At 49.4% G+C, this 71,295-nt stretch overlaps 1 protein-coding gene across 3 annotated transcripts; it reads right to left on the bottom strand.

Moving 5' to 3' along the window:
- Positions 1 to 12,789: 12,789 nt before the first annotated feature.
- On the bottom strand, positions 12,790 to 53,324 carry JDP2 (Jun dimerization protein 2). Of its 3 annotated transcripts, none has more exons than XM_012656096.1 (4): positions 52,758 to 52,993; positions 43,716 to 43,939; positions 21,477 to 21,581; positions 12,790 to 13,918 (listed from the first exon to the last, which is right to left on the bottom strand). In XM_012656096.1, the coding sequence occupies exons 2-4, from the start codon at positions 43,914 to 43,916 to the stop codon at positions 13,733 to 13,735; spliced, it is 492 nt and encodes a 163-aa protein (XP_012511550.1). In that variant the 5' UTR covers positions 43,917 to 43,939; positions 52,758 to 52,993; the 3' UTR covers positions 12,790 to 13,732. The 3 variants fall into 3 exon arrangements, with proteins under 3 accessions (XP_012511550.1, XP_012511549.1, XP_012511551.1); XM_012656095.1 differs by lacking the exon at positions 52,758 to 52,993 and adding an exon at positions 53,087 to 53,324 and having other exon boundaries at positions 12,791 to 13,918; XM_012656097.1 differs by lacking the exon at positions 52,758 to 52,993 and adding an exon at positions 49,068 to 49,233 and having other exon boundaries at positions 12,791 to 13,918.
- Positions 53,325 to 71,295: the final 17,971 nt, after the last annotated feature.

The following is a 71,295-nucleotide window of genomic DNA, read 5'->3' as shown; positions in this document are numbered from 1 at the left end:
AAAAACAGCTCCAAGAAATGAGGCTTTAGAGGCCAACCCTAAAGAAGAAACTGCCCAAGAAGAAAGGGGGTTGGACTTGAACTTGCTGAGCTTCCAAATGACCAACAGAGGGCAGCAAAGACACTTGTCAGAGAAGACAGAACAGGCTCTTCCTGGGATCATCCTGAAAGGATGGGGGGTGAGGAGGAAACGCAGGAAAGGACCTTCCCTGTCACTCAGGGAGCATCCCCTGGACTTGGAATCCCAGCCATTTAAAAAAGAATGGGCTTTGGACTTGTCCTTCAGATCATGTAACTAATACATGGTAACTGTAGAAAATTTGAAAAGTACAGAAATATGTGAATCAAACCATTGTAATCCTACCACCCAGAGAGAACTGTTAGTTAATATTTTAATGAATATCCTTCTGGATAGATGTAGAAATAGATATAAATATATATATATATATTGGTTTCATGAAACCGACACCAATAAGTATATGCAAATTGGTGGTCCATCCTTAAAAACCTGGCAACTAAAATATGTGTAGCCATATATACATACGTAGCATTCTTTTGCCTAAGTGTCTCTCACTTGCTCACCTGTGAGTCTCTGGAGGGCACAGGGGCAGGAGCAGTGAGTGGTGGGTGGGCAGGAGCAGTGTCCTCTAGGGCCATTGGTCACTCTGCTGGGTCTCTTCACGGTCCAGGCTTCAGCTTCCTGCAATCTTGGGGGAGGAGAATCATGGAGCTTTCTCATTCAAAAATACTCTGCTCTGTGAGCAGGTGCTCAGAGTTCGTTGAATTTCATCAAAATGAGTCACACCAAAGGTGTGAATGAGTGGCGACGTTGAAGGAGTTACCACTTCCTGGTTCCGCAGTGGTGCATCATCCTCTAACCCCAGACAGAGGCGCCACTATTGGTGGGAATTCAGGCAGCGGCAATGGCATGTCATTTTTCTATCCAAACACAAAGCTCTCAAGGCATTGCTTTGTCTTCAGGTGTGACCACCTCTTCCCAAAGCAAAACCTCAGGATCCTTACTCTGCAACTCCCTGCTCATTGTTAAATCAGCTTCAAACCTAAAAAAACCCCACTGAAAGTACAGTGATGCCTGAATTGAGTCTTAAATGAGACACAGGTGTTCACTAGGTGAGGCGGGAGAATGCTATGATACCACCTGGATTTACAAGCAACACTTGGTCATTCACATGAATAGATGGGACACCGCTGATTCCCTAAGGGACTTCTCTTTGCCCTGTGCTTTGGAGTGAGACAAATCTGGTTTTGAATCTCAACTCCGTCACATCCTAACGGTATGTTCTCAGGCAAGTCACATGAACCTGGGCATTCTAGAGTGGAGCCAAGGTAGAAATGCTGGAACAGTTTTGGAGGAGGTTTAGTCTGGCTGGAGCAGAGCATGAGAAGAGACAGGCAACAGGGGGCTAGGAGGATGGACTTGAATGCCACACCAGGGAAGACCACCAGGATTTTAAGCAAGGGCTGAATGGTACAATGATAGATAATATTAGGTGTTTTACCAATATCACAAGGGTTATGGTAAAAACCAACAGCATGCATTTGAGGAAGTGATTTGTGAACTAGATGCATACATTATTGGCAGCATTCTCTTCCACTTGGGAGACCATTATTGGCTCCATAGGCAGCTTGGTGGGCTTCCCACCCCCCACCCTCCATCCCAGGCATGCCCGTGAGATAATTTCAGTGTGGGTTGTCCTCACCCTCTTAGATCTGTTGTGGTCACATCCACAGCTCAGATGGTGTTTCTTAACCTCTGTTGGTCATGCTTAAGGCAAATTGGGGCGAGAGAGGTGCAGAGGGGAGGAAAAGAAAGAGGCCTTCCCAGCAGTTGGGGGCACCTGGGAGCTGGGCAGTGGGATGATGTGCAGAGGTGAGGTCTCCCCAGGACTCAGTGCTCCCAGGCACTCACGCTGATCTGTCAGAATCAATCATTAAGTTGGAGGCCAGGTATAGTGGCTCATGCCTATAATCTCAGCACTTTGGGAGGCCAAGGCAGGAGGATTGCGTGCATTCGAGACCAGCCCAGAAAACATAGTGAGATCCCTGTCTCTACAAAAAAATAGGAAAAATTAGCCGGGCATGGTGGCGTGTGCCTGTAGTCCCAGCTACTCGGGAGGCTGAGCCAGGAGGATCACTTGAGCCCAGGAGTTTGAGGTTTGCAGTGAGCTATGATTGCACCACCGCACTCCAGCCTGGGGGACAGAGAGAGACCGCTCTGTCTCAAAAAAACCAAAAAAATTGGAGCATCTTTCTCATGCCTCCAGTCTCTCCACTCTGCCTCCCATGCTACAACTGGGAAGCTGTGCAATACAGAGGGAAGAATCCAGGCCTGTGGGTTGCATAGACCCGGGTCTGAATCTTGCCCCTGTCCCTGATGGGTTCAGCACTGTGGGCAAGTGGTATAAACTCTCTAGGCCTCAGTTTTGCCTGACAAGTGAAAATAATATTATTTACTAATTCTTGGGTTATTGAGAGAATGAAATGAGAGATGCAAGCACTCAAGACATCTGAAGTAGAATTATTGTTATTAAAACTAATTGTTTTGTTCTCATATTTCTCCTGCTAGACTGAAAGCCCCTTGGAGGGCCAGAGTGGTTTCGTATTCATCTTCCTGTCACAAACAGTGTGGATTTATTTATCCCTTAGGATAAATCCCATGGTAGGCACAGTGCCTAGGGCCCATGATACTTTTAGGAGCTCATGAAAATGTTTTAATTTCTTTTAAAATCAGAAAAAATGAATAAAAGCCAGCCTGATTATATTTGTCTTTATATCAATGCAGTTGGAAAAATGTCACTTAAATAAATTATTGTTTATGGAGGAAGGGGCCCAAGAAGGCAAAGCGCCTCAGACTCCGAAAGTCACACTGAGGCCGGAGTCCAAGGGCTTGGGTGAGATGAGTTCGGCTGGAATCCCAGTTCCACGCTGAGCTAAGAGTGTGACCCAGAGACAGGCACTTATTTATCCTGTGCTCCAGGGTCTTCATCTGAAGATAGGGTCATTGACGAATCCTACCTCCCAGGTCATTGAATTCCACCCCTTTTTCCCTCTGGTTACATCTATAATTATGCACTCAACGTCTGTCTCTCCCCACTAAGCCTTATGCTCCACGAGGGCAGGGACCCTGTCTATTTTTTATTCCTACGTGTACTTTTTCAGCTCTCTTACCAAGTGCCATGCATTGCTCTAGACGCTTCAAATGCATGACATCAGCTATGAAGTGTGTTAGCCCCATTTCACAGATGGAGAAACTAAGGCAAGGGAGTCAAGAGCCTTGCCCCAAATCACACAGCAGGAAGTGGCAGGAAGGTGAGGGTTTGATCCCAGGACCTGCACTGCTAACCACGGCCTCTACCTATGACCCTGGGCCCACAGCCTGGCAGACACGAGGGGGAAAGGAGCACGTGCCGGAGGCAGACGTGGCCCAGAGGATGCTGCTTCCGATAACTGGAAATGAAGGTTTGTTCCCGGATGGGTGGCTGTGGGGTCGAGGAGGCAGCGAGTCATGAGGAAGCGTCTTCCTGGTAGGCAAGTGTTTTCCATGATGAAGGGGGAAACGTTCGGGCGGAGAGAATGATCTGACCACATCAAGCACCATAGGGATTCTCTCCTCACTGGTCACCCTGGGAAGCCGACCAGCTTGGTTCTCCCTGAGGCGGGGGAACCAACAAGCCCAAACTGGGCTCCCCAGGGCTCCAGGGCTGTCCAGCTTCCACTCAAGAGAAGAGAATTAAGCTCCATCTCCTGAAAAAATGACTATAAAAAAAAAATACATGGGTATATTTTAAAACCACCACAATACACTATATGCCACATGCAGGCTCGGCCATAAAATCTCCCTGTGCAGTCCCCCACCCCCTCTCTTTCCTCTTCTGCTCGCTGAATGAAGAGGACTCCAAGGTCCTAGAGGAGGAAAGAGGCACAAAATGGAAGAAAATTGGCTCCCTGAGTGTTGGCATGGAGGAGAGCTCCCTGGGCTGCTGCCATGTGGACTTCGTGAGAGGAGAAATAAACCCTTCTTATATATATGCACACACATTTACACATATGTGCACATTTATAAATATGTATATCTTTTTATATGCATTATATATGTATATATACACAGTCCCTGACTTAATGATGTTTCAACTTATGATTTTCAACTTTATGATAGCATAAAAGTGACATGTATTCATTGTGCTCCTCAACTTACAGTGGGGTAATATCTAGATAAACCCATCAAAAATTTAAAATATCGTAAGCTGAAAATACACTTTTGACTTATGGTATTTTCAACTTTATGATGGGTTTATCAGGACATAACCCCATTATAAGTCATGGAGCACTTGTACACGCATACATAAAAAATATGTATACATATATACATTTCTTACTGGTTCTGATTCTCTGGAGAACCCTGATTAGCGCCCAACGATATGAGAATGGTTGAATAAAGGATGGGTCATACATACCATGGTGTGTTGTGAGGGTTAATTCCAGCAGCCCTGGAATTGGCACGAGCTGATTCTCTGAAATAAGAGCTGCTCCTACACAGCACTGACCCCTGGTCAAGGCATTGAAAGTACTGATTGATAGTGTTGTTTTGTAACCGTGGGTCTGAGGGGTTCCAAGGCGGTTTGTACTAGCTTGTCAGCAGTGTTTATTTTTCTTTTCACTTTTTTCAGCATTGTTCATTGATAGCAATGAGATGAATGATTTCTACCTGGTTTTGGGGAGACCCATGGAGGACTGCGCTGTTGGAGCTGGTGACACAGCAAGAAATGTGTCTACATGAGCAACAGGGTATCAGATGCCCTGGTGGATGGAACTGGAGACCATTCTTCTAGGAGAAGTATCGCAAGAATGGAAAAGCAAACACCACATGTACTCAATACTACATTGGAACTAATCAGTGAACACTTATGTGCATGTATGGAAGTAAAACTCAACGGAAATCAAGCAGGTGGGGGGGGAGGGGATGGGTAAAGGCACACCTAATGGGTACAGTGCACACTATCTGGGTTAAGGGCACACCTACAACTCTGACTCAAACTGTACAAAAGCAAATTATGTAACCTAAACATGTGCACTCCCATAATATTCTGGAGAAAAAAAAGGATGCCCTGGTGGAAACTCCATCCTGAGCTTCCTAGTTCCGAGGTATCCTGTGACATGTATGTGATCCTAGAGAGAAAGTGTGCCCTGTACGGCCTTTCCAGAGAAGGGACAATCGGAGTCTGCACCTGGACCCCTTGATGTCTTGTTTTAATGCTGTTGCCGCGTTAAATAAATGCTTCTGTAGCAACATACAGTAGCTTTTTAAGAACTGTCAATTTCAATCCTGCGGCTCTTCTTTAGCCATCAAACCCCCCCAGCGACCACTGTTCGTTCACATGGGATGGTAAGCAGCCCTGGTTTCCAAGAAAGCATTAGATTGACATGTACAGCCTGGAAGGAGGTTCACAATGTAAGTGAACAGGCAAGTTGCAGACTCGTATGTAAAACATGATTCCCTCCTTATTTCCTTTAAATGTGCGATGCTGTATATTCTACAAACATATCTAGAAATACATATATGCTTCCTTGATTTTTCTTCTAATTTTCTACATAATTAGAGGGAAAAGTAAGGAAGCGTGCACACCAAATTGTAAATGACAGTTACCTTATTGGGGGGTTGTGGAGTAAGGGAATGGAATGGGCTAGAATGTCTACTGCTAGGGTTTGAATGTTTGTGCTCTTCCAAAATTCGTGTTGAAAGTTAATCCCCAATGCGACAATATTCAGGGGTGTGGCCTTTAGGAGGTGATTGGGTCACAAGGACTCTGCCTCACCAGTGGGATTAAATGCTCTTATAAAAGGAGAGAGTTTGCCTCTTCTCACCCCTCTGTCCCTGCTGCCATGGGGGGACACAGCGTTCCTCCCCTTGGGAGGATGTAGCAACAAGGTACCGTCCTGGAAGTGGAGAGCAGCCCTCACCAGCCCCCGAACCTGCTGGAGCCTTGACCTTGGATTTCCCAGCCTCCAGAACTGTGAGAAATAAATTTCTATTCTTTATGAATTACCCAATATGCAGCATTTTGTTACAGCAGCATAAACAGACTAAGACAGAAATTGGTACCAGAGAAGGGGGCCTGTTGCCATAACCAATACCTGAACATGTGGGAACAGCTTTGGGACTGGGTAGTGGGTGGAGGCTGGAACAGCTTTGAAGTGCACGCTGGAAAAGCCTGTATTGCCATGCGTGGAGCATTCCGGGTGATTCTGCTGAGGGCTCAGAAGACGAGGAAAGCTGCAGAGAGAGCCTCAGTCTCAGGGAGTGGCTAAATGGTGGTGAACAGAATGCTGGTAGAAATCTGGACAGAAAAGCCCATTCTGATGAGGTCTTAGAGGGAAACGAGGAATGTCTTATTGGAAGTTGGAGAAAAGACCATCATTGTTATAGAGTAACAAAAACTTGGCTCAATTGTGCCTGTGTCCTGGTGCTTTGTGGAAAGCAGAATTTAAGAGAGACGAACCAGGATATCTGGTGGAAGAAATCTCTAAGTCAAACATTCAGGGTGCTGCATGGCTTCTCTTGACTGCTTATAGTAAAACTTGAAAGGAGAGAAGTGATTTAAAGACAGAATTTATAATCAAAAGGGAAGCAGAATGTAACAATTTAGAAAATTCTCAGCCTGGCCATGTAAAGAATAAAAAAGTGTGTTTAGTGGAGAAAACCAAGGGTGTGGCCAAGTGACCATCTGATAAGCAGATTAGTAGGAATAGCAGGAAGCCAGATGCTATTTGCCAAGACATGGGAGAATGACCCTGCAGACACTTCAGAGATCTTGGAGACTGCCCCACCCATCACAGGCCCTGAGTGCCAGGGCCTTGAGGGCAGAATGATTTCAAGGGAGGGGCCCAGGGCACCACTGGGACCTCAAGATCGCTATCCAGGGCCACCTCAAGTCTCTGCTCCCCAGATTCTGGCACAGCACTCCTTGGGGGCCCCAGCTCTGGCTTGGGGGGCCCAGGTGCAGTTTGGGCCACTGTTCCAGAGGGCATAAGTGGTGAGGCTTGGCAGTGTCCACATGAGGCTAACTCTGCAGGCATGTAGAGTATACAAGCTACCTCCACCTAGATTTCAGTGGATGCCTCAAAGAGCCTCGGGACCCACCCAGAGAAATGCCACAGAGGTGGGGCCGCTGCAGAGAGCCCTCACCAGGGCAATGCCTAATGGAGTCATGGGAGCAGGCTGTCCCCAGGACTCCAGAAGTGTAGAGCCACAGGAGTGCAATCCCTGCCTGTGAGAGCCACAGGCAGGCTGCTAACCCGTAAGAGATGTCTACTTCTGGAGCTACTTCCAGTACCAACTGTTTTAGCCTTTGTTCCGCCATAAGCAGAGCCTCAGACAAATGCTTGTGCTCAGCTGGTTCATCTGGGAAGGGATCCCAGAGCAGGAGGGAGAGGAGGTGTAGAGCAGGTAAGGAGAGAAAACCAGTATAAGATGCATTACTTAGTTGGGCCATCTCTATAGATCACCTCTGCAGGTCTTGTTTAATCCTGCAAGACAATTTCAGGGACCCGAGGAAACAAATGTCTGAGCTGCCCACCTGGAGGATAAAAGGGAAAAGCATTTACTCACTGTCTCTGCCTCCCCCTCTCAATTCATCAAGGGAGATCCCACAGGCATTAACCCCTGCCCCCCACTTTCCAGGTTGCATATGTAAACGCCAAGGAGGTGGCCATGGATGTCTCAAAGGACAAAAAGTAGAAGGTGTAGGGCATGCGCCTGTGGGGGGCTTTGTCAGGTTGCACCTGTGTAAAGTTGCTCACCTGTTCAGAACCGGTCATGCGATAGAGCTGGAGTCAGAGGATTTTAAATGGAGTGCAACAGGTATCCAACACAGATCACCCAGACGAGTCCTATCCGTTAGAGCGGTTGAGGCTGATGCTCAAATGTGATTATGCTACAAATAGTCCAAAGCATTGGGAGTCGCTTCTTTAGGAATTGCCCACAGAGACAGTTAGGAGCCAAACAAGAAAATCAGTCTCTCACACTATTTAATTTTTAAGCCAAAACGGTATGCCCAGTTTAATTAACCTCCTTATTAACCCTAAGTTAGCTATTCCCAAAGAAAGAATATATCCCAGTATGATGAACCAGTGCATTTCAAAATTTCAGAACTATAATATAAAAGAGTAAGACAAGCAACAGTTTCATTACTTTAATGTGTGTATCTGCATGTATCTGCGAATAAACGTATCTGTGTATTTACATATGGATCCATGTTGTGCATGTAACTGTGTTTGTCTGGGTCTGCACTGTATTATCCATCTGTGAGTTGGTGTGTGTGTCTGTGTATATTGTGTGTATTGACCATCTGCAATGTGCCAATCACTGTGCCAGGCACGGGGCGGAGGGGGAGGGGGAGGGCAGTGTGCACGGTGCAGGGACTCCATCCTCATGGCGCTTACATGGCAAATACAGTCTCTCTTGCCTAGTAGTGAGAAAGGTCATAGCTGAAAACATGCAACTCTTAATTTCTGGTTGTGATAGGCAGAATAATGCGCCCCCCTCCCCAAGGATGTCCACATTTTAATCTCTGGAACCTGTGAATTGTTATGTCACATGATAAGAGGGAATTAAGGTTGCAGATGGAATTAATCAGCTGACCTTAAGATAAAGAGATTATTCTGGATTATCCACGTGGGCCCAGTGCCATCACAAGGGTCCTTAAAAGATGGAAGAGGGAGGGAGAGAGTCAGAGTCAGAGTAACGGGGTGTGAGGAAGGCGCTGCCGGCTGTCTCTGGCTTTGAAGGTGGAAGGGGGCTGTGAGCTGAGGAATGCGGGCAGCCTCTAGAAGCTGGAAAAGGCAAGAGGGTGGACTCTCCCCCACACCCTCCAAAAGGAACACAGCCCTGCCGACACCTTGATTTTAGCCCAGTGAGAACCACTTTGGGCTCCAACATCCAGAACTGTGGGATAATAAAATCCGTGGTAATCTGTTACAGCAGCAACAGCAAACGAACATCCCTGTGAAAACTGGGTTCTTGTCTAACAGGCTCTCCCTTTGCTCTGCTTCCAGCCCACAGCTCCGCTTACAGGTGCATCGAGCTGCTTTTCACATCGGGGTTGGGTTGAAAAGTCTAGACAGTCCAAATTAACCTTGAACATGCCCGAGTTGCCCATCCTGTAGACGGCAGGGGCCAGGACCTACTGGTGTAGAGCAGACCAACAAGGTCCCCTCGCCCCAGGGCACCCTCCCCGAGGGGCGCGGCCAGCTAAACTCCTCACACCCTTTGAATTGTTTCTCTCTCCCTCTAGGCATATTAAATTTTCATAAATTCAAAGAGCATATGCTGCAACTCCACTGTAATCTCAGATTCGTTCTTATTTCCTGACTTTGCTAAGGAGAAAATGGAAAAAAACAAAAGCTTCTACTTGTATTGTGGCTTGTTCTTTTTTATTACAGAATATATCCAGCATACAGAGGCGTGTGGAGAACATAACCCACATCTGTGTGCGCATCACCCACCTCTGGCGAATTCTAGCATCATTCTACGTTTGATCCCCATCAATTTACTTAAAAAAGTAAATGAAATGTTACACATAGTTGAAGTCCAGTGTCCTACTTACCTGTCGGGTGCTGTCCCTGCCCCCTCGTCTGCCAGGAGCACGCCCCATTACTGATTTTGATATTTCTAGCATTCCTGTGCATGCTTTTATACCTCTGTTACCCAGATGCGTGTGTACCCATAAACAGCAAAGTATCAATTTACACGTTTAGAAACACGACATAAACGGTATCTTTCTGCAATTTGCTCCCCTACCCTCCAGCTCAACCATGTGTGTTTGAGATTTATTCACATTGATACATGTAGCTCTGATGCATTCTTTTTAACCCACTGAATAACATTTGATGTCATGAAAACACCAAAATTTGGTTATCTGTTCTCATGTTTATAGGTATTTAGTTTGTTTCTAATTTTTCTTTGATACAAACACAGCATCAGTGAACATTCTTGTACATTTCCTGGTGCCCTTATGCCAGAGTTCCTCCCAAGGATATACTTAGGAGGGAAATTGCTAGGTCAAAGGATGTGTTTAGCTTTGGCATTACTGGTTATTTCCAAATTGCTTTACACACAGTAGTCTCACCAATTTCCTACTGGCAGCATATGTAAGCTTACTTTAATCCGTATTGTGATCAACACATGTTAGTTTCTGCCCATCGGATTGCCAAGGGTCTTGTCCTTCTCAGTCCACGGTTACATACAAGAACTCCACTGATTTTCACAAGAACCTTGGGCAGAGGTGACACAGGCCTTACTTATGACCACCTGGCAGAAGGACACACTGACACCCAGGGAGGGGATGGTGAGCCCAGCACAGCTGACTGTGGCCCATCAAGAGCCGAATGAACCCTTGGGTTCCAGGCATTCATCACACCATGGGGACTGGTGCATAGTCAGAACACAAGCTCTGCAACCCACCTTTAGAGAATAAAAGATATTTAAACAATTTGTACTATGTCAACAGCTACGCACGCTAGCAGAGGGCACAATAATTACCATTTTTATGGAGGTTTATATTTCACAAAACACTTTTATAGCCATTCCTTTTTTGATCCTGACAACAACTCCATAAAAAAGACTTGGATTATCACTGTTCCCACTTCACAGATACGAACAATGAGGCTAATAGTCAATGGAAGATTCAATCTTGAACCTGTTTGCCTTTAAAGTATGTCTTCGGTACACACTTGGAGATGGCGTGTCTGGGAGCTGAGAATTCTTAATGTGTACTGTGGGCACAGGTGGGTCTGTGCCATCTCTCCCAGCCTCCTGCACAAGTGCCCCTGGCAACTGAGGTCACATCACAAACACCTCCTCTCGTGGTGAGGTTCAGCCCCAGGTTCTATACAGCTGGAGTCAGACTGCAATAGCCTCCTGGCTCTGCCACCTGGTAGGTCTGTGACCTTGGGCGAGTTACTTTCTCTCTGTGCCTCAGTTTTCTCATCTGAAACATGGGGGTGGTAGTACCTCCCTCCCAGCAAGGTCGTACGAAGCAGCTAAGGTAACACATGTCCCGTGGCAGATACACAGAGAGTACACGAACACTAGCTCTTACGAAGAAGACTGTAATCGTGACTTCTGACTACCTGCAGGATGGGGCGGTGGTCTTGGTGAGGAAGGAAACACCATGGGCAAGCTCAGCACAGCACAAGTCACCGATTTGGTGACTTCAGAAGACAGCCCACCTGCGCAGGGTAAGGAGGGCTCTACCCTGGAGATGCTGGCTCATGGCACCCGAGCATGGGACCGGGGGAGCCACGGCTAGTGTTAGGCAGGCGTCCTGCAGGAATATCTGTCTGGTCACTGGAAGGGCCCTTGTAAGTCCACATCTTCATTTTTCTCATGGCTTGAAAAACGTCGAAGGATCGTAGCCCGAGGGCTCACTGTGGGCTGCCGTGGCTGACCGTGAGCTGTTTCCAGGGCAGGGCTCAGGGAGGCCAGGCCAAGCAGATTGGGTGGGGGAAACCTGAGATGAGTGAGTGGCTAAAGATGTGTTAATGAGCTACTCTCGATTTCAGTCCATCTCAGAAGGCCTCGTCCGTGATTTGGGAAGCGACCCAAGGTCATTGTTGTTCTTGACACGAAGCTCATCATCAGCACCACGACAGAGGAGAAAGGACGTACGATTAGAAGGCAGGAGAGTGGGGGTCAGCTCCCAGTTCTCCATGTGTTTATCCAGGTAAACTTTAACCTTTGTAAGCCTTAGCATACAAGGGAGCTAAAACTCCCATCCCACCTGCCCCAGAGCACTGTAGTATCACAGGAAACAACATGCACGAGAATGCCCCGTGACTGCAAGCGCAAGGTAAACCGCGCCAATCGTGTGACTGGCACTGAGCTGTCCTGCTCTAGGCATTCACCTGGGGTGGGGGAGTAGGGAGCCATCTGTACCCTCTCCCCTGGGTCAGGCACACATTTCCCAGGGTAGCTGTTTCCCTCTGCGATCATGCGACAGCCTGGAACTCCACCCAGCCTTCCCAGAAACAAGATCTATGACTGTGGTGTCACAAGTTTCCTATTCTATTCAGGTGAGACATTCAACCACAGGGACAATCACATAGTTAGCTGGTGACAGGAGTCAGAGTCATGGGCCCAGAGTCATGGTCCTTTAGAGGCAAAGTTCAAACACCAGCTCTGTCCCTTGCAGGCAGGGTGACCTTGGAGAAGTCACTTACCCTCTCTGAGCCTCAGTTAAGTCATTTGTCAAATGGAAGAAATAGTATCTATTTTGTGCTGTTATGAGATGTGAGACTACACATGCTTGTCACACAATAAGTCTTCCACAAACGGTGGCTGCAAGTTTAATCTTCCTGGGCCTCTAATTTCCCATCTGTGAAATGGGGACAATAGCTGCTCCCTGGCCAGGCTGTGGTAGAGATGAAACGAGACAGTGCATGAGGCAAGCACAAGATGGCCTCGTTGCTGTACGCTCCATGGGCACAAAACCTGGGTTCGCTTCATTCTGTAGTGAATGCCCAGTGCCCTGTAGAATGCCTGGCACACGCCCGAGGCTCTTTGTAAACATCTGTGGAATGAGCGAATAAACTAAGTGCTCCCAAAATGGTAACTGCAGATTGCTTTAACTTGTCTGAGTCTCAGCTTCCTCACCTGTAAGATGGGAGGGCTGTCGTGAAGACTAAGGGCTTCCAGCCGGTGCTGCAAACACTCCCTGACCCTGAGCGGTCCTGGCACCCCACTCCCTGGGCACACACCACGCGAGGCAGCTGCGTAAGTAAGAGCGATGTTTACTGAGCGATACAGGACTGAGTACTATGAAGGGTTTACAAGGATGGAAACACCCCCACCCCCGCCCCGGCCACCCCGACACCCAGAGACTACAGTACTTAGAAGTTACACACAACGGCCATAACTGCTGGATATCTGTTCTTAACAAACAAACCATAGCATATTTATACTGTATCACATCGAGTGATTATAGAAATCCATATATATATTGCTTGTATAAAATCTTTTTTTTTGTAAAAAATATTAAAAAAAAAAAGTATAAAAAACATGTGCAGTTGAAAGCCCTGCTCGGACAGCCAGTCTGTAAACATTCAGTGAGTATGTGCTTTGGAAGGGCGCCCGCGCCTCAGTGCCCACAGCAAACTCCAGCAGGGCCGGCGAGGGTGCGCCCAGCTGCCGCGTCCCGGGCAGGGCCGCACTGGACCGAGGCAGGCAGGTGTCAGGGTCCCAGCACGCCCCTCTCCAGCGAGGCACCAGGGGCGGGGCAGGAGGATTGCAGTTGCATTCTGAGTTCCATCCTCAGCCGCATTTTGGTTGCAACTCATGGCTTTTCCTGGCTGCTCGGAGGTCCCTCGGGCGGGTGTCCTGGCGGAGAGGCTGGAGATGTGCCCGAGGTTGGGCATCTCTCTGGCCCAGGCGCCTCTGTCCTGCCTCCTTCAAGCTGGGCCCCAGGCAGGACAGCCCTACCCCCAGGTCGACTTTGGTCTCAGCGCTTGGTCCCTCTGGGATTCTTCAGCCCGCTCTTCCCCTGGTGTGGCTGATCTGAGTTTCACAAAAAAGCCCGGCTGACGCTGGCTGTGCTGAACCTCATCGCATAGTTTGTCATGCACCAAGGAAGGGCCCTCTGGGAGCCCCCTCCTCCCCCCTCTTCGTCTCTTTTCTTCCTCCTCCTCCTCCTCGTCCTCTTCCTCCTCCCAGCCCATGGTCACTTCTTCTCGAGCTGCTCCAGCAGCGGGTTGCCTTCTGACTCGGGGGTCTTGACGCTGTCGGTCCGGACGATGCAGGTGGGGCGGTGCCGGTTCAGCATCAGGATGAGCTGCTGCCGCTCCTGCTTCAGCTCCTCGATCTGGGTCTTTAGCTCGGCGTTCATGAGTTCCAGCCGCTCGGATTCCTGTGCACAAGGACAGAAACACGCCGTAAGCTTCTAGCACAGACCAGCTCTGGGGAGAGGCTCTGCCTGCGGGTAGGCACAGGGCATGCTGGCTGGCACTCACCGGTTTTCTGCCTGCCGGGTTCCCACTGAAGGAAACACAGAGCCTGCCATTGAGCCCCCGGGTTAAGTGGCTTCCTGCAGACAGTGCCCACGCCTGTGACACTGGCCTGTGTCACAGTGGGATGAATCCAGGCTATACTCTGGGGCCAGCCAGGCTCATGTCCCACCTTCCTCCCCTCCCCCAACCCATTCCAGCCTCAGTGGCCTCTTCGTTGTCACTCAGATATGCCAAATACTCTCCTGCCTCAGGGCCTTTGCACAAGAAATAAAGGGTGGGAAAAGAATGGAGGCCAAGTGGCTCTCAAGCAGGTCTATGGAGGGTCTGTGAGGGTCCAAGGTGATCCACAGATGGCGGTGCAAAGGCAGAAGGCTTTGATGTGTGACAAATGCGTGTTGGGGCTATTTTGGCCTGTGGGATCAATGAGCCCAGTGTGAGCATATTATTCCTCTTAAAACATGTGTTTTCTGGCTATTAGTCTATAATTATTTAAATAATCTCTTCCTTATCCCCATAATCCGGACACTTTGCTCACAGAGAGGCAATCGACAGCCATCCTGCTGGGTCCAAAATGAGCTTTCAAATAGACCTCACGTGAGATTCCCAGTGAACATCCAGCTCAATGGGAAATGCTCCCGGGAAAGGAAGGAGTGTTGATAATTTGATGGTGGGCGGAGGGAGCGGTGTCACATGTTCATAGCGTGGATAGGGCATGGACAAATCAATTCAAAGCTTAGGGATGAAACAGTAAAACAGACAAGTATCGGAATGGTTTTTCTTGGGCTGTGTCTAAAAATTATAACCAGTTTGAGAGGGGAAATTTATTCAGGGGCCAGCAAAGTTTTAGATCAGTTGTTCTCAACTAGGAGTGATTTTGCCTCCCAGGAGACATTTGACAATGTCTAGAGACATTTTTGGTTTGGTTGTCACAACTCAGGGGAGGGTGCCACTGGCATCTAGCAGAGAGAGGCCAGGGATGCGCTCAAAATCCTACAAGGCACAGGATGGCCCCTGCAACAAGAACCATCTGGCCCAAAATGTTGATAGTGCAGAGACTGAGAAACCTGTCTCAGTCAAAGAGCAGCCATGGCAGCCATGGCTGCAGCTGCGTGCGTGATGCCCGGACAGCCTGCGAGCCCAGGGCCCGCCTGCCCTCTGGCAGGGTGCAGGTGGAGCAGCCTCCCCTGGGGTCTCCGGGGCCCTCGGTGGGGCCCACGCCCTCCCCCCACAGTGCTGTCTTCCTCACACCAGCCGGTCTGACCAGATCATTCCATGTGCTCACCCCCGAGGTGGCAGCCTGGGCGCCCAGGGAACTCAGAACTGCTGAGATCTGCAGGCCTCGTGACCAGAAGCAGAGAGAAAACAGCCTCACAAAAGGAAAAAACTGCTCAGGGGGAAAATATTAAACACCAGCTATGGAGGTTTTTAGTTCAACAGGCTGAGACACGACTGGGAAGATGGCCTGGTCCTCGGTTCTCAGAATTCTGAAAAGAAGTCCATCTCAGAGGACAAGGACGGGACCCCTCAGGCCGGGGCACTTACGTGCCAATTTTAGCCACCTGCTCTCTGGGTCTGACTCACCGGTGACCTTGGGAGCCTCTCACAAACCTTCTGACTACCCAGGTCCCCCCAGGCCAAACTGAAGCTCTGTCTTCAAATTCTCCTCTGCCTCTGCCTCTACGAATCTCAGAGCCACCCACCCACCCACGAAGATTTGCTGAGGACCTGCTGTATACAGTGAATGCTCCAAACGCCATGAGCTCCCAGCATGGCCCTTGGGGAGCTTCCACCCTAAGGGGAAGGAGAAATTCATACGGCCGGGCGGAGCTTGCTGGGTGACCACCACCCAGGGTTCGGAGGACCGTCAGAGAGGGCTAAACAGCAGGTTTGACCTTGGGCTTGAAAGATGGGTGACTCTGGTTGGGTAGAGAAGATACAGAGGACTTTCAGGTAGGCAGCCCTGAGTGAACAAGGACACAGACACGGGAAGACTAAGGATGTGTTTAGAGGAGAAAAATGTTCCAGTGTGACCACAGCTCACTTTAGGACATAGCAGGGCACAAAGCCACAGTGGTGAGTTTAGAGCCGGCCTGTGGCTCCGGAACTCTTGTGGGTTTAGCATCAGAGTCTAGAGCCGGTTCCTTAACGTCTCAGTTATCTTGTCTGTGAAAAGGCGAGGATTGTGGGGATTAAATGAGCCCACGTGGAAAAGCATTTTGTAAACCAAAGGGTTAGAGAGGCTTAAGGAATTTTTACTTTAACGTATGAGCAAGAGAACAGTAGGAAGAGGAAAGAGAAGAAGAGAAGGAGGATGTTTCCAAGTAAAATCGTCAGGTCTTGGTGACTGCCTGGATTCGGAGAAGGAAGGAGACAGCGCAGAGAGCTGACTGTGAGCCCCAGGAAGGGTCCGGGGAATGGAGCCGGGGACGAAGCTGTTCTGGAGAGCAGGGGAAAGGACGAGGAAGCAGTTTGGTGTGGGGTACAGCGAGTTTGAAGTTCAAACTGGACATGCAAGGGGAAGCGTCGGACAGAACTCAATGGTGCCACCCCCAGATCCACCCGCTGGGAACGACCGCGTGTCAAACCAACCCTGTGTGCGTCACACAGAAAGACCAGCGAGGTGTGGGGCAGATTGCCTCACACGTGCAGTTATCACAGGAATGGCATCACATTCTGTTGGCTGGAAAATGTTAGAGCGTATCATGGGATATCCTGAGTTCCCACTGTTTGGCTGTCAGAATGTAAATAACTGCTGTTTAGTTTTATTTCCTTCTGTATTCAAGGAGCTTTCGCTTGGTGCTACATATTTATTTACTGCATAAGTTGAAGTTCAGAAGAATCTTTTTTAACCACGGTTGTAGATGTGGTTTGTGGCTTTATAATAGCAATTACCTGATTTGTTTTCCTAATTAATGAAGAACTGGGCTAGGATCTTCCACATGTTAATTATGCAGTGAATAGCTCTGCATTTTTGCTTATTGTTTTGCCTTCTGGAAGATGTTTATTGCCCTAGAGAAAATGAAACCATTTGTTGTTTTAGAATAGAATTAATGCAAGTTAAGTTTCTGCCTCCTACGCTGCAGTCAGCAAAGGCGGTAGGAAAATACCAGCGCAGGGCTGGGGGTCCTGGCTTTTCATCCTGGCTGTGTGACCTTGGCAAAGTGACGTTGCCTCTCTGGGGCTCAATTTCCTCCCAGAAAATATGATGACTGGCCCAGGGGACTTAAGCATTAAGACTGTCTGAATGTATAAAAAGAAAATAAAAGTTACTCTAAAGCACATAAAACAGAATTCCACTTAGTTTTTGTAAGAGTTAGGAAGCAGCCTGATGTGGCCTTCTGAGCCAAAAAACCCTATCTGGATTGAAGCCCTGACTCTGCTACCCACTAGCTGTGCCTCTGCAGACAAGTTTCCCGATTTCTCTGAGTCTGGGCCACCCTAGTAACGTGCTGGGCGGTAGAGAAAGTTCAGGGTTGTAGCCTGACTCGGCTGCTGTGTTGTCTTGAGGAAACCTTTAATCCCTCACGATGCTTGTCATTGCCTCGCCTCCCCCGAGAGTCGCTGTGACTTCAAGGCAAGGGTGGTGATGAAGAGCGTGAGATGGTATCACTGCTACCAATACCCAGAGAACCTGTGTTAGGCACAGCAGCGCGACAGAGGCCAGTGTGAGAGAAGGGAGAAGCCTAGGGCCACTGCTTCTGACTGCAGGCAGAGGACATATTGAGGTAGCCCAGGGTCCTGCAGGGTGTCGGCCTGACCCGTCCCAAAGCCTGCCCTCTGCCTGGGGTTCAGGGCTTTGGCTGGTCTATGCAGGTGAACTCTGAGATGTAGTAAGAATCTCCCAGGGGTGGATCTGGGTGCCCAGGGGTCAAGGGTGGTGGTGGGGTGACTTTTATAATATATCGATATATACAGTCCTCCCTCAGTATCCATGGGGCATTGGGTCCAGGACTCCCCGAGGACACCAAAATCCAAGGATGCTCAAGTTCCTTATATAAAATGGCATAGTATTTGCATATAACCTCCCATACACATTAAATCACTCCTAGATCACTTATAATACCTAATACAATATAAACGCTATGCAAATAGTTGCTATGCTGCATTGTTTAGGGAATACTGACAAGAAAACAAAGTCTGTACATGTTCAATACAGATGTTTCTTTTTCCCCCCAATTTTTTTTTTTTTTTTTTTTGAGACAGAGTCTCGAGTTGCCCGGGCTAGAGTGAGTGCCGTGGCGTCAGCCTAGCTCACAGCAACCTCAAACTCCTGGGCTCAAGCAATCCTTCTGCCTCAGCCTCCCAAGTAGCTGGGACTACAGGCATGTGCCACCATGCCCAGCTAATTTTTTTTATATATGTGTATTTTTAGTTGTCCAGATCATTTCTTTCCATTTTTTAGTAGAGATGGGGTCTCGCTCTTGCTCAGGCTGGTCTCGAACTCCTGACCTTGAGCGATCCACCCGCCTTGGCCTCCCAGAGTGCTAGGATTACAGGTGTGAGCCACCGCGCCCGTCCCCCAAATATTTTTGATCCTCAGTTGGTTGAATCACGGATGTGGAGCCCACAGATATGGAAGGCTGACTGTATGTGTGTGTGTATGTATTACACACATATATACATATATATCCCAATCATATATGTATTCCTTTATTTAATAAATAATTAATATCTATTAATAATATAGGTACCTCGTAGCCTTGTTAATATCTTATATCTTATACCTTGTTAATATCTTAATATCTTATCTGTTAAAAATAAATTACGAGAACATCCCCAAGGTCTGCAGGCACGGACCATCAACATGGCCATCTGCATCTGTGCCCTAAACCTCACACCCAACCTCGCTTCCAAGGCCAGCAGGGGAGCACGGGGGTAAGGGGAGGACGGGGCCTGGGCCCAGACGGTGCTGCCCAAATCTCCCTCCCAGGCCCCGAAGCTGCACGCTTCTCTCTCACTGGGACAACACAACCCCCCCGAAACCAATCTCCCCACCAGAATCTGTGCCCACACTGCAGCAGAGGGATCTTTTGAAGGCATGCCTCTCCCCTCTGGAAACCCTTCGATGGCTCTCCGTGACCACAGACTTTATCATCCTGACGGGGACACTTGTGAGAGCGAAAGAGGGGCTGCTAATCATTGGGCCAGGACGACAGGCACAAACTGGGGTGTCCCGGGCAATCCAGCACACAGGCCGACCCTACACAGGAAGGATCTGGGCCCTGCCTGCCTCTCCACTCCCCGACTTAGTACTCAGAACTCCAGCCACCCGACATTCTTCCAGGGCCTAAACACACCCCTAAACGATACCTTGTGCCTGTGCTTGTGCCGCTCCTGGTAACCCCTGACATCTCCTTAGCTCCTACTCTCTTCCACGTCTCAGTTGAAGCAGTCTTTCCTCTGCCTAGGCTGGGACAGGGCCCCTGCTGAGTGATCTCCCAGCTCGCCGGGCTTGCTCAGCGTAAGGCTCAGCCCACGTCACCATTCCTCGTTTCCTGTCTGCCATCCCACCGCAGACCTCGTCCGCCTGTCCGCTGTGCAGGGGACACTTGCTAACACTTGCTGGCTGGGCGGATGGATCAGGAAATGGGTGGATGAATCCGAGCCCAGGGCTTGCTAGCACCGTGACCTTGGGCAAGCAACTTGACCTCTCTGAGCTACAGGTCAGTCCCTAAAATGGGGATAATTAATTAATATTCACCTCACTGGAATGTTATAAGGATTAAATGAGACACGTGAAATGCCTGGCACGCAGTAGGTGCTCAGCAAGTGCTACCAGAATGTGAGAAGCAGCGAGTGTTGTTTAGTTGACACGTTTATTGTGCCGGTGTGTTACTGGCGTGCTGTGCACTCGGGCCTGTCTTGCTGCCAACTGGCTGGCCAGCCTCAAAGGCAGGGACCTTATGTGAAGCTTCTCTACTCCCTGTGGTGCCTTGCCCAGTGCTGCCATGGCAGGCACCTGGTGCTGGAAATGAGCTATGCAATACCCCATCTGTCTTGAAGCATCTTAGAAACTTCTTGAAAACTTCCAGCCCAATGTTGTGCCACCACCTCTTTCAAGGTCGTTCTGGGGGTCTATCTCCTGCCTACAATAACCATTGCCCTGCCCTAGACACTTGCAGCCTGGAGGGATACACATGGCCCTACGCTGTCCCCACCATGGCCTCAGGATAGCTCTCTGCTTGTTGTGAGCATGAGAAGAGATCCACAGACCCCCAGTGTCCAAAAACACGAGGCCAACCCTGCCTTGTCTCCCCAGCTCCCACAGGGAGCCCATGTCTGCCCCTCCTGTATGTCCCCTGGTGCACCCAGCACAGCGCAGGGCACTTAGTACATCCTCACGACACTTGTTGAATCAGCGAACAAACAAAAGGATAAATGAATGAAGCAGAGCCAATATAGCAAGGGACAGGTGCTTTGAGGTTGGCTGCAGGCTTGACTCTCAGTGCTACCACTCGGTTGCTGAGAGGCGACCAAGAGGCAAGTTACTTAACCTCACTGTGCCTCAGTTTCCTCTTCTGTAGAAAGGGAATAATGAAGTCACCCACCTCATGGTTCTTATGCCAATGAAATGAGATAAGGCACACACAGCACTTAGCACCGTGCCCAACTTTACAAATACTGGCAACTATTGTTAATTATCGCATACTTGTAGAATGGCACCTGACCCGTTATGTTATTATTATACATGGTTATTATCATTGTTCAGTGATGAACCAGTGATGGGGGTTGGGGGGGTTGGGCTTCTTCCCGTTTTGGCTTGTTGGGTTTTTTGGCCTTGTTCCCCCTTGCCCTGGCCTTCCCAAATTCCAGGGGGGTTTTGGGGGCCGGGCTTCGGGGGGGGGAAGGACCAACCCTTTTGTTTGGCCCCTTCCGGTTGAAGGGGCGGTTGGGCCGGAGGGAAAGGCCCCCACTCCCGGCTGACCTCTGGAGGCAGAGCTGACCTCTGATCTCTGGGGACAGCAGCAAAGAGCTCAGGGGCCATCTTCAGTGGGGCTGAGGGGCTGGCCAGATGGGATCCAGGGCTGGCTGAGCCAGTAGCCGGCCCAGGGGCTGTGTTCTCTGCCACATGCAGGATGTTACCTCCTAGCTCCATTAGCACCCACCCTAGACACCTTCGGTAGCTACCAGGGGACCAAAATGGGTAGTAGCAGTCCTGGGTCATCCTGGTCAGTTAGCACTAAGGGTCTAACCTCGCAGAGGGGAACTTGACCCCTCCTTCCTTCTCTGGGCTTCCAGGGGGTGAACATGGGCAGGAATTGCTGCAGGCTGGCCTGTCTTGGTGGGGGGCTGGTATTAGATGGGAGGCGGGGAGGACCGGAGGGGCCGAGGTTGCCTGGGCAGCTGCCAGCAGGTGCACAACGACTGCGCGTCATTTGACGGCCTCTCCTGGCCCAGAGTGCACGAGCCCTCTCTGAGGAATGGGCAGGCCCGCGCCCGGCCAGCTGCCCCGCTCACCCGCTGCAGAAACTCCGTGCGCTCCTTCTTCTTGTTCCGGCATCGGGCCGCTGCGACTTTGTTCTTCTCCCGGCGCCTTTTCCTTCGCTCCTCTTCCTCGTCTAGCTGTGAGGGCACAGAGCCACGGATTAGACATGAGGCAGGCCTGGAGTGTAGCTTCCCTCCCGACACACAGACAGACGGAGGGACAATTCCCCCTTCCTGACCCCCTCCTTGACAGTGAGGGAGCAGTCACTGTCCGCCAGCCTCACCGGCGAGAGAGATGGAGACGTCTCCCAGCCAGTCTAGGGGTCCTCTCAGAGCGTGTGGGCATCCTGGAGAGGAGTCAGTGTCCCAGAAGGGCAGGACACTGCTGTGGTTTCAGTGAGTCCCCCAAGTTCCTGTGTTGGAAACTTAATCCCCAGTGCAAAAGCGTCGAGCAGTAGGACCTTCGAGAGGTGGTTAGGTCACGAGCGCCCTGTCCTCACGAATGGATTAATGCTGACGTGTGGACAGTGAGCTCTTGTTATAAGAGCAAGTTCGGCCTTCTCTTGCCCTCTTGCACTCTCTTGCTTTCTGCCTTCTGCCTTCTGCCCTGGGATGACGCAGCAAGAAGGCCCTCGCCAGATGTCGGCACCTTGACATTGGACTTCCCGGCCTCCAGAACTGTGAGCCAAAAAATTTCTGCTCATTATAAATTACTCAGGATGGGGTGTTCTGTTATAGAATAAAACACAAAACAGACCAAGACAGACACCTGGGTTCTGCCAGAGTTCAGGAGGCCGGGAGCCTGGCGAGTCTACTCACACAGAGGTGGCACCCAGCGGGTGGTGACAGCCTGTTCTCCTGCCCAGCCCAAGCCTTCTGGGCGCGATTTTCCAGGCCAGCAGTTCCCAGGCACTTCCTTTACAATGCCTTGGGCACGGACCCAGGTCCCACATTCGATTCCCACCCCATCTCCCCTCCGTGGCTGCCTTTGTTCCCCACCCCCTTACCCTCCGTTGGGATTTTCAACCTTCACTGCTCCTCCATACCCAATACTCCTCTCTCTTGATCCGCCCAAATGCTCGGATCTATTTCTTTCTGCTGCTAACCATCTCTTCACCTGGCTTTAACCCTTTTCCCTGCCCTTGCATGTTCCTCTGCAAGGATGCTCACCTGTGAGAGAGCTGGGGCCCCAGGGGCACAAGCGATGGGCCTCCTGAGTCTCCAGGCTTGCTTCTCCCCCTGGACACGTTAGGAAGTTCACCGTGCATGAAATAGGACCCATGAAATGGGAAGGAGGAAACTCACTGCTCCCCAACACAGACTTTGAATCAAAGTTGCTGTTATTGTTCATTAGTAATAATAAGAGGTGGCATTTGTTGGCTACTTTGCTAAATGCTTTAAACATGTTATTTCATCTTCATAATCCAAGTCCTGTGAGGAAGGTGCTATTACTGTACCATTTTACAGACAGTGAGACCGAGGCTCAATAGCTCAATTTGCCCAAGGCCATACAACTAGCCATTCGACCAGGAAGCAGCAGAGCCAGGATTTGAGTTCAGATTTCTCCGGTTTCAACCTTCCTGCTTGACCATTGGCCCTTGCAGCCCCAGGCCATCAGAAGCACTTTGACATGGCACCTCTCGCCATCCATTACCTACCAAGAAAATCTGAAGGACACACGGGGGCTGTGTGGGCTGGGCTGGGGACAGCCCAGAGTCAGAGGCCACTGGAGGAGTTGTTGGATTGTCCTGGGCTTGCCAATTCTCTCACTTCTCCAGCTGCGGGGGGAGCAGGGGGTGGTGACTCTGGCAGCCCAAGGCCTGGAACAACGTCTCAGCCCAGAGGGCCACAGGCCAGGAAAATAAACAGCCTCTCTCTGCACACTCCCGGCATGCCCTGGGAGCCCAGGACAGAGGGCCTGGGCCTGAGACCAGCACCACCGGCACAGGCCCTGGCAGGGCAGCCCTCTTCCCCTGCCCGCCACCCCCGAGCTTCCCCTGCCCCACGCCCACCCCACCTGGGAGGCTGCTGGAGAGGCGCCTTGTCAACAGCACCACACCCAGCACCTCCCAGCCCATGGCCTCCTTTGAAACCCAACCAGAAGTGACAGCTCCTCTGGCTGACCCGCGTCTGGGAAAAGAGAAACCTGGCCCAAACTGATTCCGCCCAACCTCAAGCTCACCCCCAAGGAGGACGAGGTAACCGTGACGACAGGCAGGGGAAGGAACTGGAGGAAGTGGCAGGCAGTGCAATCTCCCCTCGGCCAAGAGGGTTTGCCCACAAACTGCCAAGGTGATGTGTGCAGCCCGGGCACGCGGGGCCTCCAGCCCTCCCCACCTCTGGCCTCCGAGCCCCAGCTCCCTCCGCCATGTCGCGCAGGGCCTCACTGCACAGAAAGCAGGAGCAGCAGCAGCTGGAGGGAAGTTTAAGAGATGGATTGGACCAGGCTGATGCCCAGATTGGGGGCTGTTCCACCTCCCCTGTCCAGCCACATGAGTCCTCCCCTGCCATCACCCTCTACTCCAAATGTCTCACCCTCCTCCAAGCCAGCCTGGCCCTCTCGGCCCTGACTGAGAGATCCTTCCTGTCCCACTCGGTAAACCCTGACTCAGCCTGCAGGAGTAAATGTCACCTCCTCCAGGAAGGCTCTTTGGCTGCCCAGACAGAATTGACTGCTTTTTCTATGCCGCTACAGCACTGTAAGAATCACATCCCAACAAAAACCTTGGTTTGTGGAGTCCCTGTTTCCCCTGCTGGTCTGGAGGACGGGAACCTGCACATGCCCAGCAGCTGGCGCAGTGCCGGCACTCAGTAGGGGCTCAGATGAATGAAGGTAATAAAGGATTCCAGAGAAAGATGCCACAGGCCTGGATTCTTTAGCTACAAAATGACTTACTGCCCATGTTTGCTTCTGCATAGCCTTTCCCCAGCGCTCACAGAGCCTTCTCTGCAGGCATGGTCTCTTCTCTCTGTACCAGCGAAGCTTGGGATTGGGTCTTGCCTTCCCCAGAAGCACGTTGGCTGAAGGCAGAGTCTACATTCGGGGGTGCAGGCCCCGAAGGCTGTGGCAGGTCTGCGCGAATCAATCCTAAGCAGGCCCGGAAAGAACCCAGGGTGTGCTTAGGCCTAAAGCCCCCAGTTCCGCAGCCCCTAACAGCCTCCAAACCTGCCCCCAGGCCTCTCCTGCGCCCATGCCCCACCTCGGCTGCCGTCTCCCAGTAAGGCAAGACGTGGCCCAGAGCCCCATCCCCACACCTTCCCTGCTGACGCTGTGCCCTGTCTCCCTAAATCCTCCTGCTGCTGTTTAAGAGCTGCCCAGAGATGAAGAAAGCAGCTGCTGAGGCCCAGCCAGAAACAAGCCCGCAGTTCGGCAGGCCCCTGCGCCTTCTCCATTCTCCCAGCTAACTGGGGCTGTGCCGAGACCTGCGCCCCTCAACTGGGACTATTTGGAGACTCCCTGCCCTCTTCCAGGCTCTCCTTTCGTCCCCAGAGTCAAGGCTGCTGCCTCCTGCTTCCCGATGCCTCTTGAATTCTCTAAAGCATTTGGCCACAGTCGGGTGAAAAACAGCAGAGTGTTTTCACCACACACGACTCTGACATCTGAAACCGGAACCCCAAAATGGGAGCTGACTCCTTTTTCTGCAGATACAGCTGGAGGAACCGGGACGTCTGAGGAGGAGGCAGCATGACGCTCGACGCATTTAAAGAACCAGGAGATGGGGCGAGGCGGTGGGAGGGGAACGTATCCCTCCCTGTTCTCGAACTTAGTTTTCCCCCAATCCCCAGGGCAAGGCCCCAGGGCAAGGCTGTCTGTGTCCTGGCAGTGAGGGTGCTCCTGTGCCACACTGCACACTGGTGGAGGGACCAAGCGGGCCCTTTGTGGCTCAGCCCCCCACCCGCACCCTCCTCAGAGAGCCCGTAGTCAGCCCCACCGAGGGGAGGGGAGCCGGGCCCCCGGCCACAGCCAACTGCGCGAGGTGTGGATGGCTGAGCCGAAGCTGGGCTACATTCCCTCTCCTGGGACTAAAAAGTGCACTCAGAGATGCCGCGTGCTGGACCGGGGAACATGCAGGTGGCGACCGACTTAGCCGTGTGCCTGGGAGGCGAAAGGTCAGGCCACTGAAGGACAGAAATGAGCAGGGGCCGGAGACCTTGTGGCAAGAGAGAAACAACCCCTCGGCTCTATGAGGGCATCAGAGAGACAAAGAAATAGGGAGACAGAGAGAGAAGGGGTGACAGAGGGAAAAGCCGGGCCTGGACCAGGCTAAGGCAGGCGAGGTCCCCAGGGCACCTGAGGGCAAGTGCCTCCTTCAGTGGCACGCGCCGGGCACCTCACCCAGGCCCTGAGAAAGAGAGCCCCCGACAGAGAAGCAGAGACAGAGACAGAGAAACACACAGACCACAGAGAGACAAAGACAGGTGGAGAGAGGTGGAGAGAGGCCGAGACACAGAGATAAACACACCAACAGGGACAGAGGCTGACGGCCTAGACAGACAGAGGGACACACAGTGGACAGACAGAAGGTACACACAGAGAAAGAAACTGTCTTGGTCCTCTTGAACCTACCCCATGAGACCTGCCTAAGCTCCCTGTCCTTACGGTCCGTGAGGGACACCCCCAAATCTGCCCCAAAAATTCCTCCATTGGCCTGGAGGGAGTTTGAGAAGCTTCCTGCCACTTGACACTGGAGTGCCCGGACACCACGGCTCCACCCTTTTAAAGTCCAGTGGTGCCAGGGGATAGCGAGGAGCTGAAGATGGTCCCCAGTGATGCAGGGGAGAAATCCTACCCAGAGTGACGCTTCTAGAACCACGGGGGCAGTGCAAAGCCTGGATGCAGAAGGGCCCTTATGTGGCAGCCAACAAAATCAAACAGAGGTGAGTGGCCTCTGTAGGTGTTGGACCCCCTGGCTCAGGAGTCCTGGCAGGAAACAGATGGCTCACTCAAAGGGGTCCCTAAAGAGAGTTTAATGAGGGAACTATTTAGAGCGGTGGACGGAGTTTAGGGAACCCCAGACCAGCAGCAGTGAGGAGTCACTAACACCCCAGGTCTAAAGGGGCCGGGGGCAGGAGTGATTACTGGAACCTGGGGACAGCTGTCGCTTGGCCACGGGAGAGAGTCACTTGGCAGGAGCTGTAGTCTTGGGTAGAGAAACACAGTGTGGTGCGCAGGCCGTGGTATCAGCCTCCCCTGAGCTCTTGTTAGAAATGCAGGATCTCGAACTCCCCCCCCAGCCCCACTGTGTCAGAATCTGCATATTATATGAGTCCCAGGGGATGGGTCGTGTGCACAGTGACGTTTGCGCTAGAGGCTGTGAAGGGCACACGGTCCATTTAGCAACGGGCTGTGATGACCCACTCACACTTCTCCGTCTCTGCCGCCTCCACCCTGGCCCAAGCCCTCGCCGCCTCTGCCGCTGGACGACTGCAACGGCTCCTAAGGGCTCTCCCTTGTCAAAACGCAAGACAGCTCCTCTGCTTAAATCCTTCCAACAGCTTCCATCACTTACGGAACAAATTCCAGGTTCCCTCACAGGGTCCGCAGGACCGAGCAACCTGGCCCCGCCTGCCTCTCTGACCTTGACCGCACTGCTCTCTTCTACCCCCAGCTCCAACAACAGACCCTCCTTCCTCTTCCCCAGAATGCCACATTCTTCCCTGGTCCCGGGCTTTGCACTTGCTGTTCCCTCTACTGAGACTTCTTGTGGACACCTTCGCTGGCAACCCCAATTTAAAATAAATCCCCCCCCCATTATTTCTCCGTTTATTTCCTTCAAGGTCCTTTCACTTGCCTTTTCCACGTGTGCGTCTGCCTCTTGTCAGTCTCCGCTGAGAACGTTAGTTCACCCACCCATAGTTAACCTATTTACATCAGTATCTCAGTTTCTCTCCTTCACTAATATCACTGGGCCATAGGAGCTGAGCACAGCACAGAAGGGGCCCTCAGTGCGTATGGATTAATTAAATCAACTATATTTATTCGCTGTCTCGGTAGCCACCTGGGACAGCTCCAAGGCCTCTAGGATGCTCAGTGACAGCTCAGAATTCGAACCCAGGTCTTTTGGCCCCAGGGTCTGAGTGCCTCTTGTTCTTCAAGGGGTGGGTGGTCTGCATGTGTCCCCCACATGTGGTACCAAGGCCCCCAGTCTTTTCAGCTACACCTGGTGATGGGAACGCAAAGCAGCGGCAGAAGCTTCCAACTCTAAGGGCCACGACCATTCTGCTTTTCCTTGCACAATTAACATGAGTGTGTCGCATTCAAGCTGCGCAGTTTAAAGGACGGGTCCCGTTGGCGGGCCGCACAGCTTTCTCACAGTGGCACTAGCAGCCCAGATGTGATTTGGAATTCTAACTTTTCACAAGCATTTTCAAAAATATATCTTACAGGACTCATGAAGAGAAAGAATGAGAAAGAGAAATGACACTTTCAACCCAAGGCACTGAAAATACAGAAACTCTCGTGTGGACAAAGCGGTGAGGGAAAAGAGCGATAAAGCATGCGACAAGCAAAAATAGAGGAAAACTCAAAAGCCCAGCGCTAATCACAGTGGCCAAAGTAGGAAGGGCTTCATCTCACACTAAGAGTCATCACATGGGCAGACAGAACCAGGCTAATCCGAGACTCGCGCATCAGGGTCGGCAGGGCCTGAGTCCCCCAGAAGCTCTGCTACAGACCAGCTGTGTGCTCCTGGGAAAGTCACTTGGCCTCTCTGAGCGGAGCCCTGCCGCACAGGGTTGTAAGGAGCACTGAGTTCCAGCCCAGAGTGTGGAATACAAGAAGGCTCCGCAACCACCCTGCTGCCTGCCCGGGGGAGGCGGAGGCAGCGCTGTGGATAGCAGCAGCACACCCAGCCCCCCCCCCACCCCGCCCCGGGCAGAATGTGGCATGGGAAGGAGACCTGGGAGAGGGAGCACCAGGGTGAGGGTGCCTCAGGGCATGCTGAGTTGTCACTGAGCAGGCCTGAAGCAATAGCCCTAGAGCAGCCAGCCAGGCCCACCAGGGCCCCCCTGCATGGAGAAGCCACATTTCAACACCAGGGGCCCAGAGCACCCTGGGAAGTAAACACCCAAATACCAGACATACCAGACATTCCCCCTCCTAAACAGGGCTGCACCGAGCCAAGGGGCTGCTGTACACCCACCCTGCATCAACGAAGCAGGGCAGCCCAGGGGCAAGACCTTAGCCAGCTGGACACACAACCTCCTCTGCCTCCTCCTGCTCCATGGGGGAGGAAGGAGGAAACCCCAGGGGCCCTCGGCCTACACCCTTGCTGACCTCCACAGTCTGCAGGGGCCAGGCCTCCCGTCCAGCCTCTCCCCTGGGGCTGGACTGTTGGAAACTCTGCCCTCCTGACGCTCCCGCTTTCTCACTCAAATGGCCCAGGGCTGGACCTCGGTGGGCCTCAGTGAAATACGGGGCTGCTTCCGTGAACCGTGGGCAGGGACAAATGGCCAGTCCAAGGCTGGGGCTGCAAACTCAAGTCACCCCAGCAGGTAACTAGCCACTAGAGGAGGAGGAGGGCTGCACAGGGAGGGATACCCCAGCCATCCCCGGTGTGATGCAGCCTCCGTGCTGCCGAATCTTCCAAGTTTTCAAGACAAGTTGAAACTATGAAATTTTAAAGTAAAATCTCCCAATTTTTAACATCGGCAACTAATTCCATTTTAGGAACACCGTGGGAGCCAAACAAAACACATCTGCGCGGCCCACGGGCTGCTGATTTATGACCTCTGGCGACAGACCCGGGCAGGGTTTGTCCTCAGAGACCTGAGTTCCAGTCTGTGACCTTGATGACCTTGGGTGGATCGCTTCACCCCTTGGCCCTTGTGGCTCATCTTTAATCAGCACAACAGCTTCCGCCTCACTAACACATCTGCCGGGTGGCTCACATGGGCCTCATTTTACAGGTGAGAAAACTGAGGCTCCGCAGGTGAAGTGCCTGCCCCAGGCTGCCGAGCTGGGAAAAGGCAGAGGTTTGACCCATGACACCAGGCTGTCTCTCCAAAGTCCCTGCTGGCTCTGACTTCCCTGGTTTTCCTTCATCCAGCCGTCAAGGGCAGTGTTGGCTTGACGGAGGGGAGAGGGAGTGAGATGTAGGGAGGATGCACCCCACCTCCTTTTAAGAAGTCTCTGCTTTCACAGCCCTTAGTGCCAGAAAGGGGCTTTTGGAAAGCACCCAGGCCGATGCCTAGATTTTACAGGCGAGGAAACTGAGGCCCAGGGAAGGAAAGGGCCTGCTCCAAGGCTCACAGTTGAGGGCAGGGACTGGGTCCTCACGGACAAGTCTGAAGGATGGTACTCAGTTCATGCTCCTGGGCCTCCTGGCTCTGCCTGCTTGTGTCACCCCTCTTTCCTGAAGTCTCTGCACCCTGGGCCCACTGTACCACACCTGTCTGTCCTCTGACCCTGCCTTTGCAGTCTCTTGCCTCTGATCCTCTTCCCATCCCTTCTGGGCTGATGTCTTCCAGGTCCTACCCGTGGCCTGCTACTCTTCTCGCTCTGCATGCAGATCTTCACTGTTATCTTTTCATGTGGTTTCAGATACCACCGATACACTGGTGCCAACCAAATCTTGATTTTCAGGCCCAAGCAGCCAACCACTAGCTGGACACTCAATGTGGATGTTCCTCAGCCCCTCAAAGTCCTTACCCTGAATTGGTTACTTCATCTCTATTCTCCATCCCTTCCCCGGAGCTGGAGACTCAGGATGCCCCCTCCCCGTTCCCCTCCCTGTCTCCCAGTGTGATCACACGGGCCACCCAATTCTACATCCCAAATCTCCCCACTGTCCATCCCACGGCCACTCCGCAGGCCCTTCTTTCTCCTGGACCACTGCCCCGGCCTCCCAGGAAGCCCCCGATCCCGCACGATCATCCCCCATCCCAGCTGCTGGAGGGACTCTTCCTAAAACGCAGATCTGATCCAGTTACTGGCCTCCTCACCCTCAGGATGAAGCCCAAGCTCCTTATGTCAAACAAGGTTGCTGTGACTCGGCCCCACCTGCTGCGGTCCTACCTCCTTCCATCTCACCCTTCACGCCGTGCTCCTGAAACACTGAGCTTCTATACAAACACTTCCCTGGCCTACACGCCCTCGCCCTGCGGTGCCCTCGGCTCACTTCTCATTGTCTCCTGTACACTCAGCTGAGCCTCACCTCCCACAGGAAGCCCTCCCTGATTCTCATGCCCTCTAGGCTGAGGAGGTGTCCCTCTGCTCTGTGCTCCCATGGAACTCAGAGCTTTTCCTTGTCCCCACTGTGTTGTGTTCTATCCTCAGTTTCCAACTCTTCCACTCAACTGAGAGTTCCATGAGGGCACAGCCCGTGTCTTGTTGGCTTTTGTGTGCTCAGCACCTTGCAGGGTTTGTGGCAATCAGGAGTGTTCAAGAAATGTTTGCTAAATGTTTGCTAAAGGCCTGATGCACAGAGCTGGTGACCTGGATGAGAGCCTGGGACTCCTGACTCCCTCTCCAGTGCTCTTTCCACTCTACTCCAGCTGCCCCCAACACCAGGATGTAATTAAACACGTCCACCTATGGACAAACCCACACACTGGACGCCGTGCTCCTTCGAGGCAGCTCTGCCAACCACCAGGTGAAGGCTTGGAACGAGAGCTGGCAAAGGCAAGGGCTCCACCTGCCAAGATGAGTCACTCGGCGCTCATGGCTGGGGGCGTGGGTGGATAAGCGATTGCTCAGTGCGCTGAGCATCTGCAGGAAACTGCACAGAGAGCAGGGCTGTTAACTGACAACCTGAGGTTCTGCACCCCAGAAGACCCCCAGAGACCCTAGATCCCTGCTGCATCCTCAGGCCAGGAACTCAAGGCCAGAGAAAGGGACTGAATCTGCCAGAATGCCAGTTCTTTCTGGGAAGAGAGGCAGGGACACCTTCTTTATGAACTGGAAGGTGACACCCTGTGATCTTTGTCGGGCCTCAGAGCCCACAGGTGGACTCATCCAAATTGACTTCTCTGTCTCCTCGTATCTTGGCGAGACGAAGCGTATCTCTGACCATGGCCCTCCCTACTCCCCTTGTTCATAGTAAAAACCTTCTTCTGCGTTAAAAGAACCCACAAAGCAGCAGGCTACTGGGGCGTGGGGCTGGTTTATACGAACAGAATAGGGAAAGGCCCTTCTCTAAAAAGGCAGCGGAGAACGGGCCCATTCCGCTGCTGAGAAAAGACAGCACTGTGTTCGAACAAAGCCTGAAAAATCCAGCTGGACAGGGTGACACCCATTTGTGGACAGTCCTGGGAAGGAAAGAGCAAACACTGTTACTACAAAGGTGAGGAAGAGTCCAGCAAACACAGGAAAAATAACCCTGGCACAGGCAGAAAACCTAACGTGGAAGAAAAAACTACACCATGATTGCTGGGAAACCCTTTCGCCAGAGAAGAGCTATTTGGGGAATGATGGCTTTTGCTGAAATATGTCTATTTCAGGGCCATTTCATATTTATAGTTTAGTGGGATTTGGTTTCTCACTAGGCTATCAATCTGTTTTCTTGTCCAATTGACAGTCACTTCAAAAGATGAGAAAAGGGGAGAAATAGTGGCCCCCACAAGACTCTTACCACGCCCAAAAGACTGGTAAGAAGCAGAACGCATCTGGCAGGGAAAAATCCATCTTCTTCTCAAAGAGTTAATAATACAGCTGAAACTGATTCTTTAACGACAACAAATGGCGTAATACGCCTTGATTACACTGGATCAGAAACGGAGACAAGAGCTCCTGCGAAATGACTCTATCTACAGTTAAATGAAGATGCAGTAGTTGCACAGAATATTTATGAACAAGGCTCTTCTGAAAGTCCCGAGCTGGCCAAAGTCGAAGAACATTTCAAGAGCCATCTTATTAAAGCCTTTGGAAGTCATTTGTCTTTCATCATGAAGGTGAAAAACAAGGTCCTTGGTTTAATTATTCTCCACCAAGGCAGTTCCGTTTAATCTGTATGCAGGGTGTGTGGCTAAAACACGGATTTCAGCCAATTTCTTTCAGGCAGAAAGCACAGATAAGACGAAAATCGCCTCACAGAACGGCGACCTCTATACAGAGGGTACTGAACGCCAGCTAATGTAAATCCCACCAAGGTGACAGGGCCAGACCAGTTCACAGCCAGGATACCTGGCCTAGAGGATGGAAGGGTGATTTTACTGTGAGTGATGTATGTAAGGAAAGGGATGTAATCACAGTCCAGAGAGGAGGTGAGGAGGGCTCCCCCACACTGTGGCAGGTGCGGTGGGGCAGAGAGTTCCCGTCGCCAGGGCTGCGGAGTGGCTGCCTGTTTCTGAGACCGGAATTGTTGAGAACTCTGGGTCAGCAACAGCAAATGCTGGTTCCGTAGGCATCAGAGCAGCTCCTCTGATTCTGTCTTCTACAGCAACAAAGGAGCCAGTGGTTGACAAGCTCCCCAGCTTAATTCATTGAGGAGTCCCTCGGGGCGCGGAACTCACTAGCGATGTGAGTATCTTAAGACATGGAAATAACTGGTTTGGAAACACTAAGGTGTTTGCTGACTCAGAGAACAACCCCTGCCTTACACAGATTCAGGGACCACCGGCACTAGTGAACACCCAAGGCAGGTGGATCTATCCAGGAAAAATGTGGTTTTAGATCCGTTAGCCATTCTCAAGATAGAATCATTGCCAGTCAGAGCTGGAAGGGGCGATCAAGTCATCTAAACATGAGCAGAGCATCGGAGTCCCCTGGAGGGCTTATTGCATCATGGATTTCTGGACCCCACCCTCTGGAGCGTGTGGTTCAGTAGGTTTAGGGTACAACCCAAGAATCTGCACTTCTAACAAGCTTCCAGATGCTGGCGCGCTGGTCTGCAGGCCCCACTTTGTGTGGTGCTGACATAAACCAGTGGGTTTCAGGCTGGTTTCAGCAGCAGAAACTTCTTGTTCAAATGATACCACAAAATACTAAATAGATAAAGGTGGTATGCATTTTATTCCAGGGCTTACAATTGCATCACATACTTATCATAGTCATTCAACAAGAGCAGTAAGATGTGTTTTGGCGGATGCAAAACCTTTACTCAGAGCTTTTGTGGGACAGTTGAAGGTTTCTGATAGCCTCAGCATCCAAATTATTCCTGTCTTTTGTTTTCCTTGCATACGCAGATCAGTAGTTAGTTACAAATGGTAGATAGGTAAGCGACAGATAGGTAGACAGACAATGCTTGCCTTGCACTCTCAGGACACTCAGCAGTTAAAGAGAAGTAGCAGAAAGAGCTTTGTTCTGAAGTTACATGCAAAATAGATTAACCTGGCACCAGATATCACCTTGGCAGTGCTCTCCAAGGTGTTAGATTTGGTAAGTAATAGGTATGAACATGTGTGTGGATCTTGCTTTTTGTAATAGAATAAATCAAATTATGCTTTAAAAATGAGATCTTGGCAAGTGACTTAATCTTATGAGCCTCAGTTTCCTAACAACTAATGGTACTAGTAACACCTACCTCATAGGGTTGTTGGAACAAATCAGGGGAGGTGATGTCTACAAAAGACATTTGCAAACCATAAAGTACATTGTTCGTATAAGCCTTCTGTCCTGAACTCAGATGTCCTCACTCCTTCAAAGACCTGGGCTGGTGTCTACTGTACCAAGGGTTTCAGCCAATGGCTAAGGGTTAGAGCCACCTGCAACCACCACCACCCAGACCAATTAAATCAGAATTGGTATCTTCTTTTTTTTTCTTTGAGACAGAGTCTCACTCTATTGCCCAGGCTAGAGTGCAGTGACGTCATCATAGCTCACAGCAGCCTCAAACTACTGGGCTCGAGCGATCCTCCTGCCTCAGCCTCCTGAGTAGCTGGGACTACAGGAGTGCATCACCAGGCCCGGCTAATTTTCCTTATTTTTTGTAGGGACAAAGTCTCACGATTGCTCAGGCTGAGAATCGGTATTTTCAAGGAATTCTAATCAGTAGCCAGATTCAGAAATCACTGTTCTATAACATGTTTCCTCCCGAGTTCTGTATGAAGTCCTGTCAGATGGCTCTCTCTGCTTCTGGATGGCAACTAGCAATAAAAAGGAAAGAGGAGAATGTGTCCCTAACCAGATGCTAGCTTCTTCACTGCTGTTGTCCTGAAATGGGGTTTTAATAACCACGGCTCCTAATTCTGGAGCGCTGCTGCACGCCGAGTCATCTGCGTACAGGATCCCTTGGCGTCCTCCCCATACCTCTGCGAGGCAGATACTATTTATTCTTCCCCATTTTTAAAACAGCTTCATCGAGATATAATTCACACATATAATTTGCCCACTAAAGTATACAATTCACCAGCTTTTAGTATACTCGCAGAGTTGTGCGAGTATCATCACAGTCAATTTGGGGACATTTTCATCACCCCCAAAAGAAAGCCTGTACCCCTTAGATATCATTGCCTACATCTCCCATCTCTCCACCCCTAAGCAATCAGGGCACTGGTTCTAGCTCCTGCCTCTGTACATCTGCCTATTCTGGATATTTCATATAAATGGAATCATGCAACATGTGGTCCTTCATGACTGGCTTCTTCCACCCAGCATAAAGTTTTCAAGGTTTGTCAATTTTATAGCATGTATAATATCACTGCTTTTTGTATAATAGCATGTATAATATCACAGCAGTTTTGCTTTGCTACATTGCTTCCAAAAATCACTACTTTATTCCATTTTGTGGCTAAATAATATTCCATTGTGTGGATGTAACACATTTTATTTATCCCTTCACCAATTGATGGGACATTTGGATTATTCCACTTTAGGGCTATTATGAGTGATGCTGTTATAAACATTCATGTGCAAGTTCTTGTGTGGACATGTTTTCCTTTCTGTTGGGTATATACATAGGAGTGGAATTTCTGGGTCATATGGTAAATCTATGTTTAGCCTTTGAGGAACTGCCAGACTGTCTTCCAAAGTGGCTGCACCATTTTACATTTCTACAGCGATTTGTGATTATCACTTCTCCTCATCCCCACCAATACTTGCTGTTATCTTTTTTTTTTTTTTTTGAGACAGAGTCCCACTCTGTCACCCTGGTTAGAGTACAGTGGCATCATCGTAGCTCACTGCAACCTCAAACTCCTGGGCTCAAATGGTCCTCCTGCCTCAGCCTCCTGACTAGCTGGGACTATGGGCATGTGCCACCACACCTGGCTAATTTTTCTATTTTGTGTAGAGATGGGGTCTTGCTCTTGCTCAGGCTGGTATAGAACTCCTAAGGTCCAGGGATCCTCCCACCTCAGGCTCCCAGAGCGTAAGGATTACAGCTGTGAGCCACTACACCTGGCCTATCTCTCTTTTTAAATTATAGTCATCCTAGTAAGTGTAAAGTGGTATCTCATTGTGGTTTCAATTTGCATTTCCTTAACGGCGAATGATGTTGAGCATCTTTTCATGCACTTTTTAGCCATTTATATATTTACTTTGGAGAAATGTACATTGAGATCCTTTGTCCATTTTTCAACTGGGTTATTTGTCTTTTTATTATTAATGGTTGTAACAGTTCTTTATATAGTCTAGATACAAGTCCCTTACCCAATCTATGACTTGCAAAAATGTTCCCTAGTTTTGTGGGTTGTCTTTTTACTTTGTGTCCTTGGAAGCACAAAAGTTTTTAATTTTGATGATGTTCAATTTATCTGTTTTTTATTTTGTTGCTTATTTTTTGTATCCTATCTAAGAAACAACTGCCTATCCAAGGTCACAAAGATTTATCACTGTTTTTTCTAAGCGTTTTATAGTTTCAGTTCTGAAATTTAGGTCTTTGATCCATTTGAGTTAATTTTTGTATATGGTGTGAGGTAGGGGTCTATTTCCCCCACTTTTACAAGGCAGGAAACTAAAGCTCAAACATCTAGTGATCTCTCCAGAGACAAACTATTCCCATGCAGCAGTTTTGCTTTGCTACATTGCTTCCAAAAAGCCAAGGGTTTTTATTGGTGGAAGTTGAGGAGTTGACAGGGGATAGGGAGAAGGACTATAGAGGCAAACCGTGGAGGTGTTTGTCATCCAGAGCCTACACAGGCACTACTACGCTCAGTAAAAGGGGGCCGTGCAGCCATGGAGCAGAGCACAGTCAATAAGCCCCAGCACATGGCAGGTTGTGCACAACCTCGAGGGGTGGCTAAACCCAGAACACGCCCAGGACCTCACTCCCAGCACCTTCGCAGCATGCCTGAATCTGTCCATATGTCCTTCTAGGTCTCCATGCTCCATCCTCAGACCAAGTTACCTGTGCCTTTGGGCACAGTAGAGGGAAGAGAGACTTCAATGGCTCCACAGTTGGTCAGCCAGATGAGTCTCACCCATGAGAGGACTTAGTTTCCCAGCTCTGAGTCTATGTTGCCAGTGGATCTGGGGACATCAAAGTAAGGGGCCCAGCATTGACTGAGCTGCAAGAAATACCTGGTGGCTGATGGGAATGCAGCAACAACCTTAACACCACAGGAAGCAAGATAGGGGGGTGTCCCACAAGGCAGCTCAGGGGAAAACAGAGGGTTGAAGAGCCTTCTCATTTATAATTTTTTTTTTTTTTTTTTTGAGACAGAGTCTCACTCTGTTGCCCTGACTAGAGTGAGTGCCGTGGCATCATCCTAGCTCACAGCAACCTCAAACTTCTGGGCTCAAGCGATCCTCCTGCCTCAGCCTCCCGAGTAGCTGGGATTACAGGCATGCGCCACCATGCCCGGCTAATTTTTTCTATATATTTTTAGTTGTCCGATTAATTTCTTTCTATTTTTAGTAGAGACGGGGTCTCGCTCTTGCTCAGGCTGGTCTCGAACTCCTGAGCTCAAACAATCTGCCCGCCTCGGCCACCCAGAGTGCTAGGATTACAGGCGTGAGCCACCGCGCCCGGCCTATAATTTTCGATGATAACTAAAACTCCAGCTGCATCTAAACTGCATAAACGACCAGAAAAAGGAAGGTCTGCTCGCTTCCCTGAAGCCCAGGTCAAAGTTTCAACACATTGGAAAGGCCAGCACTGTCAGAACAGATGATGCACTACAGATGGATTCGGGCCCTAATAAAGGTAATTTACACACATATTGCCCTGCAGTCAAGGTCATCTTTCACACAGTGCCTCACTTAATCTTCACAATGAGACTCTGAGTTTCCTTGTTTTGCACATGAGGAAACTCAGCTGACTTACCCAAAGTCAACTGGGAATGAGCGGGAGAGCAAGACTTTGAACCCAGAAGCTTGAATCCAAGCACAGAGCTCTTCCCAGGAAGCAGCCACTCTGGTTAGGAAGCCAGGATGGTGCCCCGTCCCCACGATACCTAGGCACCTCCAAACACTCAGGCCACCCACCATTTCCAAGGGCAAAGTACCCTCAAGGAAATGAAAGCCCAAGAAGCAAGTTTCTGATTCAATTACAAAAACTGACTTGCATGATTGACATATCTGAAAAGTGAATCACAACCCTCCCTTACATATGTGTGTCTTATTAAGTTGCCTAGGCATCATGTAAAACCTTTACCTGCATTAGTTTATTTCACTATCATAGCAACACTAAGGTAGGTGCTATTATTAACCCCATCCATCCTAAGGTAGGAAATAGAAGAAGCCATGGGACTTCCTGAACTTTTCAGAGGTGTCTGGTTCCTGCTAAGAACATACAGATCCAGCCACATCCTTCCCAGCACCTCTCCAAGGGGTCCTGTGCTGGGACCACACTGCGTGGTGACCAACCTCTGATTTTAAACAAAAGCTTCAGAACCCTAGTGAATGCTCAGGCTATGGTATCCAACAAGGCTCAATACCACAGGGGCCAATGTTAAACACACTCATAGCTGCCTTTAACCATCACTCATTCTCCCTCAAATTTAATTGTTTAAAAAAAAACCTAACAGCTTTTTAAAATGTGCTAACAAAGTAACAGAACTAAAGTGGAAATTAAGGATTTCAAAGATGAGTTAGGAGATTCTGTTCCAAGAAAGGACAGATTGGATCTCTCTGCCAAACAAGTATGAGACCAAAAAAGCATCTGAGTCAGGGGGAAGAAGGCCAATGCTATTCCAAAGAGCCACAAATTGAAAAACCAATTATGCAAGGCTTGCTAAAAAATGTCAGTGGGCTGCCTTTGTGTTTCAAATCACTAAAAACACAAGCATGCTTAGGCCAACATTTACCCAGCACATCGGCTGCTTTGGGGCAACTTTTTATGCTCAGGCTAAACATGGATGAACGTCTTGGTCTGTTATGAACAAACTCTGGGCAGACCACCCGTGGCTGAGAGCGAATATGCCTTCCAAGGCCACCCTGTGGTCCACAGATTCCAATTCACCCTTCATCCAAAGGTGAAAACCCTCTAATGTTCTCCAAGTGTCCTGGAGAAGGTGGAACATTACCAATGTGAAATCCACAGTTAAGTGTCCTCTCCTGCGCTGAAAATAACGAGGACGTGGATCTGGTGACCAGCTGGAATACGTGCAGGGAACTGCACCACGTTGGAAGGGACAGTCCATGGTGGCATGCGACATTCACTGACTCCTCAAGGCGAAACCCTTGGAATGCTCCCTGACAAGGATCGGAGGAGCCTGAGGAGACGTACAAACAGTTTAGAGTCACGTTCCCAAATGCAGCTGGGGAATTTCTGAGCCTACTAACTACACAGACTCTCCGGACTCTACTCTCGGAGATTCCGATTCCGTGAGCCTGGGGTAGGGTCAGAAAAATCTATATTTTTAAGAAGTTTCCCAAGCTGTTTTGATGATCAGCCAAGGCTGGGAATGGTTGGTTTGATTTTCATTGTGTTCTCTTTTTTTCTGCCTGAAGCCACTTAAATTCAGGAATAGAAAACTAACGAACAATGCTTGGAGGTAGGAATTGAGAGAAACAGCAATCAAGAGACAGAAAGTTTATGTGACTTGCCAAGCTGACACCGCTAATAATGTTCAAACCAACTAGCAAGTATTAGACATGTACAATCCATGTGAAGCACTGAACAGAGTCTGGTAGAAGTAAAAAGAAATGTACGATGTAGTCCATGTCCATGGGACCTAAACATGGGACACAAACTCACACACAGACTGATGGCACAGATACTGTGAAGTGGGCTGGGTGTAAGGCAACAGGGAGCAGTGGAGACTTTGGCGAACTAAAGACAGCATGCTAGTACAGACAGCATCTGCTCCTCAGCCCCAGCCTCTTATTGCATATAAGGGTGTGGCCTTGAGTGACTAGATATTCTGGTTTTTTAAAAGAAGTAAGAAAGTCTACAGCCTGAGCAAGAGTGACACCCCGTCTCTACAAAAAATAGAAAAATTAGCCAGGTGTGGTCATGCGCACCTGTAGTCCCAGCTACTTGGGAGGCTGAGGCAGGAGGATCGCTTGAGCCCAGTAGTCTGAGGTTGCCGTGAGCTATGATGATGCCACTGCACTCTAGTCGGGGCAACAGAGAGAGACCCTGTCTCAAAAACAAAAATAAAAAAAGGAAAGAAAGAAAGTCTACATTTCCTGGCTTTTAAATATAGCGATTCATTCAATTTAACAAAAACAAGGAAGAAGAAAGAAAGAAAAAGAAAACCACACTGTGAGGGCCAAACAAGACTCATCTGTAGGCTGACTCCTTTGTTAACAGGTCATCCAGTCCAGCCTCCCTTGAATTCTTGAGTCCCCTCTAGGGCACTGCAGAGTGGCCCAGGGGGTGAGGGGTCCCATCTGGCAGGTTGCTTGTTAAGTGAGAGTTTGGTGGGTGTATGTGTGTGCAGGGGTGGGGCCTCTGGCCTCCCTCCCCTCCCAACTGAAAACTCATTCCAGGCCCACAGGCAGGGTGTGGCCACCATAGCCACAGCAGCCTGCTTGCCGGCGGGAAGGGCCAAGATCTTCAGGCCAATAGGGACAGCAGAATGAAAAACGGAGAAAGGAAAGCTCTTGAGAAAGCCGGAGGGCAAAGCTGTCTTGAAAAGGAATACTGGAAAGGAAAGAAGAAGAAAGAGGCAAGAAAGAAGGAACAGCTCTAACATGACCCAGGAAATGATGTCCCCAGAGCCCCCGGCTGACCATGAAATTGAGCAGTCCTGCCACTGTCCACCCCCTTGCTCCAGTTAATTTTTCTTCATGGTGCTGACACTACCTGCCCTTTTATATCGCGTATTAACTTGCTTATCTCTGGACGCCCTCACTACAATATATGGCCCCAAGAGATGTGGGATTTTGTCCCCTTGGTTCGTAGTTCAGTTCCCAGTGCCTGGCACAGTGCTCAGCACATAGTAGGTGCTTAACAAATATCAGGTGAACAAATGGACTGCAGGCAAGCAGTTGGCACCAAGACAGTTTAACACTATGAGTCACCTATATAATAACAACGACAGCAACACAAAGCGCTTTATAGTTCACAAAACCTGTTGTTTAACTTAATTCCTCCAGTTTTCCTTTACTAACTGCTTTGTGCATTTGGACCCGGCCCAGGAGACTGCTGGCCTCTGCAAGGTGGACAGCCCCGAGCCAGCCCTGACACAGCCGCCTGCACAGTGGCTTGGCCTGCGCTCTTGGGGGCCAGGTTCAGGTTCATCTGGCCTCCCCAGCCCAACAGAACTCTGGTTAGACGCCTGGAAGGGGTCTAGTGAGGGAAGGAGGCAGCACAGCACATGGTTAAAGCTTTGGCTCTGAAGTCAGACTGCCTGGGCTCATTTCCCAGCCGGTGACCTTGGACCTCTCTAAGCCTGTGGACCTCATCTGTAACGTGGGTATAACGATGACAACAACAATTACTTCATAGGGTTCAAGTGAGGTACTTCACAAAGCGTGCCTAGTACCGTGCCTGGTGCTTAGCTCAGCACAAGTGAGAAATGGCTGTTAGAGCAGCGGCAACGTCATTGGCACCCAGGCCCCAGTGCTGCCACTTTCCAGCAGCATGACCCTGAGTGACTGAACCTCCTCCCTAGACCTTGAATTCCTCTTCTCTAATAGGGGAGTAACCTGGTCACCAGGACTGGGTAAGGAATAAACAAGACCATGCATATTAAGCACTTAGCGCACGGCCTGGTACGTATTAAATGTTTAATAAATGTGAGCTAGTATTATTTAAGAAACTTTTACTAGTCTAAAATGCTGACGGGAAAATCCATTAAAGGCAGTTTGCCCTATGCAAATGCATCTTTTCAACACAGGTTCTTCAGCTGCAAGTTTCTCTCCCCACCCCCTTGGGTTTTTAGATGCTCCAAAAATCAGGTCCCCCCTGCCCCTGGGGTCTGACTTAGGAAGCATTTGGAGGTCGGTTCCCAGTGCAGGGCGGGCCTCCCGCTGCGCCAGCATGATCCTTGTTCCTCGCCTCTCCATCTGCCTCTCCGCCCCCACAACAACTGCAGTCTGACAGCGAGGGAGAGGACATGCAAATAGGCCCTAAAAACGGCTTGTTATTTTCACGGCCTGGATGGTGCACGTCTGTGGGTGCCTGCGAGGACAGCACGTCACTGGCAGGTACAGGGCAGATGCCACCAATTTGGGGGTGGCTGTAAAATGTAAAAATACCCAACCCAAATAAAGGCCTTTTCCAAAGAAAAGGAAAGTTCCTTCAGTGTCTTTTGCAGAGAGAGGTGGTAACTCAGCGCCCCAGGCAAACCCCAGCTGGGCAAACCCCCGCCCAAGGCACCTGGCTGTTTACACCCCGTGAAACTGCTTAGCTGCTGGCTCTCAGTGGCAATTATACTGTGGAATGGCCCAGAAACAGATGCTTTCAAGTCATGGGCCTAGGAAGGTGACTAGCACAGGGGCAAAAGACCAGAGTCCTCCACAAAGAAAACACAACGCTAAATAAGCCAGGAAGTGCTATCGACAGCACGTTGATTTACAAGATCAATTCAGAAGAATATAATCACAGTCAACTCTCATCTTGTAATCAACAGTCCTTAGTGGGCAGCTACGATGTGCCTAATGCAGGTGTTTTGAGTACAGGTGGCCACAGCAGGGACCAGGCAGTGGAGGTAAAGGAAGGCAGCTGGTGGTAACAAAAGCAAAACCAACAGTGGAAGTAGGATCAAGAATAATAGGGAGGTGCAGGCGCCTGTGGCAAACTGTAGACAAGAAAAAAGTGAGGTGGCTCCGTCGTTCCATTTAGCCGCTGCCACGCCAGAACAGGGCAGTGTGGGCCCAGATCTTCCAATTTTTTAATCAAAATTTTCAAGTGAAATGGGGGTTTGAGTTTCTTTTAAAACACTGTGCTGTCCAAACAAAACACATCTGAGAGCCAGATCCAGCCTGCAAACGGCCGGTATGCCACCCCTGCCAAGCCCCCGGCAGGCCTTCTCTGCAGCTTTCATGGTGCTCGTGGGAAGAAGGGGAACTGAGAAGCAGTTGCATGATATCCCCAACTCTCCCCTCTCCCCTGTCAGTACCCAGACAGCCTTCTCCATTCAAGAATCCCTCTCTCCAGCCCTCTGAGCTACACCGAGGCACACCTTTGTGAATGCTCCCCGCAGGGAGAGCCACCAAGCACCTGGTGCTCAGCTGCTTCCCACACCCTACGCCTCCCTGCCAGCCTCCTCTCCACCTCCCACCATGGGATCCTTCTCCCTTCCCGGGGCAAGCCTTTGGACAAATGGCCAGCCCTGGGCAAGTGGCTGGGGGCATAACCTGCACTGATCCTCTGCCACGCTGGGGACTTCTGCTGCTCAGCAGTGCCCCAAGGAAAGGGCTGGCGACAGCTGCGGTGCAGAGGACCTGAGCAGGGGCTGCTCCACAGGTGGGTCCTTTGCAAACAACCATCTAAGGCAGACGATGCTGACGGCTGCTTAGGAAGGGAAGCCACGCCACTCTTCTTCCAAGCTCCCTCGTTCAGCTACAGACAGGGGCCAAGAGGGGTGGAGGCCATGATGTGACTAACAATGACAATTTTTAAAGATAACCCAATATTGGCATTCCTTTGTATATTTTTCAAAACATGTGCGTATTTCCATTATCTGGCCTGATCTTCCACCACCCCAGAGAGACTGCCAACACATTATCATTCATTACTGTTGTCATTATCACTCTTCCCCGCCCCTGGAAGAACCAGACACAGGTTAAGCACCTGGTCTTAGCCCGGTGCTTCTCAAACTTTATTGCGTCCATGAATCCCTTGGGATCTTTTAAAATGCAGATTCTTACTCAGAAGGTCTACGGTGGGGCCGAGATTGCCCATTTCTAACAAGCCTTGGGATGGCATGGACGCTGTCAGTCCTCAGATCACACTTTGAACAGCAAGGCCAAGGTACCACGGCAGGTTTAGGGCCAGACCTGGGACTCTAACCCAGGTCTCTGACCCCAGGACTCTGCCTGGGGTAAGATGCTCTGCTCACCTCACTTTTCACGGGCTGGGGCCTCTTGCCCAGTTTCACCTCCAGGAAGTGCAAGGGTGCGATCATGGCCCCGAGGTTGCGGATGTCAGCGTATTTCAGCTCCTCTGCAGTCAGGGCAGAGCTGGGGAGTCCGGTGAGGGGACCGAGCCCTGGCAGAGAGCCCGCTGTCACAGAAGGGTCTGGGATCTGCCCAGGCATCATAGCAGGAGGAGCGGCAGGCCAGCCTGGAGTGGGCGAAAGAAGAACAGGACAGGCACAGTCAGCAGGTAGGGACTCCAGGAGGGCTTGATCCCCCAACCCTTGCCAGGACCTGCTGCTTTCTTCGCCAACGTTCCCCTGAATCCCCTCCCCACCCAGTTGCTCTTCCTGCCCTTAAGTCCTTCCTGTTACAGAGGAAAACTTGATCGATTCATCCACACCAAGGTCATCCTTGCCACTGCCAGAAATGTTTTCCTTTTTTCTTTTTAAAGACAATACTTTACAATCATAGGCAACATTGACTCAGCATTTGCTGTGTGCTGGGCACCAGGTAATCCTTCCACCAGCCCCATTAGACCAGACCAGAGACCATTATACAGAGGTAGAAGCCATGGCTTAGAAAGATAACTCCCTCAAGGTTATACACGGTTAAAACTGGGGGAGCTGGGATTTAACTGGCAACAGACAGCCCCTAAAGAGAGCGAATGATAATGGTGGAATCTCAAGCACCTTTGCACCTGTTTAAGAGGGAGCTATTTTTGGTCTGGCGTGGTGCCTCCCCTCAAATCAGACATCCTATTCTGCATACTTGTTAAGACATCCTGAATAGGAGATGAAAGCAAATCTAAGTTAAAGAGAGAGGGAGAGAGAGGGTGTGTGTGTGTGCGTGTCTGACATCTACGAGGAAGAGACTGAGGCAAGGAAGGTGGAATTAATTAGTCTGTGCTTTCCCGGTGGAACCCAGTATCAGAAAATTTCTTCATGGTTTCTTCATTCTCAGAGCAAACACATATTCTAGCTCTGCCAGACCCGAAAGGTCTACAAGGGAAGACAGATTCAGCCCCGAAAGGCCACCAATTAAGTCAACATGAAGGGAGTTCTTATTTCTTCCTTCCCTTTACTGGGGGAAGCTCATGGGTGAAGAAACGGTCACCTCAAGGCTCAGATGGCAGTGAAGAGAGCTGGGCTGCCAGTAAAGCCATCTAGTCCCTTAAAGGGCTCCTACCTATCGATCCACCTGGTCACTGACCACCTACTATAAGCCAGCAGGCCTTAGGAATACGGAGGTCAAATGTGCACTATCTTAGCTTCTAAGCAGCATTTAAGTAGCATTTTGGTACAAAACTGCTCCTGGATTTGAGTCCTGTAAAGAAAATCATTTCTCCTTCTTCTCACCTTTCTGCTCAGGGCCATAAAATCAAAAGCCCCAGGGTCTTAGAAATCCTGAGGGAAAATCTTCAGCCTACCTTCCATCTCTACTGTCTCTGCCCATGGAGGGAGATGCATTTGGCAAGATGGGAGATTGATCTGCTGTCCGTCAGACCACGTGTCTCTGTTGGGCCACTCTGTCCTTGGGCTATCTGCCTCCTGCAGGAGTGGCCCTGGAGGGTGACCCACAACCACCTGCCCCCATTCATGTTCTCAGGTCTAGATCATTCAAGAGAAGAGCATTGATGAGCCCTTTTTGGCCACAAGCACAGCCACATTCTCCATCTCCATTCACTTTTGACAGTGAAATTCAGTTCCCTGTCCAAGTCCAGTGTCTACTTCTCAATGGATTCTGCACTCCCAGGGGGAAAGCATGCAAGTAATTTGCACCCGCAAACCACAAAGGCTTCCATTGGACATCACTTTGTTTAAAGAAAGGTACATGGTAATGGACATTGGTCCTGCCAGTTCATCCTCAGAACACCTGCCACATGTGCCCAGGAAGCCATCTGCCCATAGCTCCCAGCCTTGCACCAAAGTTTGTATTTGGTGTCCCCAGGCTCTTTTCTTTTTTTTTTTTGAGACAAGGTCTTGCTCTGTCATCCCAGCTACAGTGCAGTGGCATCATCATAGCTCACTGCAACCTCAAACTCCTGGGCTCAAGCAATCCTCCTGCCTCAGCCTTCCGAGTAGCTGGGACTACAGGCCTGCGCCACTACGCCCAGCTAATTTTTCTACTTTTAGTAGAGATAGGGGTCTTGCTTTTGCTCAGGCTGGTCTCAAACTCCTGAGCTCAAGCGATCCTCCTGCCTCAGCCTCCCAGAGTGCTAGGACTACAGGCATGAGCCACTGTGCCCGGCCCCTGCAGCTCTTTCATGTGTGTTCCACCTACTACATCTCCCACACCTGGTCCCCTCAGCGGCTCCTTCCCACCCCACATCCCTTCTCCCACTCCTTAGCACCCAGTGTGCCCTGGGCCATCTCAGAAAAGGATCTGAGACTCAATCACATTGAGTTACAGTCTTAGAGCTAAAGGAGGCCCTGTGCTCACCCAAACCATATCCTCATTTTGAGATGAGAAAGCTGAAGCTCAAAGAGGTTAAATGACCCACTCAATATCACATAGATGAAGAGGGACAGAACCAGGCGACTCCTGGTCCCTGGATGTTAGGACCAAAGCTTTCCAACTCTGCCCTTTTTGTTTCCCCACCTAGGGTGGAAGAGGTGTTGATGCCTTTGGCAGAAGGAATAACCTTCCATGGTGGACTTTCAGACACCAGCCCATGGTAGAGGGTCCTTCTCTTCCACAGTGGACCCTCTGCCTCTCATAGAGATCCAGGTTGAAGAAGTTCCCTGAATAATCCAGACAGCCTGAGCGGGAGCCCAGACACAGAAATGGCCCCTGAGACTTCTCACATGTGAGTGCTCTATGTGCTATGATGCTCCCAGATCCTGAGCTGGACCAGAGTCCAGGGGCAGCAAGAGAGCCCCTCTCCACGCCCTGGAACTGAGCCTGCAACGCAGAGAGGGCTGCAGGCTGCCGCACCAGGAGGCTGCTCCAGGGCACCATGAAGGAGCTGCATGTTCCCCTCTGCCCTTCTCTATGGAGAACAGGAAAGGGGTCAGGGCAAGAACCCATTCCTATGTGGCAAAACTGTGCCTGGGCCTAACTAACCGTGTGGCCACTCGGCAAGCGAAGGGGTGACTTCCAGTGGCCAGCAGCAGTCATGGATGGGTGTTGCCCAGGTGCCTCCAGTGCTTAGTACCATTTCTGGCACAGAAAGGGTAATCAATAAATACTTGTTGAATAAATAAGTGAATGAATAAACAAACAAATGATAAATTCACGACAGAGCAAGATTCTGCAAGTGGCATAAAAATCTGTCTCTGGAAGCTTAGATGCTCGTTGCCAGGCCATCATTCCATCTCCAGTATATTCATTCCCACAGTACACCCCAAGAAAAATATTCCAGAAGCTTCTGTGTGTTTCCCTGCCTAAGTCATCTCCAGGAGATGGAAGCCAGACCCCACTCCGTTCCAGGAATGATGGTGTCTGCGTGCAGCTTCTGTTTATCTTCATACAGACGGTATAAATGAGACACTAACAAATGATCCCCAAATATAATGAATTATCTGCTACTGTGGAACCCCCTGGAGAGGTGCCACCCCCTGGGAGCAGTGGCCCCACAAATTCTTGCCATTCTTGCTCCCCTGTGAATCCATCCCAGTGACAAGCCTCCCCCAGGGGACCAGGCGCCAGGCTTTCGTTTGGAGAAGCAGAGATCTTCCTTTCTTTCCTTCCGCCACAAGGGAGCCCCTAACTGCTCAGATACAAACCACAAAGTCCTTAACCCCGCCATCCCTAGGAGACAACCACAACAGCTGACACTCGCCAGCGAGAAGTCATCCTAAGCATCTCTGGGGGTGGGGGACGGGAGACCGAGGAGGAGCGAGCTGCCTTTCGTAATTGGATCCTCATTAACGGCAAGGAGCTGGCTGACCATCTAAGGCTGAAGGGCAACTTTGGTGATTTGAAAAATCAAACAATTTGATGTGATTTAGCGATCTATTAAAAAAAGGGGTGGTGGTGGCAGCGGTGGCGGCAAGGAACACATGAGAGCCAGGAGGAATTTACCCACTTTGAGAGAGACTTAGGAGAGATGACAAGAGGTGAAATCATCTCCCAGCCTGGCTGTTCCATACGGAAACAACTGAGTAGGAAAAGGAGAAGTACTCACTAAAAGCTTTAGGAGAAGAACCCGGAGTTTTTTCCCTTCAAAGCCCAGGAGGTCTGAAAGGCAGATAAGCACCCCATTAGTGACTGGGGCGCGTAAACAGCGAGCTAGCGCCTTACGTTGGCAGAACATCCAAATCGGGAAACAGGGCTTGTGCCTCAAAACACAGGCCTGGAGTCCAAAGGAACTTTGGCAATTTGGGACACTGACTAGGAATCAGCTGGAAGCTAACCAACGAAGAGAAGCTGGGTCGTGCACAAGTCCGAGATGGGGACTGGCTAGCAAGGCACGAATAAGACAGAAAGGGTTCAGAAGGTCAGTCCACCCTAAGCTGTTGTGGAGCCCGAGATAAGCCAGCTTAAGGAAAACAGGGACCAGATGGATCCACAGGGAAAGAACTTGAAGAAAGGATTTGCTATCTGTATCTCTCTACTCTGACTTCCTCGGGGATTCGTAGGCACACAGTCTGGGCACGGCAAAGCAGAAGAAAAGCCACAAAACATCTCAAGTCCAGAAAATGGGCCCTCCTGGGAGATATTCACATGAAGAGTCATTTCAGCCCAAAGAAAAAAGGTAGCCGTAACTTCCCTCTTAGTTTCTTCTCTTCTTTGCTGTACGTAAATCTGCAGGACACCTTAAATCTTTTTCTCATGGGAGTCTCTATAAATAAATAACGGTCTTGCTTTGATGGGTCAAACTTAGAAAGGGATAGTCTTATTAGAAAGTGGCCAGTAGTCAGTATCTTCATCCAGAATGGCAAAGACAGGTGAAGGAAAAAATAAAAATAAAAAGGCAGGTTAAGAGAAACTTAGGATCGGCATCATGGACTTCATGTCCATAGAAACAATGGTTTAAGGGAGGCTATACAATCCCTGGGCCTCTTTGAGAAGGTTAGGTCCCCTCCAGGCAAGCAGCTGGCTTGGGCTGGCATCAGGAACCAGGAATGGGTGTGCATGTGGGTGCAGATGGCCTGAGGCTCAAGGCCTGGAGCAAGAGAAAGCGTCAAGTCAAGGAGTGGGGAGGGTTACAGGCGCAAGCCCCAGGAGCAATGGTGGGGCTGGAAGTCAAGGACAGGGCGTGGCAACTGAGAGTCGGCAAGAAGAGTGGGAGGTCTTGGGAGCCAGCACCCAGGAAGATTCCCAGGAGACAAGAGGATGCCGAGGGCAGGAGAGGAGAATGGTCCCGGGCGAGTGATCATAGAGCGTAGTACCCGCTATCACAAATCTTGGAGAATTAAACAACAAACTTCTTCTTGGAGCTGCAGAGTCATCCAGGATGACCTCTCTCTTGGAAACTGAATAATGTAGGTCAACCAGCTTCCAAAAGACAAGGAGATCCAGGAGGTGAGGAGCAAGAGGATGGAGAAAGTCCCAAGACTGAGAATGTTGGCTGTCCCCAGTTCTGCGGGCAGGGCTGGGAGGTGGGGTAAGAGAGGGAGCTTTGGAGTCCAATCGCCTGCGTGTGAATCCGAGCTCTGCCCCTTACCAGCTATGGGAGCTTGGGCCAGTTCCCTAATCTCTTTGCACCTCACTTTCCTCAGCTGTAAAGTGGGAATAACAGTGTTATTTGCCCTGGATGGCTGCTGAGAGGATTAACTGAGTTAATGCCTGGAAAGTACCTGGAACAGCGCCTGCACATAGTGAGTGTGAAGTCAGCGTAGCCACAGGGGCCTTCCTTCCTGGAGAGGCGCTGGTGCTGCATGATCTCTCAAGCTCCCTTCTGGAGTATTCCCACTAACAGTGGTCTCCCTTTCCTATAGCCACTAGGAGGATTCTCCTCAAAGGATTCTCTGCTCTCTCACTTTCCAGCTCTGCATCCCAAGGGTGTAGTGCCATCCTGCATCCTGACAGTTAACTGCAGAATAGAAACAAGGGGTGCGAGGTCAGGGCTGTGCACAGAGGTACAGAAATGGGGCCCAGCACCTGCGCTTTGTCTCAGTTTATTCTAAGTTCTCCTCTACCCTGCAGGCGAGAACACAGCTGCATAGACCACTGGCAACAAGGCACCACCAACAGGCTGGGTTTCCATTCCGGCCCCAGAAGCAGAGGACCAGCATCTTCTGTGTCCCTCAATCTACTCCATCCCTGTGCTGTTTGGAAGGGGTCACTCCTTGGGTCTTCATAAGAAGGCGATGAGGGATGGCTGGGCTCCGGAGAAGGCACTGCACACAGCAGGCATGACCCCTGCATGGCCATCCCAGCCAAAGAAGAACCTGCAACTTTCCCCTAGGGGACTCCTGCTCTTCCTGGGAGACCAGAGAAATGCTTCCAACAAGACCCTGCCTATAGACACAGCTTTGTCCTCTGCCTAACATAGGTGCTCAAGAAATACACATGAAGTCATTTTTGCCAGGAAAGTACTGCCACTGGACAAGCTTTCTGTCCTCTCTTCCTGCCTCAGCCCAGCTCTGGTCCTTGGTGGCAGGGGTTAATGGTACCACACATAGCACAGACGTCCACACAGAGCGTGACAACTGCTTTGGTCCTTTGTAAAAATGCCACTGGCCAGCTAAAGCTTTGGGAATGGAGTTCCACAACTGAATCCCATGGGCTGTAACAAGAAAAGAGACTAAAACAACAACAATAACAAGTATGGTGGGCTCTGGCTGGGCCTCCCACAGCCAGCAGTAAGTGTAAAGAAACACAGTCTGAAAATTCCAAGACTGGGTCGCCAAGGCATTTGTCTCTGCTGAGTTTTGAAAGGCCAAACCACATACAGACACACACACACACACACATGCACACACATAGGCACACACGCACACACACAACTGTGTGCACACGCACGCACACACACACATACACACAGGCACACGGAGCTTGGCAGCCCCTAAGTTCCAGAGCTGGTAACACAAGCCACCGAACCGACTGCCAAGACAAGCAACAGAACGAGCCAGGCCCGGTTTCATTGGCCACCATACGCTGCATATGGCCCGGGACGCAGCCAAAACAGTGTTCTCACCCTCCTCAAAGGCATAGGAGACCCTCTGTTTTCAAACACACCTCCACAGAGCCTTAATTAAAGGAAAATGGAAAAATAATGTGCCTGCTGCTCTCCCCCAGCCTATGTAGGTATGCGCGCACATACACATACACACTCACTCCATTTTTCTCTTCCTCCCATTTCGGTTTCAAACATAATTCATTCGCATGGAAAAAAAGCAAACTGCATCCTGCAGCAGAAAAGCAGAAAAGAATGTAGCTTGCCCTCAACCCTGGCTCTGATTGCTCAAGTTGAGCCGGGGCTGAATGAATATAGAGCAGGCCAGCGTGGAGTCTGCAATTGGACCCTTCCTTTCCAGAGTGGAGCCAGAAACAGACACTCAAGAGAGAGACAGCCCATTGCAACACCAGTAGCCCCCAGACAAACAGGGCCGGAGAGCCTAGCCCTGCCAAGGATCCCGCAGGTTGGAAAAGATGCCCACACATCCTGCAAACAGGTGGGAAGACAACAGCAGACCCACAGAGACAAGAAGAGTTTTCCCTGATGGCTACAAAAGCTAGGCAATGGATGCATGGGGAGACCCTTATCCAAACCCTTCCTAGGGGACACTGTTAGCACTTAGGGACACATCTCCTTGGAGGTGGCTGCAACCAAGATAGAAGAAAGTCAGAGGCCTACAGACCCATGCTTTCCTGCAGCCCTTCAAATCATATAGCACCCAGCTCTTCAGGAAGATTCTGGAGCTGCCTGAAGCTCTGAACCAAAGCCAAAGTAGAAGGGGAACAGAAGAGTCTTTGAGAAATCCATCCTCCCTGTTTTAAACAAGGCAAAACCTTAACCACCCAGAGGCATGAGAATAGATCTTGCTTCTCTTCCCTGGTCCTCAGGTTTATGTAAAATCAGAGCCATGCTCACACCTGATACCTGGTTAAACTCTCCCCTAGAAACCTGCAAAGGAAGATAAGACATCCATCCAAGCTGCAACCAGATTTGCTGGAAAGGTAAAAGCAATGGGAGGTGTTTTTTAAAACCCGCAGGGAAGGGAGATTAGGGGGAAGGGAAATGATATGTGAACACAGTTCCTAGCAAGGACTTAAAGGACATTTGAGTACAAAGGTACCCAAACATGGTTCGAAGCTTCACAGTTCCTGATGCTCCTCAAACTAAGACCCTGGGGAGAGTCCACCAAGATTCAAACCTGGATATACAAACCTGTACAGTCTGCAAGCCCTTTCTGAGACACAGAGCTGAGCACATCTGCTCTGAGAACATGTGCTGGGGCCATAGCCCCATGCTCTGGATGCCATTAGGGAGAGTGGCACATGGGCAAGGGTCAGGCAATCTTGCAACTGGAGATGACCCAAAGGGCCAGTTGATTTCCCCTTCCACCAGCCTCTCCATCTCTAGCCTCACAGATGGCCCATCCATCCCTGCAAAAGAGCCAAAGCCTCCCCATTTTCCCCGCTCCTCCCACTGACTCAGGCAAAGTCTGGCTCTGCCACCCCAGGGTCCAGGGGTCCAGGGGGAACGGCCAATCCCCCCAGCCTTCTTTGAGGGGAAGGGCAGAAGAGAGCCTTCTAAACTGGGATGGGCAGGGGAGAGGCTGGTTACCTAGAGGAGCCGGAATGCCTCCTTATGTAACCTGGCGTGGGAGACAGGGAAGACCAAAGGGGACCCTGGGCACCCCCAGGCCCCTTCCCAGCCCAGAATCCCACAGCAATGGCCGGGAGAGAAGCTCCTTTCATTGGATCAAACCCCCGAGCCCTTCTCAATACCCTCCTCCCGGTCCGGGTCCTCCAGGAGCTGTGCTTCCTCCCTGCGAGGCAGGCAGAGGGGGCACGAGTTGCCAGCAGGTCCTTGTCATCCCTCCACCACCGCCCCCCCGCATCTTCCTGGCCTTTCACCCTCCATCTCCACCCCGCGGCCCGTCTCCCTGGGCAGTTTTCTCCCCACTCACCCCGCCTTCCCCGCCGCCCGAGGAGAGCACCTCCCTGCAAACCGACGGGGGAGAAGAGCGCGGGAGGGAGAAGAAGGGAGCGCCCGGCTGCCCAAGGAGCGGACGGAGCCTCTAGTCCCCGGGAGGGAACCAAAGGGAAGCCACCAGCCGCCTCGCGGGAGGGGCCCAGGCTGCGGCGCCCCGCGCAGAGAAAGCTGGGGGTCCCGGGGCGCGCGAGCTCCCCGCGGGGCCGGGCTCCGGGGCTCCGCGGGGGCGGCTGTCCCAGGTGCCCATGGCCGGCGCGCCCCGCCCCGCCCCGCCCGGCGCCCCCCGCGCGCCCTGGCACCCACCGTGCAGAAGCCGCGGGCGGAGGCGGCGCCCCCGGGGCCGGGGCCCGGCTGCAGGCGCTGTGCCCACTCCGCGCCGCTGCCGCCCGGCCGCGGAGCTCCGCCCGGTGCCCAGGCCCGTCCCGGCCTGGGAGCCGCCGCGGCGCCAGCCCCGCCGCCGCTGCAGCGTCCGCCGCCGCCAGCGCCCCCCGTCGCGGCCGCCGAGCGTCCCTCCCGCAGGCTGTGGCGGGCCGCGGGACCGGTTGCATCAGCCCCGGCTATATAGCGGCCCCTGGGCGGCGGGGAGGGGTCGGGAATGCGGAACCGGCCGAGCTGCCAGCTCCAGACGTCAGAGGGGGACGGAGAGGAAGGGAAGGAGGGGACAGGGAGGAGGGGGTGTGGATCCGGCGCTTCACACCCACTGACCTTCACCTCCCCCGCCGCCTTCGGCGCCCTCCTCCCGCCGCCGCGCGCGCTCCTCTCCCCGCAGCGGCGGCCCCGGCCCCGCAGCGCCCGCGCGGGCTCCATCCAGTCCCCCGGCTCTGCCACCCCGCGGCTCAGGAGCGCGCGAGAAAGCAGGACGCGGCGAGCGGTTATGTAAGAGCACCCCCCGCGCCCCGCCGCCGGCTCGCACCCGCCAGGCACAGCCGCAGCCCTGGGAGAGAGATGCGAGGGGGCGGCTGCGGGACAGTCCAAAGCCCCTTAGCGCGTGGCCTGCCGTGACCATCTTCCTCAGGCCGGGGCGCTTTTCCCCAAACTGAGAGAGAGAGAGAATTTCAGCGCAATTTCATCCTTGGACTCTCCAGGACCGAGTGGGTGAGGGGGCAATCTCGCCAGTTTGTGTAATATTTCCGTGGAGAAGGATGGGCAGAGGATTAAGGCATTTGGGGACCTCTGCCCCTGCCTATACGCCGGCCACCGCAAGCGCCCCTGAGCCCTGATGCGGCACAGCTGCACCAGCCTCCCGTCTCCTACGGCTGCAGCCTGAGACCACCGCTTTCTCTGCAGCTGCCGTAGTTTGACCCCTGGCCTGTGCCCTGCCCCAGCGGGCTTCTCCTTTCCACTCAGGACACACCAGTGAGCAGACCAAGTCCTCGGCAAACCCCAAGTGGCCTTCTTCCCCATTGTGACTTCCATCCTCCCAGAGAGGCGATGGTGAAGGGGACTCCAGGAGAAATGTGACATCCACCGTGCCCTCCAGTATGTAAAGGCACAGAGAGACAGAGCCCTCAGGCAGCAATGTGGCTCCAGGGTTGGCATCTCCTACCTTCACAGCCCTGGGTGCCCAGCCAACCCCCTACCTTTTGCCTAAGCCAGATAGAGGTGATGATGTTTACACTCTGTGAGCTTTGGCCTCCTTCTTACAGTGATGTCAGGTCATCGCCCATAGCAGAAAGGAAGTGAAAGAAAAAGTTCATGCCTTCTTGGAGAGCAGATGCTCAGAGTGAAAGAAACAAGACTCGAGACAGAAAGGAGCAAATGAGCAAACCCCAACATGCATGTCTCCTCCTGCACTCTGTGGGTGCAGAGGCTTTATCGTCTGTGTTTCCCCAGTGCCGCGAAATCTTCCCGCGTGAAAGGAGAGACAGACCAAGTCCCAAGGACATTGCCTGACCGTTTTCCCCTTCACCATCAGCAGTCTCCCTCTCAACATCACTGTTGGCAAGTAAGAAGAAAGGAAGACCCCGAAAGAATATACATTCAAAAACGAGTGGTAATTTGACAGTCTTGTGGAAGAACACGACTCTCAGCCCCAGAAAGGCCAACTACACCTTTACCGCAGCATAAAGATCAAAGTCGGGCACCATGAAACTGCCTTATGACGTTTCTCCCAGGAGACCAGGGTCTGGATGTTTATATGGAACAAAACACTGAACAGGGGCAATGTTCCTTTATGCGTCTTCGGCTGGGACTTTGAATAAACTAAACTGATCTTTGTGCAGGGACTAATAATTAGCGTGTGTGGTTAGAGCAGGTCCTCTCCAGGGCCTACTATGGACTGTGGCTGGGCCACCAGCAGTCCTACTGGGCCTTTGCTTCCCCCACAAATTAAATATGCTACAGGGGTGGCACCAAGAGGTGACTTGGGGGGTCTTTAGCCCCCTTCACCTCTCTATAATATTCGTTAGCCTTCCTCGTTATTTGAAATGAATGTTTTTCAATTTTATGTAGGATGCTATGGGAATATGGCTTCAAGACCTCCCTTCCAGCCACATTACCCCCTACCAGGCCCCTTTACATAGTCACTGCCTCTGGAAGTGGCTGGAAGGAGAGGCCATAAAGTGGCTCCTTTATGCCGACATTGGCCTGCTTCTCCCTGCAGTTGCTGGATGGAGCTGATCTACTACTGGCTCTTAGGGACAGACAAGTGATCAGTCTAAGGCAGTTTAAATGTAGGTTTCCTATTACTTGCAATTAGAAAATTCCTGATTGGCCGGGCGTGGTGGCTCACGCCTGTAATCCTAACACTCTGGGAGGCCGAAGCGGGAGGATCACTTGAGGTCAGCAGTTCAAGACCAGCCTGAACAAGAGCGAGACTCCATCTCCACTAAAAATAGAAAGAAATTCGCTGGACAACTAAAAATATATAGAAAAAAAAATTAGCTGGGCGTGGTGGCACGTGCCTGTAGTCCCAGCTCCTTGGGAGGCTGAAGCAGGAGGATCACTTGAGCCCAGGAATTTGAGGTTGCTGTGAGCTAAGCTGACACCACGGCACTCTAGCCTGGGCAACGGAGAGAGACTCTGTCTTGAAAAAAAAAGAAAGAAAGAAAGAAAGAAAATTCCTGATTAACACATTGGGTTTTGCATCTCTAATTTATTTGGACTATTTTGTTTTAAAGCTTAATGGACATCAATGAATTCCAAGCGCTTTGCAAAGAGGAAAAAGGGAAATGGTGAGGTAAAATAATTTGTTCCCCAGACCTGTTCCTCTAATAACAATGGAGAAAGTGATAGTTGTGAGTAATCAATCAATCAACTAGTCATCATACTAGTATTTACTGACAGTCTGTTATGTGCCTATGAGGTACACAAAGTTTAAGACATGGTTCCTTACCTGGCCTCACCTCCCATCTAGTTAGAAAGAATGACTTACAAACTAATGAACAGCAAGACTAAGAGTAGCTAAGAGCTAATTACATGACCCAGACTATATGCACTGTAGGGGTTCAGATAGGATTACCACTCCATTCTCTACTCAAGCTGTGTAGATCAAAATTGTAAACTAGTAGCTGGCAGGCTGAATTAGGCTTTTCTGACTCAATCTTACATTGTTGTTGGAGGTTTTTTTGTTGTTAAGATATCAAAGATTTTGCATAATAATCTAGATTTATAACTTCTCTTAAAAAAATCAAAGTCGGGCAACATTGGGCATATGTGACAGTCAAGATTGGCTAGGTTTTGCTGCATCCCCCAAAACTCAGTGGCTTAATACAAGAAAGGCTTACTTCTCACCCACACAAGACAACTGTGGATCTAGGTGATTCCCAGGACAGCTGTCCTATAGGTAATGGCTCAGTATTGCATCTCCATATCCACAAGTGTATTCATGGTCACCATGGCAGAGAAAGAAAGAGAAGTAGAGAAGGCCACGCACTAGCAGTTAAATCTTTCCTCCTGGAGTGACACACATCACTTTAGGTTATGTTTCATTGGCCAAGGCAAATCATATGCCATTCTTAATTTCAAAGAGTCAAGGAAACTCAGTCCTTCCACGCACCATGGGGAAGAAGGGATAGAAATTAAGGAACAATTAATATCTACCAGAGCAGGCACTCCCTATGGCAACAGTGGGCTGGAGCCCTCTATAAGGTGCCCCTTGAGATGGGACTTAAAACACCCAAGTTTGACACAGTCTCCACCCACCTACATGGCCCCTGGGGGCATTTGATTTTGCAAGTCCTTGCCTCTCAATATCTGTGAACAAAAACATATGCCATGCAGAATTCTTAGGTTGAAGGGCAGGATGGTATCATGAAATCAAACAAGAAATTGAGACTAGCTATTGTATAGTCTGGAAATTACAGAGACCTGTTTATGGTGATTTCTTCCTGCTGCTCTTCCTTTGATCAATCAAACACCCACCAGGAGAGACCAGCAGAAACCAGCCTCCCACACTCTTCCCTGTAGGAGGGGAAGTTACATGGTAGTGATTTGGAGCAGGGGGAGTGAAGGGGGTAGGTGTCTGGTTTAAAGTTTTAAAAAATTCATATATATGTGAATATATATACATATAGATGTGTGTATACATATATGCAAGGCTGAAATATTTGAGAAAAAAGTCGGTGAGCTAGGAATGGGCAGCTTCTCTTCCAATAACCACCAATGAGAATTTTATAAAAGATGTCTAAAGGTTTAAGCATAAATCAGCACCCATAGAAATGCAGCCATTTCTGGGAAAGCCCAGCATCTTCTCTTTTAATTTCCGAACACAATAAGGCTTGGAGGGAGAAGAGATGGTAACTTCTCTGGTTAAAATGCTGAGGCAGGTGCGGTTAGGGAGAGGAGGAGTACAGTGGATGTATGTTGTTCTCCTCAGCACTCTTTTCTTTGGAGAACCACTCCTCTCCCTCCTTCCTGTAGCCCTGGTGGGATGAGGGGGAGTGTCAGACCTAGTGCCTTATCAGCCCCACATAGGTGTAGGTATGAGACCTGAGTTGGCCAATTAGAGTAGTCCATGTCCAAAGCTACAGTGATTAGTTCAGGGATGAGCACATGATCCAAACAGGGCCAATCAGAGTCTTCTCTGAGATTTGATATGTAAATACCAAGGAAGAGGAGAGTTCCTTTCTTTTAAAACATCAGTGCAAGGATGTAGTTTGGGCTGTCGATGGCCATTTTTCCTGTCATGTGACAAGAGCCTAGCTGAGAAAGAAACCAACACAGAGAAAAAGAGAGCCAAGACACGTAAAAAGAGAAATAGCCATGAGATCATCATTTGAATCCCTGAATCTAATATGCCACGAGAACATGCTGAATTGGTCTCTGGACGTCACAGTGTTTGAGTGAATACATCCCCTTTCTCTTTCTTGCTTAAATAGTTTCAGTCAGGTTTTCTGACACGTCCCACCAAAAGAATGCTGACAAATATGTGAATGAAATGACCCAAAGTCAAGTTTATAAACTGAACTGACACCATGGAATTTTACCTGTTTGCTATTCTTGCTTCATTCATCAAATGCCACTCAGTCTCTGAGAGACCAAATACAGAACTGCACTGAGCTGCCTTCTCACCGCTCAGGGTTCAGTTAGGCATTTGAATAATTTAGTCAGACAGCCTTGTTTGAAGTTTACTATGAGTCATGCACCATGTACCGCCCTATCTGAGGAGGCAAAGCAAAGACAAGATATCATCCCTTCCCATAAAGAATGATAGACTACAGGCCCAGGAAGATGAATGATATTCATAAAAATGGGGAAATGTGGACATGAGTGATTTAGGGAAAACCTGATGCATTCTTCTCCTAGAATATTATATTTCAAAATATGTCCTGAAAACACATGGCGAGAGGATAAAAGACCCATGTTGGGGATGTCATTGTGCAAGTCATGCATATACATACAGGTGGTTCCTGAAGTTGATGCCAGGACTATAAATCCTGATCAAACTCCTTGAGATCAAAGATGATGTTTTAGTCATATTAAATTTTAATTCATAGGTGATTCGCACAGGAGTGTTGAATTAATAAATGAATGCGTGAACAAAAGCTGGTCTAGGAGTCAGTCTTAGGAGATGCTGATAATAAATGAACTAGGGACATAAAAGGAGACAAAGAAGTTAGGGGACAAAGGGTATCCCAGAAGATGGAAGAAAGGAAGGCACAGTCACAAAATCTCAAGGCTCCTTAAATCCTCTGCCCCTTAACACAGGCTTCGCCATTGTCATGGAAGTCAAACTGGGTTGCCAGTACAATCAAGTATAACATAGAAATAAGATCTGAGATGAGTTTGTTGCATGGGCTCAGATCTGGAAGGTACGTTATAATTTTAGAGATGTATAGTCAAGGGGCTTCAAGTTATTTTTAAAAGAGGGTGTTAAATCTGAAAATGTAGACATTAGACATTATATTAATACTACAAAGATGTTTCCACCTAGCATTCACACAATGCTGCTTCTAGAGGGATTGAAGACCCTTCTCCACTTTTTCCATTCTTTTTAATTCCTGTCCTTCCACTCCCAGAATGTGTGATTATAGATTGATCAGATTCCTCCGGAAAACACTTGTACCTCAGTTTCCTCACTAATTAAATGGGGACAATAATGGTGCCTACCCTAAGGGGTTGATGTAAGGATTAAATATGACACTTATGAAGCACAATATCAACCTGCCACATGCTAAAAAGCCCAATAAATTTGGCTATATTCATCATTGCCATCATCATTGTCATCATCACCGTCAACATCATGTTTCGGCCAACACAAGCCCCACTGCTGTGTCACCTAATTAGATCTGTCAAACCCATAGTGATTTCTCCCTCTTTTGACCTTCCCTTCTGACATCTAATTATATGCCATCTTAAATTGTTCTCTTTATTTCATGTGTGTATTGTCATTCCAATGTACTTGAGGTTACCTTAGAAGTGGGATGATATCTTAAATTTTTAAAACTCCTATAGCACCTACCATGTGCTTGGACACTAATAAATAAATCAAGGGCAGGGGCCAGAAATAATTTCTTTTGTATCCCTGATAATTTTCTTTAAGTGCTGTTGGCATTTAAAGAATATATGTTGAACAGATGCTGAGTAGAGATGTAATTATCGGTGACATCTTGTGCAGCACAGACTCGTAGAAGATGAAAGTGAGCAAGGGGCCATGTTTTATGGATGAGGAAATTGAGGCCCACATTGATGACACAGATCTGGCTGAACAAAAGTTATGGTGGGAATAATTCTCAGGACTCTTTTTCTGCTATGTGTTTTAAAACAACCACCAATAAAAAGTTATTTCAGCAAATGTTTATTGAAGGGGAAAAAAAAGTCCCCTAGGTTTTCTGTGGGAGGTGGCGTTTCCTCTTACACTCAACAATCTTGGTGGTGTGGCAGAGAGAGGTGTGGAAAGGAGCCAAGGGGGCCGATGTGACTGGACATTTGTGTGGGTGGGAGTGGGGTGGGGGTTTGTGGGGGCAGAGGAGGAAGGGGCGGGACTGTCACTTCTAGGAAGGCTCTTCCAGCTCCAGGCGATCCAGGCCAGGTTTTGATGCCTGCATTTCTGAGCACACTGCCCTAAGTCACCCACAGTGTACCTTCCTGAGAGCACCTCTCCCAGCCGGTACTTGGGCTCGTGCAAACTCACCTACAGACACCCCCAGAGAATAGGTCCCCACGCTTGGAACTGGGAGAATCTGCTGTCCTCAAAAGTGATGATAGAATGTTTACAATTAGAACATACTCCTGTAAGAGGGGACATCTGGGGCTGGCCTCAGGGATGGGATGGGGGCTGGGAGGGGACGCAGAGGGAGGCCTCCGGGACAAGGGCTCTTTGGTAGCCCTGGCCGGGTTCACAGACTCCCTTTCAGGTTTTGTGCCCACAATTCCCCTACCCTCCGCCTCCTGCCAGTGTTTCTTTCTCTCTTAAATACACCTCCCTAATCCTCTCCTTCCTCCTTTTTAAAGCCTGCCTTTCCTTTCAAATACTTCCTCAAATGCCAACTTGTTATGTTTTTGCTCTCCCCTTTGAGGTCTTTCCCCAAGAGCTCTGAGTAGGCTTCAGACCACAGGGTTGGATTTTTATTCATCCCTTCACTCAGTCATTGATTGATTCAAGAGATACTTGTTGATTGATTCAACAAATATTTGATTATCTCTATGCGCAGGGCTCATATCATAAAATGATGAACAATGCTGGCCCAGTCCTTAGGTGAATGAATAATTAGCTAATTAACTAAATAATTACAAGTGTGCAAAGGAGTATTAAGAGACACATAGAAGAACCATTGGAACCAGCCTTCTTCCGTTTGTCAGAAACTTTTATCCAAATCAGCTTGGTGCCCCAGGGCTATCCCACTCAGGGGTACGGGGGCAGGTAGCCTTTAAAAAGCCTTCCCCGGGACTTGTTTGGGGGCGGAGAGACTCCTTCTACATTTCCTTCTTCCCACAGGTCAAAGTTTCAGGGCTACAGTGCATCTCTTCAGACTCCACCGCCCAGCCCTAATTCTTCCAGACCTTGGTGTCTCAGGTTGTCATCCATAGCCATATACGCAGTTTTCACCGAGTCACCTGGTCTTTTAAAGCTTAATGCACCACACAAGGCAGTAGAGCACAGTGGTGAAGAGTGTGGGCTCTGGAACCAGACCGCCTCCGTTTGCATCCTGTCTCTGATGCATACTAGCTGTGTGGCCTTGGGCAAGTTACGTAACCTCTCCGTGCTCAATTTCAATCATCATTGAAATGGGGTATGTGTGATAATATCCAACCCATGGAGTGTTATAAAGATTTAATGAGTGACTGCCTACTTGGAACAGTGTTTACCGCATAATAAGGGCTCAGGGAGGCAGCTCTTAGACCCTGTGGTTTGGATCTAGCCCCGCAAGGTGTCAAGCCTGGGTCAGAGTCTCAGGCTGCTGCTTGCCTGAGAGAAGAGGCTGGAACTTTTTTAAAGGGACGAGCTGCTGGCAGCAGTAAAGACTGCCTGGACGCTTGATAGACAAAGGCATTGAAATCAACTGGATGTGCTGTGTTAATCTTTAATTCTCTGATACCAGAAGGCACTCCAACTGTCCCTTGCTCAAACAATAAGGGGGTCCAGAGATCTGATTTTAGGCAGGGCTCACCTACCTCTGACTTCAATTCCATTTTTTAATGGCAAAGGATAATATTCAGAGAATCATGAAGTTTGACCCAAAATTGACCTTAGGGATTCCATATTATAACTCTTTAATTTTCCATCTAGAAAACCGAGACCCAGGAAAGTCATGCGAAACAGGCAGCCTGGAATGGTGGAAAGAGTGCTAGATTCAAACCCCAGGGTCACAACTTTTTCTCTTCTTTGAGACTCACTATACTTTTTGCTCAAGTAAAGGTAGTAATTCCTGCTGCATAGAGTCACTGTGAGGACGAAATGGCACCACAAATGGATGCAGCTAATCCCAGGCCTGCATGTGATTGGGTAGGTGCAGAATCAAGGCATTTCCCAGTGTCGCTGGGCAGGGTGGTAATCCTTCCCTTACCTTCCTCCCTGGGTTGCCAAAAGAATAAAACAGAACAAAGAAGAAAGACTCTGAAAATAGGAATACCTCGTAATCATCCTGTGCTGTTGATGTTAACCATTCAATTAAGACTTACTCAACCCATTTGGGAAGCTGGCCACAGTACTAGGAGCTAAGGGGTTAATGTCCAGGTGTAAAAATTTAGTTTCTGGTCCCTGGAGTTTTCTCCCTGGGACTGGGCCTCTCAAAGAAGAAAGGGTTTTTCCAAGCCCCAGTGCCTGGTAAGCATGGTCTCAGGGAGAAAGCTCCCTCACAGAGGTTTCATCTGCCGATCGCCCTCCCTCCCACTGTTACTGAAGCATCAAGGAAAGCACGTGCGTGGCCCAGGGCTTGGCTGTCAGCCTTGTCTGAGAGCAACTGGGGGTCTGAGTCCACATACTGGGCCGCTATTGTGCCAGCCACTCAGGCACATCCAGCCGGGACAGCTGCACCCTCTCCCTGGGCGGAGGCTCTCTGCCTCGGGCCAATGTGGACCTATAGCCAAGGGCCATCAAACCACAGATCCAAGCCTCGGTGCCATCCAGAAATGAGCCAAGGCCCACAGGCTCAGAGTCAAGGAAGTTGGCCAGGGTGCTCTTCTAAAGACTACCGTGAGCAGTAATGTGAGCATCAAAACAACAGGAGCCCAGTGGAAATTCAGAACTCTAACTGTCCGTGGAAGAAGACAGTGTCTTCTTTACTCAGTTTTTGAGATCAGGAGAACCTCTTCCTTAGACCTCCCCTGATATCTCATGCCCGCCTCTAGACCAATCTTTGGCCAGGGCACTGGGATGATCATGACTGGTTTAGACTTGAGTCACTAGGAGAAGGCACGGGGACCTGAACTAAATAAATCGAGGCTCTGCCAGCAGGGAGGGGGAAGGGGCTGCTGGAGATGTAACCAGTGATACCTACTCTAGCAACTTGTTCACATCCAGCAAAGAGAGAAAGCGTTAAGGCTTAATAGAGCAAACATGGCTTTGAGGCCAAAAAGCTGGGTCCAAATTGTGCCTCTTACCAACTGAAAAACCTCGAGTGAGACTGCTATGGTTTGAATGTGAGCCCTCCCTAATTCATGTGTTGGAAATTTAATCCCCAATGCAACAGCATTGGGAGGCGGGGCCTTCCGGGGGGGCAGTATTTAGGTCATGAGGACTCAGCCCTCATAAATGGATTAGTGCCACCAATAAAGGACTTGTGGGAGTGGGGTCTCTCTCTTCTGCTCTTCTGTCATGCGAGGACGCAGCAAGAAAGCCCCTCACCAGATGCCAATACCTTTGATCTTCCCAGCCTTCCCAGCCTTCCCAGAGAATAAATTTCTGTACCCAGTTTGTGGTATTCGGTTAGAGCAGCACAAAACGGACTAAGATAGGGACTCTTAGTCTCTGAGACCCTCAGATTCATGTAATAGGACTTTTGTGAAGTTCAAATGAGGTAATTTAATGTTCATGCAAGACTTTTGCAGATTTTAACTTCCCACACTATAGGACATCCTCTGTCATAGTTACCATTATCGATAGAAAGTGGGATGACACGAATAGATCTTCCATTGAAGAGAAAGCGTCTGCAGTTGCCTATTGGGGGCATCCACTCCTCGGTCTGTACAGGTTGAGGCCAAGTGACCCTTAGTTCAAGCATAACTTCTTGGTCTTTCGGGTCAAGGTCGAGTGTAATACCTCTTCTTAATTATATTAATACCTGGCTCATTCTTTATCTGAAAGCAGTATATTTCAATTTAGGTTCTTAGGGCCTAAAAAGTACGTGTCCATTAAAAAAATAATCCTAAATCACAATTCAAACTACTTGTATTGATATGTATATGTATATATTCCAAACACTATTATGACATTAGAGTTATTTGGCAAAATGGCCCAGAAATATTGAATGCGTTTAAAGTAAGCAATGAAACTTCAGAGTTCATCAGTGGTTCTCAACTAAGCTCTCAAAGGCCATGGTGCTCATGGCAGGGTGGCTGCCCAGTGATAAGATCACCTCAACACTAAGCACTGATTTTAGCCTAATCTGCCACTGAGCTTTCTTCTCCAGGGTGACATCAGAAGCAGAACAGTGTTTGATTGGTTAAGGGAAGCATGGGGACTGGGGGATTTGCCAAGGCACTCAGGCAAACGAGACATGGGTGTACCGTTGTTTTTTCTGCGTGGTCCGTTGGCATAGGCCCAACAAGAGGCACTTTCTCTGGGCCTCAGAACATGTGTGGACTTGAAAACTTTGACTCTGAAAGAGATCTTCCACCCTGACACTTGGTGGAGAGAAGCCTTCCTGTCAGGCATCTGTCTGTCTATCCTGAGTACAAGGGATTGCTCAGGGCAAAAAATAGCAGCGATTGATTGGAATCAGCTCTGAAAAAGGCTCACTTTTTAAATAGTGGCTAATCCTGATTGACCACTTACTACATGCTAAGCACTGAGTTAAATGCTTTAAAGATTTATTAATTTACACAGTCTTCACAGAAAGTCATGAAGTAGGCACTATTATTACCCCCATTTTACAAATGAGGAAACTAAGGCACAGAATGTTTAGCTCACTTGCTGACTGTCACAGCTAGTTAGGAGTCAGAGCCAGGACTCAAACATAGAGAGTCTGGCTCCAAAGCCTATGCTCTTAATCACACATGAGGCAGCATTTTTGTTATTTGTTTTTGTTTTAAGTAGACTTTGTTTTTTAGAAAATTTTAGGTTCACAGCAAAATTGAGTGGAAGATACAGAGATTTCTCGTATCCCCCCTGCCTTCCCCACTGACAACATCCCCCCACCACAGTGGCACAGCTGTTACAATGGACGACCCTATGTAGACACATCATTATCGCTCGAAGTCCGTAATGTCCATTAGCATTCATTCTTGGTGTTACTTTCTGTGGATTTGGACAAATGTATTATGACGTGTTCTACCATTATAGCATCACGCAGAATAGTTTCACTGCCCTAAAAATCCTCTGTCCTCTGCCCATTCATCCCGTCCTCCCTCCTAACTGTGGCAAACGCTGATCCTTTTACTGTCTCTGTAGTTCTGCCTTTTCTAGAATGTCATACAGCTGGACTGATATAGTATATAGCCATTCCAGATTGGCTTCTGTCACTTATTAGTGTGAATGTATGGTTCCTCCATGTCTTTTCATGGCTCGATAGCTCCTTTCTTTTTAGGGCTGAATACTAGTGCATCGTCTCGACTTACCACAGTCTATTTATTTTCTCATTTACCGAAGGGCATCCTAGGTGCTTGTGAGTTTTGGCAATTATAAACAAAACTGCTATAAACATCCATGTGCAGGTTTTTGTGTGGATATAAGTTTTCAACTCCTTTGGATAAATACCAAGGAGCATGATTGTTGGATCATATGTTTAGTTTTGCAAAAAAACTACCAAACTATCTTCCAAAGTGGCTGTACCATTTTGCATTCCCACCAGCAATGAATGAAAGCTCTTGTTGCTCCACATCCTCGCCGGCATTTGGTGTGGTCAGTGTTGTATTTTGTTCATTCTAATAGGTGTATATTGGTATCTCATTGTTTTAATTTTCATTCTCCCGATGACATATAATGTTGAGCATCTTTTCATATGTTTATTTGCCATTTGTATATCTTCTTTGGTGAGATGTCTATTCAGGTCTTTTGCCCATTTTTAAATTGGGTTGTTTGTTTTCTAATTGTTGAGTTTTACAGGACAGTGTTTTTAGGGGCACACTTATGGATTCGTAGAATGTTGGGGATGGGAGGACTTCGGAAACCATCCAGTTTATCACTCTCACTTTACATATGTGAAAAATAAGCCCCAGAGGCACTTAAAGGGGCAAGGCAGAAACCAAAGCCCAGGAGTTCTGTGCCCCTTCACAACAGTGCCTGTCTTTGGGCCATTTCCTTTGTAAGCAGTTAGCTCCCGAGAACAGGAGTCACGCTCTGACCTCTGCTGTAATCTGTGAGAGAGGGAGAGAAGAGAATTAACATTCTAGATCTTCCGTGGTGCAATAGTGGGAGGGGAGGACGGGTTGGAGTGTAACTCTTGACCTTGGCCATGCATCAGCATCACCTCCGGACCTTGTTAGGAACTGCATGCCTCATGCCCAGGAATTCCGATTTCATACACTATTTTTGTGTTTGCTGTGTACCAGGTTCTGGGCTAAGCCCTTTACATGTGTTCTCCTATTTAATCACTCCTCACGAAATTCTGTGACGTGGGCCTTGTTATCACCTTCATTCTGCAAATGAGGAAACAGATTCAGGAAGGTTAAGGAACTCTCCCAGGTACCAGTTTCATGGAAGACAATTTTTCCACAGAACAGGGCTGGGGGGTGGGGTGCCGTGGGGAGGTGGGTGCGGAGCTCAGGCAGTGATGCACAACCTGTTTCCTAACAGGCCATGAACCAGAACTGGGCTGCAGCTCACGGGCTGCGGACCACAGATACTCTAGAGGGTCTCTCGATCCAGTCTAAATCAACGCAGTCAGCCAGGAAGTTACAGCTCATCTTCAGAAACACCCAGATCAACATGAGATTGGATCAAGGAGAGGTTGCCATGACAACCAGGGGCCAGTTCAGCTGGTAGAATTTGAACCCTTCCCCTGGCCACACCCCTACACCCCCACTCCGTAACACACACGCCACCCCACTCAGACCCATCTTGCAAGGAGCCCAGCCCTCTGAGCTGCAGAAGTCGTGGTCCTGTGGGGAGGAAAGAGCATGTGGCCCTGCCCGCTCGGCCTCTCCAGGCAGTACGTGCAGCTGCTGGCTCCGGGAATTTTCCCAGACCCTTCTCCAGGGAGATGAAGCCACCCTCAGGATAATTGCACTCCCAAAATAGCTCGCTGGAAATTACCAGCCTTCAGGCCCCCGGGGAATCAGGTGAGAAGCTAACACTGGGCTCATCAAAGCACCAGGGAAAGGGGTCCTCAGAGAAGTAGACATTTTCATTCTGCCCCTCTCTCTCCTGCCCCCAGGTCCTCCACAGGGGTGTCCTCCCATAGAGCTGGACTGCTAAGCCCTCCTCACTCTAGGGTTATGAAATAAAGGTTTAGGGGATTATATTTCCCAGGGGCTTTTGCATTCTAATGGAGACTCTTGAAAATTGAAATTCTTTCAGCCTGGAAGAATAAATCTCTATGCACAGGGATCTTCACTTTGTAGCTGCTAAGATTACAGTTGTAATTTTACATCCATTTGTGTAGATTTTTTAAAAAAATCAATGACTGGGGCCCAGCGCGGTGGCTCAAGCCTGTAATCCTAGCACTCTGGGAGGCCAAGGCGGGCAGATTGTTTGAGCTCAGGAGTTCAAGACCAGCCTGAGCAAGAGCAAGATCCCGTCTCTACTAAAAAATAGAAAGAAATTAGCTGGACAACTAAAAAAATATATATATATATAAAAAATTAGCCGGGCATGGTGGTGCATGCCTGTAGTCCTAGCTACTCGGGAGGCTGAGGCAGTAGGATCGCTTGAGCCCAGGAGCTTGAGGTTGCTGTGAGCTAGGCTGACGCCACGGCACTCACTCTAGCCCAGGCAACACAGCAAGACTCTGTCTCAAAAAAAAAAAAAAATTCATGACTGTCTCTCCTGGTAAACTGTGAGCTCTATGAGAGAGGAACCTACACTGGCTTTGCCCACTGCTGTGCCCAACACCTAGCTGTGTGCCTGGCACATGTTAGGAGCTCAATAAATATTAAGAGGGAGACCATCTCAAACTGACAATATTCAACCATTTTTGACCTATAAAATGGCCATTTCACATGATTCATCCTCACATTAATGGAATGAGTTAAATGAATGAGATCTTTCCTAAACGCTGTCCACTGCAGCATGGAGTTCAGTACAAGGCGGTTCCACCTTGGCACAGTTCAAAAGGGTGGTTTTCCTGAAATTGTAAAGAACTATCTGGTCCCTGGTCATGGCCAAGATTTAAGCAACGCTCCTCACACTTCAATGTGCATTCAGAGCCTGCTATAGTTTGAATGTTTGTCCTCTCTGAAACTCAGGTGGCAGTACTGAGAGTTGGGGTCTTTAAGAAGTGATTGGGTCATGAGGCCTCCTCTGCCCTCATAAATGGATCAATCCATTCAAGGATTAATGGGTTAGTGGATTAATGGGTTATCATGGGAGTGAGACTGGTGGCTTTATAAGATGAGGAAGAGGGACCTGAGCTAGCACACTCGGGCTCCTTGCCGTGCGATGCCCTGAGCCACCTCGGGGCTCTGCACCAGCAAGAAGATCCTCACTAGATGCAGCCCCTCAACCTTGGACTTCTCAGCCTCTGCGACTATAAGAAATGAATTCCCTTTCTTTGTAAATTACCCAGTTTCAGGTATTCTGTTATAAGCAACAGAAAATGGATGGACAGAGCCCCTGGTGATCTAATTAAAGTGCAGATTCTGATCCAGCAGGTCCAGGGCACGGCCTGAGATTCTGCATTTCTAATAAGCTCCCAGTGGTACCAATGGGGCAGTAGCCAAGGGGAGGGAAGCCAAATTTAGTGAGTGTTTGTACAGATGCTGCACCTTCCGTGACAGGAAAACATGACAGGTTTATTGCACAGATAAAAAAGTATTAACAGGTCCAGATGTTCTCATTTCTTTTCATTATATCTTGCATCAGCAAAATCTCCCTGCTAAACCTACTATTTTAAGTGACACTTTGCAACAAGTCATAAGCATTGTTAACCATATTCATGCAAATGCAACATGGCATTGTCAAATTTGTAACATGCTCAAGTTGAACGATGATATACTCAGGGTGGATTTGCTGTATTATTCTAAAGTGTATTGGCTACTGCAGGGACAGGTGTTAGCCAAAATTTTATCTCTGTGGGAACACAGAGTTAAATTTTTTGAACAACAGAGTTAGTGATGTAAATTATTGAAAGAAGATTTCTATAGGAATGCAGCATTTCTGTGTGATATCATGTCAAATCAAAACAACTTGAATATTTCTTTGCAAGGTAAACTAAGTCTATATATGATATTTGATAAAAAATCCAAGCATTTCAAAAAAAGCTATCTTTTCTCAAAATACTTCAAAAGGAAATTTTGGATGAACGCTTTCCCCAGTTAGCAAAATTCATTCATGGGCAGGATGATATATGCAAATCATCTGAAGAATATACAGCTATTCTAGAACTATTAATTGGAGAATACAATGAAAGGTTCACTGACTTTAAGAATCATGACATTACACTCAAATGAGCATTTCAGCCTCACCTAGTTGATATCGCCAAGGCACCTAAGGAACTACAGATGAAATTAATTGAGTTCTCAGCAGATGACATTTTAAAGTCATTGTTTGATGCTAAGAAAGATCCAATTGAAATATGGAAGAATGCAGTAGAACACCCACACCTTTGACAACAGGCCTGAAAAGGGTTTTCTTGCTTTTCAACCATTTATTGCTGCAAATCTACATTCTTCTACCTGACCCAAATCAAGATGCTCTTAAGGTCACAAATGACTGATACCCATCTAGAGGATCAACTGAAACTGTGGACCTCCATGCTGCAACCAAATATTCAAATGCTTTCCAACCAAAAGCAGACACGACAAAGTCATTAAAAGGTCAACTTTAAAATTAACAAAATAGTTTTAATTTTTTGAAATTATTAAGTACACAGTAGTTAGATTTTTACAAAACAATGTACCTTTTTAGATATATCTAATTGAAGTTTCTTGAATGCAGCCTTATTCGATTATAACTAAATCAATGTAGCCTTCCAGCATGAAAAGTTTCCCGATCCCTGCCCTAAACAATATATTAATAATTAGTTTTGCCTGTCCTTTAATTTTATATAAATTAAATCCTATGTATATATTTTTCGAGAATGGTTCCTTTTGCTGAACATTGTGTTTTTAGATTCATCTGTGTTGCCACATGTAGATTTCATATGTTCATTTCTCTGCTGTATAATATTCCATTGTAGATGATACCACAATGCATTGATTCATCTGATGGATATTTGAGGAATTTTGAATACTTTTACAAACCACACTGTCATGAATTTTCTGGTACATATTTGCTATAAATAGTGCAAGAATTTCTCTCTGCACATGCTTAGGGATGGAACTCCTGGATCCAGGACTCTGCATATGCTTAGCTTTCCAAGGTGCTGCCAAACTAGTTTTCCAAGTGATTATTCTCCCACCAGCGATGGAGGGGCTCCCCATTGTGTTCTCCAACACCAGATACTGTCCCACTGTTTAATTTTTCCTAACTTTTCATGAGGCCTAGGGTTTTCGGGACACCCTTCCCCTTCCTGTACTGGGCTGTTACACGGAGTGGTTACTCTTACACTAAATGGGCTCCCATGCTGGGCTTCTCCATCTGCTTGTTGTTCTGGTTTTGTCTCCGCCTTTAACACAAACTCACACCTGTCTTCGTTCCTGGCAGAGTGTCAGTGTCTGCCCTCCTAGGGTGCTCTTTCATATCTGCTGTAGAATGGGCTGTTCCTCATCCAAATTGTTCCCTGTATCATGTCTGTCTATATGAAGAGTAAACAGGCTCCGAAGGAGGGTCAGAATGGCTTGCCTGTGAGTAAATACATAAACTCCAGGGGATGAATTCTGTGATATTCATTTCGGCTGTAAACAGGTTTTTTTGCTTTGTTTTGCTTTGAGGGGTGTTGTTTGTTCATTCACTTATTTTGGGGGGTTTTATTGGTTTTTGCTCCTTTTCTGGTTACTTGCAGTGTTCCAATGGCTGAGCTTGCTGTATAAATCTCCTCTGAACAAGTGAAGGGCTGCTACCCTTTGAATATACTTCTATTTTGATTTTGAATTAATTTAATTAAATTTGTATTTAATTTTGGATCCCGTTTCCTGCCCCCCGCCAAAAAATATCATGCCTTCAACTAGCAGATGGCACATAGCCCTATGACGAGAGACACCAAATAATCCAAAGAACTCAATTCTGCCCCCACTAGAAGCATCTGCAGAGACAAAGGCGTTAGAATAGTCTGAGTTTTAAATGGAATTCATGTGTCACATCGAGTTAACAGATTATTCAGAGGACTAATTTGATCGCTAAGCCAACCATCTTGGTGAAATCTTATTGTTAAAAA

This window comes from Propithecus coquereli, unplaced genomic scaffold (genome assembly GCF_000956105.1).
Source record: "Propithecus coquereli isolate 6110/MARCELLA unplaced genomic scaffold, Pcoq_1.0 Scaffold5, whole genome shotgun sequence".
NCBI lineage: Eukaryota > Metazoa > Chordata > Mammalia > Primates > Indriidae > Propithecus > Propithecus coquereli.
Note: the sequence above shows the minus strand (reverse complement) of the source record. Positions and strands in the feature narration are given on the sequence as shown.

Bases quoted from the DNA above. Each gene is read 5' to 3' on its own strand.
- JDP2 (XM_012656095.1), bottom strand. From the start codon at position 43,916: ATGATGCCTGGGCAGATCCCAGACCCTTCTGTGACAGCGGGCTCTCTG. The intron at 21,582-43,715 runs GTGAGCAGAGCA...GTGCCCTCACAG, and splicing joins CCCAGCCCGTGAAAAGTGAG to CTAGACGAGGAAGAGGAGCG. The intron at 13,919-21,476 runs GTGAGCGGGGCA...CCTTGTGCACAG, and splicing joins GCACGGAGTTTCTGCAGCGG to GAATCCGAGCGGCTGGAACT.